At 38.4% G+C, this 72,089-nt stretch overlaps 1 long non-coding RNA gene across 1 annotated transcript; it reads right to left on the bottom strand.

The window, feature by feature from the left end:
- Window positions 1–35,754: 35,754 nt before the first annotated feature.
- Window positions 35,755–68,679, bottom strand: LOC103260748. Its single transcript, XR_504311.2, has 3 exons — window positions 68,528–68,679; window positions 37,178–37,312; window positions 35,755–36,178 (listed from the first exon to the last, which is right to left on the bottom strand). It is a non-coding gene; the product is annotated as an uncharacterized LOC103260748 (long non-coding RNA).
- Window positions 68,680–72,089: the final 3,410 nt, after the last annotated feature.

Here is a 72,089-nt window from a genome sequence, read left to right as displayed (position 1 = left end):
TAGTAATTTCCTACACAAAGTTGCCAAAAAAGAAAAAGTCCTAAAGGCAGCAAGAGAGAAAGGCCAAGCTGCTAACTGGGGAAAACAAATCAGAATAGCAGCAGATCTATCAGCAGAAACACTACAAGCAAGAAGGGACTAGAGTCCTATATTCAAAGTCCTCAAAGATAAACAATTTCAACCAAGAATTTCCTATCCAGTCATGTTCAGCTTCACCAGTGATGAAAAATTAAAATTCTTTCCAGACTTCCAATTCCTAAGAGATTATGAGGCTTCCAGACCCATTCTACAGGATACACTTAAAAAGGTATTAAGCATAGAAGAAAGAAAAAAAAGAATTACCACACACTTCCCAAGAGAACAACAGAGAACAGAATCATCAGAGAATACAGCTCAACAAGAACTTGAAAACACACACATACATCAACCCCAAAGCCAAAAGAAAACAAGCAAACAAAGAAAAAACTTTATAAGAATCTCAAGATGGGGATAAACAATCACATTTCAATAATCAGCCTGAATGTGAATCGACTAAATGCACCACTGAAAAGACACAGAATGGCAAACCATGACCCAATTATTTGCTGCATTCTGGAAACTCATCTCAACACAAGGGATGCACACAGTCTCAAAGTTAAAGGATAGAAAATGAGTTTCCAGGCAAATGGATCACAAAAGAAGGCAGGAGTTGCAATCTTAATATCAGGCAAAACAAACTTTAGGCTATCAAAAATTTTAAAAGATGCAAAAGGACACTTCATAATAAAAAAAGTTCAATCCATCAGTAAGAAATATCCATCCTAAACATATTGCATACAACACAGGAGCTCCAACTCCTGTGACTCTAACACTGTAATAGTAGGGGACTTGAATACCCCACTAACAGCCCTAGATAGATCACCGAGGCAAAAAAATCAACAAGGAGATCCAGAACCTAAACATGACACTTGACCAAATGGACTTAATAGATACCTACAGATTATTCCACCCAACAACCACAGAATATACATTCTACATAACACCACATGGAACATGCTCCAAGATCAATCACATCCTTGACCATAAATCAAGCATAAACAAATTCCATAAGGTTGAAATTGCACAGTTCCAGCCTCTGCTGAGCAGGGCCTGAGGTGGGGGGAGGGAATGAGAAAAGAAAGACAAAGAACAGTGGAACTCGGAGGGCTCTCTCCCAAGCGAGAGAGAGCAAATTTATTTTCACTGCATGCCTCTTATATAGGACAAAAATCACACGGGAGGGTGAAACCACACAAGCAGTATATATGTTAATGTCTGAATAAAATCACACAAGCAGGGTAAGTATCAATGACTAAACTATGCATATTTTAACATATATGCTAAGCAAGGCAATCACTTAGGATAAGCAGCTTCAGGGCCAGACTTGGTGCTGCTTAGCTATCCATAGAAATGCAACCAAAAGGTCAGGGGAGACAAAGGAAATGTAGGCTTGGTTCCTTGAACACAAGCCAAGAAACATAAGGACCTTGTCAGCTTATACTCTGGTTTCCTTCATGAAATATTGCCATGAACGTTCTCAGAAAACAGTGGGAAAAAATTAATATAATACCAACAAAATTTCCCCAAAGCCCACAAAGACATGGACACTAAACAACATGATGCTGAGTAACTACTTGAACAACACTGAAATCAAAGCAGAAATTAAAAGATCCCTGGAAACAAATGAAAATGAAGAAACATCTTACCTAAATCTCTGGGAGGCCATGAAAACAGCTCTAAGAGGAGAATTTTTTTTTAATAGTTCTTTATTATCCTTTTAATGTTTATAGACTCTGTAAATGATGTCCTCTTTTTTTCTCGGTATCAGTGATATGTGTCTTCTTTTGTGCCTTATTTTATTTTTTCTTTTTTTGAATTGGAGTCTCACTCTGTTGCCCAGACTGGAGTGCAATGGCCACTCCTGTCCACCGCAGCCTCGACCTGCTGGGCTCCGGCGATCCTTCCGCCTCAGCCTTCCGAGTAGCTGGAATTACAGGCATGCACTACCACGCCCAGTTGATTTTTTTGATTTATTGTAGAGATGAGGTCTCGCCACCCAGGCAGGTCTCGAGCCCATGGGCTCAGGCAATCCACTCACCTCAGCCTCCCAAAGGCGCAGGATTACAGGCTGAGCCACCGAGCCCGGCAAGAGGAGAATTTATATCTTTATGAGCACACATCAAGAAAATGGAAAGATCAGAAGGGGAGAGTCGATCAAATCACCTAAGGGAGCTGGAAACAGAAGACCAACAAAACCCCCAACTTTAGCAGAAGAATCCAAATCACCAAAATCAGAGCCTAAATATGGGACATAGAAGACAAAAATATCACAGAAAACATCAACAAAACAAAAAGCTGGTTCTCTGAAAGAATTAACAAAGATTGATGGACCCCTAGCCAGAATGACCAAGAAAAAGAGTGAAAAAACCCAAATAAACACAATCAGAAATACAAAAGATCAAATCACAACTGACCCAAAATATACAAAAGAGTATCAGAGATTACTATGCACACCTATATGGAAACAAACTTGATAACTTAAATGAAATGGAGGACTTTATGACATCACACAACCTCTCCAAGTTGAAACAAGAAGACATTGAGACACTAAGTAGAACAATAACAACCCAGGAAACTGACTCTGTCATACGAAAGGTTACCTACAAAAAAAAAAGGCCCGCACCAGATGGCTTTCCAGCAGAATTCTGCAAAACATACAAGAGGAGCTGACACCAATCCTATTGAAAGTATTCCAAGCAATTGAGAAAGATGGAATTCTCCCCAAATCATTTTAAAAAGCTAACATCACACTGATACCCAAACTGGGTAAAAATTCAACAAAAAAAGAAAACTACAGGCCAATATATACCTATGAACACAGATTCAAAAATCCTCAACAAGATTCTAGCAAATCAGATCCAAAAACACATCTCAAAAATCATCCACCATGACCAAGTAGGTTTCATCCCCAGGATGCAGAGCTGGTTCAACATTCGCAAGACCATAAATGTCATTAAATACATCAACAGATGTAAAAACAAGAACCACATGATTATATCATTAGATGCAGGAAAAGCTTTTGATAAAATCCAGCATCAATTCATAATAAAAAATCATCAAATACCTAGGTATAGAAGAAACATAGCTCAAAATAGTAAATGCCATTTATGATAAACCCACAGCTCACATATTGCTAAATGGAGAGAAACTGGAAACATTTCCCCTGAAAACTGGAACGAGAGAAGGCTGCCCACTCTCACCCCTGTTGTTCACCATTGTGTTGGAAGTCCTAGCTAGGGCAATTAGACAAGAAAAAGAAATCAGGGGTATCCAGATAGGAAAAGATGAAGTCAAGTTATCCCTCTTTGCTGATGATATGATCCTATGCCTTAAAAATCCAAGAGAATCTGTAAAACCCTGCTTTCACTGATAAAGGACTTTGGCAAAGTCTCAGGGGACAAAATAAATGTTCAAAAGACAGTTGTATTTCTATACACCAGCAACAAGCAGGCAGAGACCCAAATCAAAAGCACAATTCCATTCACAATAGCCACAAAAAAAAATGAAATACCTCAGTATCTTCCTAACCAAAGAAGTAAAAGACCTTTACAATGAGAACTACAAAACACTGCTCAAAGAAACCCAAGAAGACACAAACAAATGGAAAAATATTCCATACTCATGGATAGGAAGAATCAACATTGTTAAAATGCCCATCCTACTAAAGGCAATCTACAGATTCAATACAATACCCCTTAAGTTACCAATATCATTCTTCTCAGACCTGGAAATGACAATACAGAAATTCATATGGAAGCACAAATGACCACAAATAACCAAAACAATCCTTAGCAAAAGAAACAAAGCAGGAGGTATCACACTTTCAGACTTCAAACTTTACTATAAAACTACAGTAATCAAAACAGCCTGGTATTGGTACAAGAACAGGCATATAGACCAATGGAACAGATAGAGATTCCAGAAGCAAAGCCTCAATTTCTCAACCAAATCATCTGTGATCAAGCCTCCAACAACAACCACTGGGGAGAGGAGAATTTATCCAGTAAATGGTGCTGGGAAAACTCACTGATCACATGCAGAAGATTGAAAAAGGACCCCTACCTATCACCATACACAGAATTAACTCTAATTGGATCAAAGGCCTAAACGCAAAACCTCAAACTATAAGAAACTTAGAAAATGCAGGAGACACCATTACGGAAATTGGAACTGGTAACCAATTCCTATTCAGAACCCTAAATGCCCATACCTCATCAAATTAATGAGCTTCTGCAAAGCAAAAGAAACCATCAAGAGAGACAGCACACAGAAAGGCAAAAAATATTTTCAACTGTATATCTGACAAAGGCCTAACATCTAGGATCTACAAGGAACTCCAATGTGCTGAAAGGAAAAAATAGCAATCCCATTAAAAAGTGGGTAAAAGACATGAATAGACACTTCTCAAAAGAAGATATATGGGCAGCCAACAAACACATAAAAAAGTGCTCAGCCTCACTCATCATCATAGAAGTGCAAATCAAAACCACACTGAGATACCACCTAATCCCAGTAAGAATGGCCACATTAATAAAACAAACAAAAACAGCTGGCAAGAATGAAGAGAAAAAGGAACATTTCTCCACTGCTGGTGGAAATGCAAACTAGTGCAACCTCTTTGGAAGACAGTGTGGCGATTTCTAAAAGAACTAGAAATTGACGTTCCATATGACCCAGCAATTCCCCTATTGGGAATATATCCGGAGGAACTCAAATCATTCTACAGAAAACATACCTGCACACGTATGTTTGTTGCAGCTCTATTCACAATAGCAAAAACATGGAACCAACCATGCTGCCCATAGAAGCTGGACTGGACTTTTTAAATGTGGTACATATATGCAATGGAATATTACACAGATTTTCAAAATGTGGTACATATACACAATGAAATATTATGCAGCCATAAAAAATGACAAACATGGATTTTACAGCACCTTGGATGTATTCAGAGTCTATAATACTCAATCATCTATCACAGAAATAAAGTCAGAGTACCATATGTTCTCACTCATAAGTGGACCTTGAACAATTATAATACTATAAGAAAGAGGTTGGCAGTAGTGGGAAACTGTCAGGGGAGGTGAATGGGATTGGCAGTTAAGGGAAACTGCTAGGGGAGGGAGGGGCGTACCTCATCAACAAGGGTACCTGCATGATCAATGTTTGTATACCTAACTCTGAATTGTACCCCATATATTTATAATAATAATGATGATAATAATAATAATAAAATCAATTGAAGTTCAAAGCCAGTATTTCCTTGTTAATTTTCTTACTGATTGACTTATCTATTGCTGGAAGTGATATTGAAGTCCTTTGCTCTTATTGTGTTGCTCTCCATTGTTTCTTTTGTGTTCATTAACATTTGCTTTATATATCTAAGTGCTCCAATGTTGCTGCATATATATTTATAAGTATGTCCTCTTCATAAATTGACCCTTTTGTCATCAAAATAATAACCATTTTTGTTTATTTTAAGTGTTTTTACTTGAAGTCTGTTTCATCTAATGTATGTATAACCACCTCTGTCCTCTCATGGTTACTGTTCATGTGGAATATTTTCTTCCATCCCTTCACTTTCAGCCTATATGTGCCCTTAAAACTAAATGTGTCCTCTAAAGCTAAAATGGGAACAGCACATAGTTAGATCTTTTTGATCCATTCAGCTATTTTATGTGTTTTGATTGGAGAGATTAATTCATTTATATTGAAGTTTATTATTAATAGGCAAGAACTTACTCCTGCCATTTGTAATTGTTTTTCTGGTTGTTTTGTAGATTCTTTGTTCTTTTTTTCGTTTTTTTTTGTTTGTTTTGCTTTTTGCATTTGTAGTTCAGTGACTTTCTGTAGTGCTAAGCATATGGTTAGCCATTTCCCGCCCCCCCATGTTTACTTTTAGACATCCTTTCCCCAATATTTATTGTCAAAGATCAATTGATTGCAGGAGAGTAGGTGTATTTCTAGGTTCTCTAGTCTGTTCCATTGCTCTACATTTTTATTTTTGTACTAGTATTGCTATACGCAAATCGCTAGAAATCAGATAACCAGCCCAATTAAAGATCAAAGTAATAAGTAAGCAATTTATTAAAGCCAACGGTCAAGAGGGGGCTCATGCCTCCCAGACTCTCGATGATGAATGAAATTTGCAGAGAGTTTTTATAGGCAAAAGTAGTTGGGAAACTGAGTCATTACAGAGATAATCACATGAAACACATGTTCTGAGGTTTAACACATCGTACACTTAGATAAGGGGGCACACAGTATACTCAGATAAGGGGGAAACCATTAGAGCACTGGGTGAGGTGCAGGGCTGTGAGGGTTGTTTATGAGCAAAATTTTAAAATTCTTGCAACAGTCACACAGAAGTTTAATAACAAGTCAACAACATGGAGACAAGCCACAAAATGGAATTTTACATTTTAAATACAAACTTAGGTTTCATCCAATACACTGCAAACTTTAAACATAAAATACAGCAAAACTACTTTAAATACGTCAGTGTGCTATTTTAGTTGCTGTAACCATGTAGTAAAGTTTGAAATTCAGTCACGAGATGCCTCTGGCTTTGTTCTTTTTGTTTAGGATTACTTTGGCTATTATATGAATTTAAGAATTGTTTTCTCTAATTCTAATTGTTTTCTCAAATTCTAATTTCTCTAAAAAATTTGATAGGGATTGAGTTAGATTGGCTTTTTAATAACCTTGCTTCCACTGATGTCCATAAGACAGGTTGTGGAGAAACACAATAGCCACCAGAAATAAAATGGCACCCAACAGAATTATGAATGTAATCATTCTGAGGTAGATGTCTAAGCACGGCCCCCTAACTTGGAAGCATGTGCCTGGGAGAGGGAAGGAGGCCCTGGGGGATTCCATGTCTTCTCCCATTCTTATGCTCCTCCCTGTGGACAGTATGTGAGGTCAGAGAGTTTTCTGGGAGTTCAAAAACTATTAGAAAAGATTTTGTTATCCCATATGATGACCAAAGATGGTTTTTCTATAATACTGGTAAAGTGAAAACAACTCAGTGTGTGTGCATGTCCATCTATCCTTATATTAGTTTTGTGTTGCTGCTATAATAAATCAACACAGAGTATACTGAAAAGGAAATGGAAAGCAAAGAAATAGAAATTGGGTATTTAGATAACTCTTCTGAAAGTTTGGTTACAAAAAGAAAGAGAATTAGAAGAATATATAGTTAATAAAAATTTGTATTCTTTTAATTTTAAGATGAACAATATTTGAAAATGTTAAGGTTTATGGAAGAAGCTAGTAAAAAACACTGAGAGAAAAAAACGATGCAGTCCTAGTACCAGAAAAGGCTGCACAAGAAAGATGGAAATAGATGGATTTGTGTTTCCTGTGTAGAAAAAGAAATAGTGGCCAGGCTCGGTGGCTCAGCCTATACCCCTGTGCTTTGGGAGGCCGAGGTGAGTGAATTGCCTGAGCCCGCGGATTCGAGACCCGCCTGGGCAACTTGGTGAGACCTTATCTCTACAATAAATAAATAAATAATTAGCCAGGCATGGTAGCAGCTACTTGGAAAGCTGAGGCAGAAGGATCGCCGGAGCCCAGCAGGTCGAGGCTGCGGTGGCCGGGAGCAGCCACTGCACTCCAGTCTGGGCGACTGAGTGAGACTCCAACTCAAAAAAAAAGAAAGAAAGAATAAGAAATAGTTATCTAAATATAACAGGGAGAGAAGAATCGTGGAGAGGTGCAGATTTAATAGGTTTATTATATATGATATTACAAAAATTAGACAGTTTTTTTGTTCTGTGTGAGAAGGTATATACAAACCTACCTTCAAAGTCTGAGAAAGCAGAGAGGACAAAGAAAGAGGCTAAAAAATCCAGCTTCTCTGAAGAAATATTTAATAGGTACTTATGAACAGAAATGATGGCTCACAGGAGTGACGTATTTAGTAATGGTAAGAAAGTCAATTTCCACATCCACCGTTCAGACAGTATCCTTTATACAGCAAACTTTTTAGAGTAAAATGTGTGCACGTGGTCACATCTTCAGACTTTCTTGTCAATATGCATGACCACTGAGGAGATTAGATAAGCATCTTTATGGAGGGCTATCTATGCTACAGGGATTGTTCAAAGGCACTGCTGCAGAACATCTTGGTATGTAAGAGTCAAATATCAGTCATCATAGCAGTTTCCCTTCACAATGGCATCAGTCTTGCCATGCAACAGGCTGTTTTCTCACACTTTGCCCGTCAGAACTAACCCTTACAATCTCATGCAACCACCTTTTCCTCAGTAGTCCCTGAACCTAGAGGGAGGGTACTTGATATTGCATAGCTTTACAGCAGAGCATTGGCTTCACTGGAGATAGATACCACCACAACAGTAAAGGCAAAAACAAGACAGTAAAAAACATATAATACCCAAATCAAGAAGCAACTTCTGCAAACAGGTACCCCAGGACCCAAATCAGCTATGATATCAATCATTCAAAGTGGGAATTTGGTCTAACAGATTAGTTATTTGAGTGTTCATAACAGGATCACTAACTTAGTTATATTATCTAATTCATCAGGAATATTAACACAGCATTAAGTTTTTATGATCACACAAGTTTCCCCTTATGCAACAGTGAGTATGTCTAAAGCTATGCAATTTTGGAGGACAGTCATTCTCATGAGAGTCACTTCCATGTTTAAAAGAGAGATTCCCATGTAGCTATCATTCAAAGCTTTCTTTGTATAATCTGTTAGAGATTCCACATGTCAAATAACATCTACAATGCCAGTCAAGGAAAGAAATAGAGACCAAATAATCATATCAATGAAACAGAGATCGAGCCTGGCAGGAGTCCAAATGAGGGAGATTCATAGGATTTTTTGAATAATTTCTAGATTTTGGAATACTATGATTTTGGTTTTCTCAGAAAAAGTAAAACAAAAATATATAACATTAATAATTTATAATATTCATTTATTTATAATTTTAACATTGATAGTAATTTATAAATAATTAATATTTCATGATAATAGTAGAAATATAATGCACACAAAGAATACAATAAAGAATCTGTATGACAGAATGGAACCTATCTCATAGCAAGCCAACTAAAAACATCATGAAGAAAAAGAAAATCCAGTTCTTTTTTAGAGACTTTTTGTAGCTGAGAAATAATTCAGGATTCAGTCCAAACTGTAGGGAAATAGTTGTTTTAAACTCAAAAACAATGGACAGGGCTGTAATCTTGTGGCAATTTATTAATATTTATGAAAGGTGCAGACAACAGTCAGAAGGACGTCCCCAAGATGGCTCTGCCTCCCAAAGACAACAAAGGCCCTAAGTGGTTTTTCCCGCTGGCGCAAAACTTGAACCTGTGCTCAAACAACCTCCTCCTATAGAAATGCTGCCTCATAGTCTCCTCCAATGGGACCCAGGCACGGCGCGGGCCAGCCCCTACAAGGTTCAAGATTCATAAATATACCCTTCTCCCTGCATAGCTCTCTCTCTCTCTTATTCCCTCTCTCTGTCCCCGTCACTCTCTCTCTCCTTTTCTCTTTCTCTCTCTCTCTCTCTTGCTTTTTCTCTTTGTCCCCACCACTCTCTCTCTCTCCCTCTCTTACTCTTTCTCTTTCACTCTCTCTCACCCTCTCTCCCCCTCTCTCACTCGCTCTCTCCTCTCTTGCTTTTTCTCACACTCTCTCACCCTCTCTCCCCCCCTTGCTTTCTCTCTCTGTCCCCGCCACTCTCTTACTCTCTTACTCTCTTTCTCTCTCGGTCTCTCTTTTTCTCTCTCTCTCTTGTCCTTCCTCGGTTACAGTCCCTTCGTGTAACTGCCCCCTTTAATAAACCTCTCGGTTCAGACCGGCGTGGAGTCGTTACTGGGTGCCCCCAAAACTTCTTTCAATTTAAACCTAATTTTAATAAAAATCTTATAAATAGAATCAGCCAATCTCAATTAGTTTTGACAACACAAGATAAGATTTCCATAAACCCTTTATAAACTCTTACAATTCTCCCATTCTCTTTCTATCCATTCAGTTTTAACTATCTTTTTCCTTTAAGACAAATTTACCTTTGCTTCAATAAAAATCACACTTTTTCGTCTTTTTATAACACTTTTTTCCAAAAGTACATCTTAGTTTTATTATACATTCTGTATATAGAATATTTTCTCTTACATTTAGTAGTCTTAATTGCATAGATTAGTTACAATTTAACTGCTGGTGACCCTAATTTTCGGTAAAATCTAGGAAGTAGGCAATCTTAATGGCTATATACCAGGTACAGAGCCCAGAACAAAAGATTGCTCTGTGATGATAATGTCTGATATTTCCAGCCTAGTGAGGAGGCATAACTAGGCCAGAGAGGACTCCACATATGCCCCTGAGACTCATTATGGCCATTTGTTTAGAGTCCAGAATGTAATGGCTGTAAACTAGAACATAAGCTCACAGACAAGTCAAACAAGTATCAAAAATATAACAGAAGCAACAGTTTTATGATTTTAAAACATCTAGTGTGGATAGCCCAAACACATCTGACCAGTAAACCCAAGTGAAAATATTTTAATTATATGCTTAATACTGAAAATTCTGAAGACATTCTTAGTTATATTTTACAATTTTAAAACTGGTTCTAGCCGGGCTTGGTGGCTCAGCCTGTAATCTCGCACTTTGGGAGGCTGAGGTGAGTGGACAGCCTGAGCCCGTGGGTTCGAGACCCCCCTGGGCAACTTCCTTTAAGACAAATTTACCTTTGCTTCAATAAAAATCACACTTTTTCGTCTTTTTATAACACTTTTTTCCAAAAGTACATCTTAGTTTTATTATACATTCTGTATATAGAATATTTTCTATATATATCTACAATAAATTTTTTAAAATCAGCCAGGCGTGGTAGCACATGCCTGTAATTCCGGTTACTCAGAAGTCTGAGGCGGAAGGATCGCTGGAGCCCAGCAGGTCGAGGCTGTGGTGGCCAGGAGCGGCCACTGCACTCCAGTCTGGGTGACAGAGTGAGACTCCAACACCAAAAAAAAATTTAAAAAATTAAAATTAAAATAAAATAAAATAAAACTAGTTCTATTTGTCAAATGTTATTCAAGTTACATGAACTTGAAAATGTCTGGACTTATTAACTTACAAGCATTGATTTAATTATAAGTCAATTTGGGCTGAATGCAGTGGCTCACATCTATAATCCCAGCACTTTGGGAGGCCAGGGCAGAAGGACTGCTTGAGCCCAAGGGTTCAAGACCAGCCTAGGCAACATAGCAAGATCTTGTCTCTACCAAAAAAACAAAAACTTAGCCAAGTATGGTGGTGCGCACCTGTAGTCTCAGTTACTCAGGAGGCTGAGACAGGAGGATCATTTGAACGTCAGAGGTCAAGGCTGCAGTGAGCTGTGATCCTGTCACTGCATTCCAGTCTGGTCAACAGAGTGAGACCCCCCGGCTCAAAAATAAAATAAAATAAAATATATAAATCAATAAATAGAAAATATATTTATATATGTCTACATATGCCTATGAAATATATAAGCCTATAAAAAGAAAGTCTACAAAATAAATATATCTATAACAACATGTCTAATGTACCATGTAGAGAATATATAAACAGGTAAGTACACAGGCATGCATAAAAATACAAGGATTTTTAACTTTGATTCTAAAATGTTAGTCATATGATAAATAAAACTCACTAGTTTAAAATGACAGTTGAATTCAAACTTTGTAATGAAGCAACTTAAAGTTTTTCTGTCCCACATGGCCAAGTCCCTTACCAAGTTTTTAGAGAAAATGAGGTAGAAAATGTATATTTCAAAGCACAGAGCAGGAAGTTATGCTTCTAAAAGGAATCTGGGTATGTCGGAGTAAGATCTAAAATGGATGCCAAAGCAACACAAATTATAAGAAATTCATCACAAGATTTCATGAGAAGACAAATTGCATTAAAATAAGTAGTTTTTTATTTAATGTTTTCCAACTGGACCACTGAACTCAGGGTGGAGCCTATTATCAAATAGAGCCAACAAAGCATTTGCTGTTTCCAGGGCTTAATATTTATATATGTGAAAAGCAGGTGTAGATGGAAGATAGAACATTTAGCTCCCCAAATATCAAGGATCCCACTTTTACACTGAATCCCAGGTCCCAAAAAGAGGAAGACACCATAGGACTGGGCAGTGCAATATTTCCAAATTACAACTTGCTGCAAGGAGATTCTCCCAAGGCTGGTGGGCAACCCAGTGCCGATCATCCTACTCTGTGATCAATGCATCCCCCATGAAAGTCTCATCCTTCATAGCAAGTGTTTCCTTAGCCTCTAGCTGTCCAAATTACACTTTTCTTATCTAAATGCACAAAAAAACAAGTAGCTCCCTGCAGCAATAATCATCATTAAAAATGCTGTCAGCCACTTCCAGAACTGCAGACCTCACCAGTGACTTGTCAACCACTGTACATCCAAAGGTCATGTGTTCTTGGGAACTCAATGCAAAACAGAGCAGAGCTATGGGCCTGAAGGAAATCCATCCCAATCTCTTCAGACTTCACATGGAAGGTAAAAGACACCATAAAGGGGGTTTTTGGCACCTTTTCTGTGTTCCTCAAGAGGATTCGGGTCTGCTAGAAGTCTCCTCTAGATTTCTTCATGTGGTATCAAAGATGACAAAAGGAAGGAGTGTGGCAGGATGCACCAAATGCTCAAATATATTTCTTGTATGATTGAGTGAATAAACACAGAAACACATGTAGCTGATTCGATCAGCAGTTGGCCTCAGCTGGGCTGCCACTAGCCCAGCGGCAAGAAGGAGGGGTTAATAGCAGTTAAAGCCATTTCCTTTTAAAAGGCAAGTTGCAACTTTAAAGACCCGCCAGGCACTGGGCAGGTTTTGTTTAAGAAAGGCCAAATGGCCCAGAGACTGGCTATTTCATGGAAATGAAAAGAGTCTTATCTAAAACCCCCCTTCTGAAGTTGACGGTTTACAAGCCTGCAGTTCCTGGAAACCATTTGTTCTTTGAAAAATCTGATTTTTGCTGAGTACAACCTTGTAAGATTCCGAAGAAAATATGTAATCACTCCACACAACCCCCCCTCCCTTACCTAAACAAGGGTATAAGACCCCAGGTCTTCTGTTCTGGGGCACTCGAGTTGGACACATTAAATTCTTGGACCCGCTGTGGCACAGCGTAATAAAATGCCACTTCCTATAATAGTCTCAGTGTCACGATCTCTCTATTTTTCCTGCTACAGTGAGAGGACAACAATAGATTTAGGTTAAGAGCATGCTATTGAGAGACCCAAGAAACCAAGAAACTTATTTGCTGTAAAAGTAGCGTTTAGTTCACTATATTTCATATATCCCCACCTCATGTTTACTATATATTTTGTGTATTCCTACCTCATGCATTTTATGACTACCTCATGTATTTTATGAAATCTTAGTACTTTGAATCCTACCTCAGACCCCGTAGAATTAGGCATATGTCGGGTTTTAAGCAGTGTTTGTATTTAGAATCCTCGGGTTAAGCATTGTCAAACCCAAACCAGTAGGCTAACTTATGCTTTTACAACGGGATGTAAAGGATAAAGCGATAAGCCTCTTTCAAACATTCCTACAAGGTGGCACCAGACTTAGAGGAGCCACCTCCTCTCTAGGTGGGCTTTATCACCGGTTTATATCTCAGTGATAATTTACAGCAGTGGCTATGTAAACCTGCAGGGAACAAAGACCTTTATAAAAGTAACTGCCTTGCTATTATAAGCTTGCTATTATAAATTCCCAGAATTAGTATATGATTTTCTACCCCACATTCACTGTATGCGTTCGCAGCATTCATATTTAAAACTTTGTTAAGTTTGGCTTTTGTTGTCCCATAATGACTATGCAAAAGTTAAGCAAACAAGCTTTCCTAAGTAAGCCTTGGGCTGGATCGGTAAACTAAAAGGGCTAATGTAACCCTTTGTCTGCCGGCCCAGGTTACTTCATAAACCGAGATTGTATGGACCTAACTTATCTAACATTTCACTCGACCCATTACGTGGGTTTCTGTCAATCACGGGCAGCACCCACCAATACCAGGTATTCCCGTACCCATTAGGAGAAATTACCCAATCATGTAAAATCAAGTTTGGAGTTCTTTCCCCTCCCTCTGTAATTGTGCATAAAAACTGCTTGCCATTGTGAATCGGGGCTCTGGTCCCTGAAGCTGCTGCTTCGGGCGTGAGCCCAGACTCGAGCCTGAATAAAGACCCTCCTGTGATTGCATCGGAGCTGGCTCTTTGTGGTCTCTATATCTCTCTCATTAGAGTCTCGGGTTCAACAACAGGAGGAGCAGAAGTAGAAGGAAATGAAAAGAACCAAACTGGGGAGATTTTAAGCTTTTCAAAAGGCAAAAGTATGCCAACAAGAAAGGAATCAAGTATATAATTTTAAAAAGGGGTCAGGACTTAAGCTGACTGAAAAAAAAAATCCCCAGAAACAGGATTTAAAAAAGCATAAATGCCTCTTTTTTCTTTCAAAAAAAATTATAACCTGAATATCAGCTTTTAACTAAGCTTCTTCTGACCACAGAGTTCTTCTTACAATAAATTATCAGTGTCATTTATTAGTCCTAGTTAAGGAAACATCATCACTGTGTCCTGTAATCACATCATCCAAGAAGTTAGGGGTCACCTAGGTTGTTGTTTAAAAGTCTTTGTAATCTCGAAGAGTTCTGCATTACTATATTCCCCAATAGTGAGAGTCTCCTCTATCACTTGCCCTCATTCTGCAGCAGTTATTAAGTTTTCAGTTTTTCTTTGTATAAGGAACTGAGCCTGCCAACGATCCTTGTCTTTCTTTCTCTCTTCTTCTATGTCTTCTATGTCATCAGAGTCATCCTCTTCACATTTCCAGGGATTCCATGTTTTGGCATCCCAGTCTAGCTTAGTTATAATAGCCCTGACCTTGCCTCTAATCTACTCCTTCCCTCCTAATCTATAGGTCAATGTTTCAATCATTTCATGTTCTTCAATCTTGTATGCTAGGTTAGAGGCAAGGAGAGAGGTAGAAAGGCATATAGATTTCTCTAATTGCAATTTCTCCTCAAGCTGTTTAATTTTTGTTTTTGCTGCAAGCTGGGTTTCTGTCACCAAAAGGAAAGTCTGCAGAAGCAGTCATCCTACTGCAGCAGCTGCTCACTGCTCTTCCTTATCGCAGTGTGACATATGGCTCTCAGATAACAATGCTGTAAACCCACTGGCATGTCAGGGCATCTCTATACTCACATGGTGGGATCACATCTCAACATGAGACTTGGCAGGGCCAAATAAACTATATCCACACCATAGCCCTGAACTCCAGCTTCCAAAATGATCTAAGAGGTGTCACAGTATTCCACACAGAAGTGGCTGGCCACCCGAAAATTTTCCTCATAGTACTTTATTCCCTTTACCCATTTCTTGGTCTCTCGGCTCCTGGCTAGTTTGTCAAATGTTCCATAGACAGCAGGGATATGCAAACCTACCCCCAAGACTAAGAGGCCAAAGGAAGAGGCTGACTAATCCAGTTTCTCAGAAAGAAACATTTAATAGGGCCTTACAAACAAAGCAATGTCTCAGGTGGCCACGAGGTGGCAAATTTTTGCACCTGCCTTCCAGAAACTATCCATTATATAACAAATTTTTAGAGTAAAAACATGCAACTGGTGACATCTTCAAACTTTATTGCCAAGACTTGTGACCACTGGGGAAGTTAGATAAGCATATTTATGAGGGAGTATCTATGCTGCAAACACTGCTTAAGGACACTGTTGTAGGGCACATTGGTATGCAAGAGTCATACATTGGACATCATGGCAGTTTTGTTTCAAGATGGTATCACTCTTGCCATGCAACAGGTTGTCTTCCTACAACCCTTCCAATGGATTCTAATAATTATTAATTGCTACAATTTGTCTTAGCCCATTTTGGGGTTGCTACAAAGAAATATCTGAGGGTGGGTGGGTAATTTATAATGAATAGAGGTTATGTGGCTCATGATTCTACAGACTGTACAAGAAGCATGGCACTGGTGTCCATCTGTTTGGCTTCTGATGAGGGCCTAAGACTACTTAGACTTATAGCAGAAGGCTAACATGGGGTGTGCAAGAGAAAAACCTAGAGAGGAGTGCCAGACTCTTTTTCATCACCAACTCTCACAGGAACTAATAGAGTAACACCTCTCTACCATGAGAATGACACCAAGCCATTCATGAGAGATTCGCCCCCATGACCCAAATATTTCCCATTAGGCCCTGCCTCCAACATTAGGGATCAAATTTTGACATGAGACTTGGCAGGGCCAAATAAACTATATCAACACCATAGCCCTGATCTCCAGTTTCCAAAATGATGACTTCACTCCCTACCACAGACAAAATATACAGTGCTAAGGTCTATACCAGTAACAACCCAGAGCTCTAGTATGAGGATAGGACTGCTCCTAGGGCCTCAAAGAAGTGGAAACACCCCAAACATTCAGTAGAGAATTGAACTTCTACATTTGCAACACTCCTGTCCTGCCCCTCATTTTGCCAGGCACCAACCATATGGACAATCTCCCTACACTGGTTTCTACACTGGAAAAGGTAAAATCAAGATGATGGATTAACGTTCCCACCTTCATGGCTTCCCTGGCAGGAAACTTGTTCTTGCCTTAACCCACTGGAAAGTGTCATGACAGCCAAAAGGAAGAAATATCCCTGAGGACAAGCAGAAACAAACAGGGGTGGTAGGATTACTATCCTCAGGTCTAGAAACCCTGGTCTGTAACTCAGACAAAGGAGACAGCAAATCAGAGTGACAATTCGGTAGTACCACACTGTAAAAAGTACATTCTCCAAGTCCACTGGGCAGGAATCCCTACCCAGTCTTCCCATGCTGTTAGGATAAAACCATTGGGCTCTCTCCCATTTGAGGCAAGCAGCAATCCAAACATTAGAGTTGAAACAAACCTAGGCATAAGGCACCACCTAGAACTGAAAAGGAGGTAGCAACCTAGCAGTGAAGATTTATTAAACAAATATTTGCAATAAAAATCAACAAACTAGATAGAGAAAACTAGAATAAGTAACTAATCCCACAATGCAAAGACATATGTATACCTACAAGAAGCAACAGTAAACAGGGAACCATGACCTAACCCTAAAGAGACAAAACAAAAAAGTCTAGTGACTGAACCTAATGAGAAAGTGATTTGTAAGCTCTCAGACCAAGAATTCAAAATAGCTGTTTTTTAGGTTGTCTTTGGGGTTATTTTATTTAGTTTTTTTAATTTTAAAACTGTGGGGTACAATTCAGGGTCAGGCACACAAATGGTCATTATGCAGGTACCCTTGTTGATGAGGTGTGACCCCCCACTCCCATCTCTCCTGCCAGATTTCCACTATTGCCAATCTCTTATCTCTTATAGTATGATAATTGTTCAAGGTCTGCTTATGAGTGAGAACATGTGGTATGCAGTTCTTTGTTTCTGTGATAGCTCACTGAGTATTATAGACTCTAAGTCCATCCAAGTTACTGCGAAGTTCACAATTTTGTCCATCTTTATGGCTGTGTAATATTCCACTATGTATTGTTTTTATCCAGTCCTCTTTTGATGGGCAGCACAGTTCGTTCATGTTTTTGTTATTGTGAATAATGCTGCAATAATGATGTGTGTGCAGGTATGTTTTTCATAGAGTGATTTGAGTTTCTCCGGGTATATTCCCAGAAGGATTGCAGGGTCATATCAAAGGTCAATTTTAGATCTTTTAGGAATTGCCAAACTATTTTTCACTAGTTCACACTCCAACCAACTGTGTAGATGTGTTCCCTTTTCACCACATCCTCTCCAGCATTTGCTGTTTTTGAGTTATTGATGATGGCCTTCCTGACTGGAGTCAGGTAGTATCTCAGTGTGGTTTTAATTTGCATTTCTTTGATGACTAGTGAGGTTGAGCATTTTTTCATGTATCTGTTGGCTGCTTGTATGACTTCTTTTGAGAAGTGTCTATTCATATCTTTTGCCCACTTTGTAATGGGGCTGATAGTTTTTTTCTTTTCAGCACATTTGAATTTCTTGTAGATCCTAGATGTTAGGCCTTTGTCAAATATACAGTTGGCAAAGTTTTTTTCCACTCTGCGGGCTGTCTCCCTGCTCTCTTGATGGTTTCTTTGACTTTGCAGAAGTTTGCCAGTTTGATGAGGTCCCACTTGTCTATCTTCTCTCTTATAAGGGCATTTGAGGTTTTGATCAGGAATTAGTTGCCAGTTGCAATTTCCATAAGGGTGTCTCCTGCATTTTCTAAGGTTCTTATAGTTTGAGGTTTTATGTTTTAGGTCTTTGATCCATTTAGAGTTGATTTTTGTGAATGGTGATAGGTATGGGTCTTATTTTAATCTTTTGCATGTGGTCACTCAGTTTTCCGAGCACCATTTGCTTAATAGGTTCTCCTTTCCCCAGTGGTTGATGGTGAAAGTTTTGTCGAGGATGAGTCAGTTGAGATGTTGAGGTTTTGCTTCCAGAATCTCTATCCTGTTCCACTGGTCTATGTGCCTCCTCTTCTACCAACACCAGGCTGTTTTGATTATTGCACCCTTATAATAAAGTTTAAAGTCTGGGAGTGTCATATGTCCAACTTTGGGGGTTTTTTGCTGAGCATTGTTTTCACTATTCATAGTCGTTTATGTTTCCAAATGAATTCCTGTAATGTTGTTTCCAGGTCTGAGAAGAACGATGCTCATAACTTAATGAGTAGTGCTCTAAATCTGTAGATTGCTTTAAGTACAGACATCTTAACAATGTTGATTCTTCCAATCCATGAGCATGGAATATTTTTCCATCTGTTTGTGTCATCTCTGATTTCTTTGAGCAGTGTTTTGTAGTTTTTGTTGCAAAGCTCTTTGACTTCTCTGGTTAGGAAGATGCCAAGGTATTTTTGGTGTGTGTGGCTATTATGAATGGGATTATACTGCTTATTTGAGTTTCTGTTTGTTAATTGTTGGCATATAGAAATGTGACTGTCTTTTGCACATATATTTTATACCCTGAGACTTTGTCAAAGTCCTTTTTCAGTGCAAGGAGGTTTATAACAGATACTCATGAGTTTTCAAGGTATATAGAATCATGTTGTCTACAAGGAGGGATAACTTAACTTCCTCTTTTCCTGTTTGGATACCCCTGATTTCCTTCTCTTGTCTGGTTGCTATAGCTAGGACTTTCAATACTATGCTGAACAGGAGAGATGAGAGTGGGCAGCCTTGTCTTGTTCCGGTTTTCAGGGTAAATGGTTTCAATTTCTGTCTGTTTAGCAGTATGTTGGTTGTGGGTTTCTCGTAGATGGCTCTTACTATTTTGAGGTATGTTTCATCAATGTCTAGGTGTTCAGGGGTTTTTATCAAGAAGGGATGCTGGATTTTATTGAAAGCTTTTTCCACGTCTAATGATATAATCATGTGGTTCTGGTTTTTACATCTGTTGATGAATAATATGTAAGTATGTTTATGGTCTTGAGGATGTTGAACCAGTCCTGCACCCTGGGAATGAAGCCTACTTGTCATGGTGGATGATTTTTAAGATGTGTTGTTGGATCTGGTTTGATAGAATCTTGTTGAAAACTTTAGTACCGATGTTCATCAAGGATATTGGCCTATAGTTCTCTTTCTTTGTTGGATCTTTACCCAGTTTGGATATCAACATGATGTCAACTTCATAAAATGATTTGGGGAGAGTTCTATCTTTCTTGATTGTCTGGAATACTTTCAGTAGGATTGGTATCAGTTTCTCCTTGTATATTTTGTAGAATTCTACTGGAGTCATCTGGTCCAGAGATTTTCATAGTAGGTAGTTTTCTTATGACACAGTCAATTTCCTGGGTTGCAGTTGGTCTCTTTAGGGAATCAATTTCTTCTTGTTTCAACCTGGGGAGGTTGTGTGATGTCAGAAATTTCTCCATTTCATTTCGGTTTCAAGCTTTTTTCCATACAAGTGTATATATTAATCTCTGGTAATCTTTAGTATTTCTTCAGGTCAAATGTGACTTGATCTTTTGCATTTCTGATGGGTTTATTTGGGTTTTTTCTCTCTTTTTCTTGATCAGTCTAGCTAGGGGTCCATCAATCTTGTTTATCCTCTCAAAGAACAAGTTTTTTGTTTCCCTTTTTTTTTAATTATATTTTTGTCTTCTATGTCCTATATTTGGGTTTTTGTTTTGGTGATCTGGGTTCTTCTGCTGAAGTTAGGTTTTTGGTGGTTTTTCTCTTCCAACTTCCTTAGGTGATGTGTTAGGCTATTAACTTGTGATCTTTCCATTTTCTTCATATGTATTCATAGAGATATGAATTATTCTTTTAGTACTACTTTCATGGCATCCCAGAGGTTTTGTTTAGATATTTCTTTATTTTCATTTGTTACCAGGAATCTTTTCATTTCTGTTTTGATGTCCATGTTGACCCAGGAGTTGTTCAGCATCATACTGTTTAGTGTCCATATCTTTGTGAGTTTTGAGGAAACTTTGTTAGTACTGATATATATTTTTATTCCACTGTGGTCTGAGAAGGTGCATGGCAGTATTTCAATCTTATGAAATTTGTTTATGCTTGATTTATCACCAAGAATGTGGTTGATCTTAGGGGTCAATGCATGTGGTGATAAGTAGAATGTGTATTCCATGGTTGTTGAGTGAAGTGTTCTGTAGGTATTTATTAAGTTCATTTGGTCAAAGGTCAAGCTGATGTTCCGATCTCTTTGCTGATTTTTTTGTCTCAATAATCTGAATAGAGTTGTTAGTGGGGTATTTAAGTTCCCAGTTATGATAGCTTTAGAGTCACTTTTTTCTTTTTAGTCTTCCTAAAAGCTGCTTTATGAAAGTTGGTACTCCTAAGTTGGGGGCACATATGTTTAGGATGAATATTTCCTGCTGATGGATTGAACCTTTCATCATTATGTAGTGACCTTCTGTATCTTTTTTTAATTTTTGATAGTTTAAAGTGTAGTTTGGTTAATATTATGATCACAACCTCTGCTTTCTTTTGTGTTCCATTCTCCTGAAAATCTGTTTTTCATTCTCTTACTTTGAGTCTGTGAGTGTCCTTTCTGGTGATATGAGTCCTGTAGAAACAGCATATTTTTGTGTCATGATTTTTTTATCCATTTGCCATTCTATGTCTTGTCAGTGATGCATTTAGTCGATACACATTCAGGCAAATTATTGAGATGTGAGAGTTTATCTTGTCATGAGGTTCTTATAGAACTTGTTATTGTTGTTTGTTTATTTATTGTTGGCTTTTTATTTGGGGTTTGGTTTATATGTGTTTTCAATCTTTTTCCTGCATTCTTGGGAAGGGTGTGGCCATTCTTTTTTTTTTTCTTTCTTTCTTCTCTGTAATACTTTCTTAAGTGTTTCTTGTAGAGCTGGTCTGGAGAAGGTGTAACCTCTTAGGGATTGAATGTCTGGGAAGAAATTTAATTCTCCATTCTTGATAAAACAGTGTAGCTGGGTAATAAATTCTTGGTTGAAATTGTTTATCTTTCAGAACTGTGAAGATTGGACTCCAGTCTCTTCTAGCTTTCAGTGTTTCTGTAGATAAGTCTGCTGCTATCCTAATTGGTTTTTCCCAGTAGGTAGTCTGACCTTTCTCTTTTACTGCCTTTAGGATTTTTTCTTTAATACCTACTTTGGGTAGGCAAATTACTATATGTCTAGGACCTGTTCTTCTCTTTTGATGACTTACAGGGGTTCTCTGAATCTCATGTTTGAATGTTCACATCACTGATGAGATGAGGGAAGTTTTCTTGGATAATTCCATTGAGTGTTTGTTACAGGGTGGTCTCTGTTTCTCTGTCTGCCTAAGGGATTCCAATTAATCCTAGGTTCGACCTCTTGATATAACCACTCATGTCTTGGAGGCTTTCTTCTGTCTTTTTAAGCTTCTTTTCTATGAGTTTTTGTTTTGCTTTGTTTTGAGTTGGAGGCTCACTTTGTCGCCCAGACTGGAGTGCAGTAGGATGCTCACAGCCACCCCAGCATCAACCTGCTGGGCTTAGGTGATCTTTTCACCTCAGCTTTCCAAGGAGCTAGAAATACAGATGCATGCCACTATGTCCAGCTAATTGTTTTTTTTATTTATTATAGAGATGAGGTCTCACCAAGTTGCCCAGGCAGTTCTTAAGCCCGTGGGCTCAGGCAATCCCTTCACTTCTACCTCCCATCTATGTTTTTAACAGTTTGGGTTAGTTCTATGTTTTGGTCCTCAAGCTCTGAGATTCTTTCATCTGCTTGGTTACTTCTGCTTTCCATGTTTATTAGTTTGTTGTTTATTTTGTTCACTGTATTCTTTTTGGCTATCATCTCAGTTATCAACTCCTTCATTCTTTCCTCTTATCTCTCCTCAAATAAAATTGCCATTTATTTTCTTTTTTTAATTAGTTAATTCATTTATTATAAAGATGTGGGGTACAACTCAGGGTTAGGTATATAAACATCATGCAGGTACCCTTGTTGATGAAGTATGCCTCCCTTCCCCTAGCAGTTTCCCTCAACTGCTAGTCCCACCCCCCTCCCCTGACAGTTTTCCACTACTGTCAATCACTTTCTTATAGCATTATAAATGTTCAAGGTCACCTTATGAGTGAGAACATATGGAACTCAGTTCTTTGTTTCTGTGATAAATCACTAAGTATGATCAACTCCAAATTCATCCAAGTTGTTGCAAAGTCCATATATTTGTCCTTCTTTATGGCTGCATAATATTCCATTGTGTATATGTACCACATTTTGTTTATCCAGTCCAACTTCAATGGGCAACACAGTTGGCTCCATGTTTTTGCTATTGTGAATAGAACTACAACAAACATACATGTGTAGCTATCTTTTTTGTAGACTAATGCCATTTATTTTCTCTATTACTATCTTGATATCATTACTATCTTAATATCTGGGTTTGTGGTTTGTGATCAGTCATTCTGGGGGCTCTTCATTGTTAGACTTTCAAAGTCTGTATTCTCAGTTGCTGTCTTCCCAGGGTTCTGTATGAGACCTGTATTCTTCCATTGGTTCTTCTTCACTTGTGAAGGCTTTCCTCCCCCTGTCCCCCCATCTTTTTAATTCTGTTATTCAGTGATGGGGGATAGCTTTTACTTCTGTTTGCTCAATCCTCTATTCCTCCTTATGTAGATCCTCTGGATTTGTTCAATTTTGAAGCTGGACTGGAGTTGGGGCTGGGGGACTGTGCTTTTGGCCGTGTTTAGATTTGATTAAGGGAGCAGCTATGGTTCAGGAGTTATCTAAAGATCCCAGTATCTGCTGACAGGTGTGTGGGTCCCCTGGAACCCACTTCCCACCACCTTACAATCTGTCCATGTAGTGGAAGTATATGATTTCCCCCTGGAAATAAAGTGAGATAAGAAAAAAAGAAGAATGGATTAAGGAAGCAGGGAGACTAAAGAAAGGTGAAGAGAGAAAAGAGGGAAAATAGGTACACCAACTAATGAACAAACAAAGAAACAAAGACAGATAAAATGAAAAACAAAGCAAAAAATACAATCACAAACAAAAAACCCCTGTTGATGTACTCACCCTCAAAAACCCATAAAGAAACAGAAAATCAAAAAAAACAAACCAACAACATTAAAATAACAGAAACAAAGCATGTACAAAAATGTAAACAAAACAGAAAGAAAGAGAGGAAAAAACTCACTCTGTAGCTGTTTCTGGTTTCTTTCCCAGTGACTGCCTCTGCTTTCAGCTGCCACCACTTTTGGCTTCCACCTCATTAGGGAGCAGCTCCAGTCTCCAGCCCAACTCCTCTGCTCTCAACATAGATTGATAGGGCTGCTCTCAGCATGGGTCAGACACTGTTTGGACTGCTATAGGTGGAGGATGAATCAGATCCGGACTCATCCAATTCATCTGCTGCTGTTGCTATTAAGTCTCCCATGTGAGATCCGACATGTCTGTGCCTGTTTCAGCATGGGGAGGGTGCATCTATCTCTCCGAGTCTGATGGTTGATCTCAGAGGGGTGCATAGACTGCTGTGGGAGGAGAATGAATCAGATCTGGACTCACCCAATTCATTTGCTGCTGCTGCTATCTGTGACTATTCCAGTGTGTGTGTTGGGGGGGGTGTCTGTCCAAAATATCAGTTTTAAGGACACTTAGTGATCTCCAAGATAGCACAGACAAGCAATTCAGAGATTTATCAGAGAAATGTAATCAATAGATTAAAATAAGTTTCTTAAACAGAAATCTTATAACTGAGCAATATATTTGCTGAACTAAAAAACTATTTAGAGGCTCTGAATAGCAGAATGATCCAAGCAAAGAAAAGAATCAATGAATTCAAAGACAGGCTATCTAAAAATAGACAGTCAGGGAAAGAAACAAAGACCACCAATAAGATATAGAAAATCACCTCAGAAAAACAAATCTAAGAATTATTGTTGTCCAAGAGGAAGCTGAGCAAGAGCAAGGGGTAGAAAACTTATTTAGAGTTTTTGCTGGGATTGATCATGAACCCACAGGGAATATCCTGAAAGCACAAATCTCAGAGTGGCAGGATGAGTATGGAACCTCGGGTATCCCATCCCCTATCCTGATCCAGCCAAGAGACAAAGGGTGCAACCAGAAAAGAATGAAGAAGACCCAGGCAGAGAAGGGCAGTGGTGGTTGTAGACTAACCCAATCCCCTCCCCACAGCAATCCTCTAAACATAGAGCCACACAGTTAGTGGGCAACTGAGAGGGACGAACCTAGGAGAAGTCTGGATGGCAACCATGATAGGAGAACTCTACTCAGGATAAGCCTGGCTGGGGCACCCAAAACCAGTACCTGGGGAATAGACAGTCCTTCTGAGAAGGGATCCCCATGACTACAGAGAGAGGGAAGGGGGTAGGACTGAAGGCCCATCTTCCCATCCCCACTGTGCCATGGGCCACATGCTGGGGAGATTGGAAGCCAGGGACCCTGAGTCCCCAACAGGAGACAACCATCTTACTTATAAGCAGCTGAAAGAATAATGACAGAAACTGCCACAAGAGGATGCTCAAAGCTCAGAATTTTTTTAATTTTCTTTTTCTTCTTTTTTTTTTTTTTTTTTTTTTTTTTTTTTTTTTTTTTTTTAATTTTCTGTGTCTGTGTATGCATGTGTTTGAGTGTTGGGTTATTGGTCTTTCTTCTTGGATATTCTTTTGCTTTTGTTTGTGTGTGTGAATGTGTATGTGAGGACTTGATTTGTAATTTTCCCCTCCTTTTCTTCTCTTTTATTCCTGTTTTATTTTATGTTGTGTATGTGTTCATTTCTTAGTTTTTCTTTATCTTTTTTTTCTTTTTCTCCTTTTTGACTTGCTTGTTTTTTGGTTTTGGTTTTGTCTTTGTTTTGTTTCTCTGTTGTTTGCTTGAGTTGGCATCTCACTCTGTAACCCAGGCTGGAGTGCAGTGGCACATTAGACCTGCTGTGCTCAGGCAATCCCTGCCTCAGCCTTCTAAGTAACTGTAACTATAGGTGTGTGCCACCATACCCAGCTAACTTTTTTATTTATTGCAGAGATGAGGTCTCACCAGGTTTCCCAGGCTGGTCTCAAACCCCTAAGCTCAGGCAATCCTCTCATCTTGACCTTCCAAAGTGATGGGATTACAGATTTGAGGTACCACACCCACTGTTCTTTGCTGTTTATCTGTTCTCTTTCACTCTACTTTGCTCTATTCTCCTCATTGCTGTTACCCATTTCATAGTCATATAGTGTGGTGTCAGACAGTGGATCTCAGGAGGCCCATACCCCAGTGAGTGAACATTGTGACTTGCAAGTAGTTTCTGATTCCTAACTCACCACCTTCCACCTTATTTGACCCTCAAAATTACAAGTCACCACAGCTTCTCATCCCCAGTCCTATTTCAAAATAGAACAAATTCAAGGGCCTTGAAAAGGAAGGATAGAGTAAACAGACAAGAGAAGTGGAAGCTCCTCCCACAACCACAGAATAACAGAATTAAAGAGAAAAGAAAAGGATCAGTCAAAAATAAGGGAAAAAATCAATGGAAGAACACAGGTAACCCCAGAGTACCAAAGAGACAATGCTCAAAAAAATCAGACCTCAGAACCCAAACAATGGATATCACCAATGACTGGCCTCACAACACAACAGAGATTAGGGACTGGATAGAAAGAGTGAACAAAACTCAAGGAAGACAAGATGCAATATGAAAGAACTTGTAAGAGATTTCGACCACAAAAAAACTTCTCCATGAAATAAATAGAAAACTGACAAGTATGGGAAGCAGAATTAATGAAGCAGAAGAAAGAATCTCAGAGCTGGAAGACCAAAATATAAAATTAACCCAATCTGTTAAAAACACAGAAAGAAAACTCAGAAAGACAGAGCAAAGCCTCCAAGGCGTGTGTGATTACATCAAGAGGCTGTACTTACACTTGATTGGTATCCCTGAAGCAGAAAGGGAAATGGGAAATACCTTGGAACAATCATTCCATGAGGTTATTCAAGAAAACTTTCCCCCATCTCACCAGAAATATTACCATCCAAACACAAGAGATTCAGAGAACCCCCACAAGACATCAAATGAGAAGAACAACTCCTAGTCACATAGTAATCCACCTACACAAAGTATAAAAGAAAAAATAACAAAGGTAGCAAGAGAGAAAAGTCAGACTACCCACCAGGGAAGAGCAATCAGGATAGCATCAGATTTACTGACAGAAATATTACAAGCTACAAGGGACTGGAGTCTAATTTTTAAAGTTCTCAAAGATAAACAATTTCAACCAAGAATTTCCTAGCCAGCCAAGTACAGCTTCATCACCAATGAAGAATTAAAATCCTTCCCAGAAATCCAACCCCTAAGAGATTATGCTGGTTCTAGGCCAACTCTACAAGAAATGCTTAAGAAAGTATAAAGCATAGAAGAAAAAAAAGAATGATCATGCAATTTGCAAGAGCACAGGAAAACACAGAGCCAACAGAGCATACAATACATTCACAAAATTGAAAACACACATATATCAACACAAAAGTTAAAAGAAAACAAAACAGCCTTACAAGAACTCCATGACAGGGTTAAACTCTCACATTTCAATATTCAGCCTAAATGTGAATGAACTAAATCCACCACTGAAAAGGCATAGCTTCAGGTGTGGTGGCTCAAGCTTCTAATCCCAGCACTTTGGGAGGCTAAGGTGAGCAGATTCCCTGAGCCAATGGGTTCAAGAACAATCTGGGCAATGTGCCGAGACCTCATCTCTACAATAAATAAAAAAACTAAGACATGGTAGCAAAAGCCTGTAGTTCTGACTACTTGGAAAGCTGAGGTGGAAGGATTGCCTGAGCCCAGAAGGTCAAAGCTGGGGTGGCCATGAGTGTGCCATTGCAATCTAGCCTGAGTGATGGTGTGAGACTCTGAATCAAAAAAAAAAAAAAAGGAAAGAAAGGCATAGAATGGCAAACTGGATTTTAAAAAAGACACAACAATATGCTGCCTCTGGAAAATATATTTCATAACAAAGAACACCCACAGACTTAAAATCAGAGGATGAAAAATAAACTTTCAGGCAAATGAAAAACAAAAAAAGGAAAGAGTCACAATTATATCAGACAAATCTACCTTCAACCTATCAAAACTTTTAAAAGATACAGAAGGACACAATATAATGATAAAAGGTTCAATCCATAAACTAAAAATATATATCCTAAATATATATGCACACAACACAGAAGCACCAGGATTTGTAAAGCAACCATTAAGTAAACTAAAAGAGAATATTGACTCTAACACCATCATAACTTGGAACTTAAATATCCTAGACAATCCTAGACAGATCACTGAGGCAAAAAATCAATAAGGAGATCCAGAACCTCAATTTGATGCTTGATCAAATGGATTCAATAGATACCTACAGAACACTGCACCCAACAACCATGAAATGTACATTCTACTCAGCACCACATGGGACATACTCCAAGATTGGCCACATCCTCAGCCATAAATCAAGCATACACAAACTCCACAAGATTGAAATAATACCATGTATCTTCTCAGACCACAATCCAATAAAAATAAATATCACCACCAACAAAACCTCCCCAAAACAAAGACATGGGCACTAAATAACACACTACTGAATGCCTTCTGGGTGAACACAAAAATCAAGAATGAAATTAAAAGATTCCTAGAAAAAAATGAAAACAAAGATACATCTTACCATAATCTCTGGGATGTCATGAAAGCAGTAATAAGAGGAAAACTTATAACTCTACACACACACATCAAAAAAATCACAAATAAAGAGACTAACATCAGATCTAAAAGAACTGGGAAGGCAAGACTACCAAAACCCTAAATTCAGCAGAAGAATTCAGATCACCAAAATAAAATCTCAACTACAGGACATGGAAGACAAAAATATCATAGAAAAATATCAACAAAACAAAAAGCTGCATTTTCTGAGAGGATAAACAAGATAGACAGACCCTTAGCCAGACTAACTAAGAAAAAGGGAGGAAAAACTCCAAATAAACACACTTAGAAATGCAAAAGATGAAGTTACAACTGACCTTGAAGAAATTCAAAAGATTATCAGGGATTACTATGCACACCTATACAGAAACAAAACTCGAAAACCTAAACAAAATGGAGGACTTTCTGACATCACACAACCTCCCAAGGTTGAAACAAGAAGAAACTGACATCCTAAATAGACCAGTACCAACCCAGGAAGTCAATTTCATCATAAGAAATCTACCTAGAAATAAAAACTCTGGACCAGACAACTTTCCCGCTGAACTCTACAAAACATACAAGGAGATACTGATACCAATCCTATCGAAAGTATTTCATGCAGTTGAGAAATATGGAATCTTCCCCAAATTATTTCAAGTAGCTAATACCACACTGATACTCAAACCTGGCAAAGACCCAACAAGGAAAGAGAACTACAGGCCAATCTCCCTGATGAACACAGATGCAAAAATTCTCAAGAAGATTCTAGCAAATTGGATCCAACAACACATCTCAAGAATCATCCACCATGACTAAGCAGGCTTTATGCCCAGGATGCAGGGATGGATCAACATCCCCCAGACCATAAATGTAATTCAATACAACAGATGTAAAAACAAGAACCATGTGATTAGATCTTTAGATGCAGAAAAAGCTTTTCACAAAATCCAAATCTCTTCTTGATAAAAACCCTTAAGTACCTAGGCACACAGAGAACATTCTTCAAAATAGTAAGAGCTATCTATGATAAACCCATAGCCAGCATAATGCACAATGGACAGAAGTTGGAAACATTTCCCCCGAAAACGGGAACAAGGCAAGGCAGTCCATTCTCACCCCTCCTGTTCAACACAGTATTGGAAGTCTTAGCTAGAGCAATCAGGCAAGAGGAGAAAATCTAGAATATTCAAATAGGAAAAGAGAAAGTTGAGCTATCCCCCTTTGCAGATAATATGATACCTTGAAAACCCAAAAGAATCTGTCAAAAAACCTCCATGTTCTGATAAATGGCATAGCAAAGTCTCAGGGTACAAAATCAACATGTAAAAGACAGTTGCATTTTGTATACACCAACAACAGGCAGAGAACCAAATAAAAAACACAATGCCATTCACAACAGCCACAAAAAAGTGAAATACCTTGCCATCTTCCTAAACAGAGAAGTGAAAGACCTTTACAGAGCCGGGCTCAGTGGCTCAGTCTGAATCCCGTGCCTTCGGGAGGCTAAGGTGAGTGGATTGCCTGAGCCCGCGGGTTCGAGACCTGCCTAAGCAGCGAGACCTCATCTCTACAATAAATAAAAAAATCAGCCGGGTGTGGTAGTGCATGCCTGTAATTCCGGCTATTCAGAAGGCTGAGGCAGAAGGATCGCCGGAGCCCAGCAGGTCGAGGCTGCGGTGGCCAGGAGCGGCCACTGCACTCCAGTCTGGGCGACAGAGTGAGACTCCAACTCAAAAAAAAAGAAAAGAATGACCTTTACAATGAAAAGTACAAAGCACTGTTCAAAGATATCAAAGAAGACACAAATAAATGGAAAAAATTCCATCTTAACGGACTGGAAGAATCAATATTAAGATGTCCATCCTACCCAAGCAACCTACATATTCACTGCAAAATTCATCAAATTACCAACATAATTCTTCTCAGACCTGGAAACAACAATACAGAAATTCATATGGAAACAAAAAAAAGACTATGAATAGCCATAACAATTCTCAGCAAAAGAAATAAAATGGGGAGATATCACACTTCCAGGCATTAAAATTTATTATAATGCTACAATAATCAAAACAGCCTGTTATTGGTAAAAGACCAGCCATATAGACCAATGGAGCAAGACAGAGATTCTGGAAGCAAAACCTTGATTTCTCAACCAATTCATCTTCAACAAACCTACCAACAACTACCATTGGGGAAAAGAGAACCTATTCAATAAATAGCGCTGGGGAAACCAGTTGATCACATGCAGAAGAATGAAACAGAACCCTTACCTACCATCATACACAAAAATCAATTCTAAATTGATCAAAGACCTAAACATAAATCCTCAAACTTTAAGAATCTTAGAAAATGCAGGAGACACCCTTATGCACATTGGAATAGGCAACAATTTCTTGATCATAACCCCAAAAGTGTATACCACAAAAGATAAGATAGACAAGTGGGACCTCATCAAACTGAAAAGCTTTTGCAGAGCAAAAAAAAAAAACTACCAAGACAGTGGGCAGACAACCCACAAAATGGGAAAAAATATTTGCTAACTGTATATCTGACAAAAGCCTAATATCCAGGATCTACAAGAAACTCAAACAAGTTGAAAGGAAAAAAACAAACAGCCCAATTTAAAAAGTGGGCCCAAGATATAAACAGATACTTCACAAAAGAAGATACATGAGCAACCAATAGATACATGAAAAAACATTCAACCTCACTAATCATCAGGGAAATGCAAATCAAAAGCACATTTAGATACCACCTAATGCCAGTAAGAATGACCATCATTAAAATAAAAATCAACAGATGCTGGTGTGGATGTGGAGAAAAGGGAACCCTTTTAACTGTTAGTGGGAGTACAAACTAGTTCAACCTCTATGGAAAAGTGTGGCAATTTTTAAAAGATCTAGAAACTGACCTCCCATATTACTCAGCAACACCCCTTCTGGGATGATACCCAGAGGAACTCAAATCAGTCCACAAAAAACATACCAGGGCACACATGTTTATTGCAGCATTATTCACAATAACAAAAACATGGAACAAACCATGCTGCCCATCAAATGTGAACTGGATTTTAAAAATGCAACACATATGCATGATGGAATGTTACACAATCATAAAGAAGGACAAAATTTATGGACTTCACAGCAACTTGGATGGATTTAGAGTCTACTATACCCAGTGATCTATCACAGAAACAAAGAACTGAATACCACATGCTCTCACTCATAAATGGGTCCTGAACATTTATCACAATACTACAGGAGAGGGATTGGAAGCAGCAGGACACAACCAGGAAGGAAGGGAGAAGAGGGGCACATAATATCACTAAGGGTATCTGATCCTAAATTAGGGGAAATGAAGACCAAACTTTACCTGTATATAGACCACTTATATATCTAATTCTGACCTTTACCCCATATTTAAAAAAAAATAAAGGGAAGAAAACAAAAATAGATCTTTAAAATTGGTGTAAAGATAGACTCCAAGATATTTTTCACGATCTGACAGGATCTAAGGATGCATATATTTATTTTAATTACAGTGAAATAAAACATACATACAGAGAAAGAATATATGTATATATATTCTTTTTATTAGATAATTTTTAAATATACACTCTAATAACCATACAACAGGTAAAGAAATATAGCACTGCCAATACTCCCAAACACTCTTTGTTTACCTCCTCAATCACTAATCCTTCTATAACGTTAAAGATTATCAGTATCTTAAATTCCAAAATATTATTCAATCCTAAAATAACTCTTTGTTTACTTTTATTTTAGTTTTTTCACTTAGGAATATGCTTCTTAAAGTATATCACTTAGGAGAGCAATCCAAGATGGCCACCATGGAGCAACAGACTGGTGCCACTCTTACCAAGCAAAACAAGGATACTACATAAGGATAAAAAGCTCAATCCACAAGCAAGAAATATCTATTTTAAACATATACATGCCCATAAAATAAATGTACAAAAGATAATCACATCTCTACACACCAACAATAAACAAACAAGCCCAAGTAAAAAGCACAATCCCGTTTACAATAGCCACAAAAAACTGAAATACCTTGGCATCTTCCTAACCAAAGAAGTCAAAGACCTTTACAACGAACACTACAAAACACTACCCAAAGAAATCAAAGATGACACAAACAAATGGAAAAATATCCCATGTTCATGGATTGGAAGAATCAACATTGTTAAGATGTGCATCCTCACAAGGCAATCTACAGATTTAATGCAATACCCATTAAATTACCAGCAGCATTCTTCTCAGGCCTGGAAATGACAATACAGGAATTCATATGAAAACACAAATGACCACAAATAGCCAAAACAATCCTCAGAAAAAAAAAATCAGGAGGTATCACTCCCAGACTTTAAACTGTATTATAAAGCTACCATAATCAAAACAGCCTGCTATTGGTACAAGACCAGGCAAATAGACCAATGCAACAGGATAGAAATTCCAGAAGCAAAACCTCAAATTCTCAACCAATACATCTTCAACAAAGCCTCCACCACCAACCACTGGGGATGGGAGAACCTATTCAGCAAATGGTGCTGAGAAAACTGACTGACCACATTCAGAAGATTAAAAAAGACCCCCACCTGTTACCATACACAAAAATCAACTCTAAATGGATCAAAGACCTAAATGTAAAACCTCAAACTATAAGAAGCTTTGAAAATGCAGGAGACACCCTTATGGAAATTGGAACTGGCAACCAATTCCTGGTTAAAAAAAAAAACACCCAAGTGCCCATGCCACAAGAGATAGGATAGACAAGTGGGATCTCATCAAACTGACAAGCTTCTGAAAAGCCAAAGAAACTATTGAGAGAAAGGGGAGACAGCCCACAGACTGGGAAAAAATATTTGCCAACTGTATATCTGACAAAGGCATAACATCTAAGATCTACAAGGAACTCAAACATGCCGAAAAGAAAAAACAAACAGCCCCATTATAAAGTGGTCAAAAGATATGAATAGACACTTATCAACAGAAAACATATGAGCAACCAACAGATACATGAAAAAATGCTCAGTCTCACTAATCATCAAAGAAATGCAAATTAAAACCACACTGAGATAACAACTAACTCCAGTCAGAATGACCATCATCAATAACTAAAAAAACAACAGATATTGGAGAGGATGTGGAGAAAAGGGAACACTTCTACACTGTGAGTGGGAGTGTAAACTAATATAACCTCTGTGGAAAACAGTTTGGTGATTCCTAAAGGTCTAAAAATCAACCTCCCATACAATCCCACAATCCCCCTACTAGGAATATACTCAGAGGTACTCAAATCACTCTATTAAAAAGACACCTGCACGTGCATGTTTATTGCAGCACTATCCACAATAGCAAAAACATGGAACCAATCATGCTGCCCATCAAGAGGACTGGATAAAAAAAAAATTGGTACATATACACGATGGAATATTATACAGCCATAAAGAAGGACAAAATTATGAACTTCACAGCAAGTTGGATGAACTTAAAATCTATATACTGAGTGATCTATCACAGAAACAAAAGAACTGAGTATCACATGTTCTCACACATAAGCTGGACCTTGAACAACTATCATAAAACTATAAGAAAGGGTTTGACAGTAGTAGGAGACTGCCAGGGGGAGGGGGAGGCAGGATTGGCAGTAGTAGGAAACTGCCAGGGGAGGGGCGTAAACCTCATCAACAAGGGTACCTGCAAAATAAACATTTGTATACCTAACCCTAAATTGTACCCCACATACTTAAAATAAAAAATTTAAAATAAAATAAAAAACATGTATGTACCCAACACAAGAGCATTAGGTTGTATAAAACAACTACTAAGTAAACTAAGAGAGAACACTGACTCTCACACAATCATAGTTGGAGAACAAAGCACCCCACTAACAGACCTAGGCAGATCATCGAGGCAAAAAACCAACAAGGATATCTGGAACCTTAACTCAACACTTAATCAAGTGGACTTAATAGACATCTACAGAACACTCCATGAAACATACTCCAAGATCAATCACATTCTCAGATGTAAATAAAGCATGAACAAATATCAAAAGATTGAAATAATGCCATGCATCTTCTCAGATCACAGCAGAATAAACATAAATATTGCCACCAAGATCTTCCCAAAACACACAAAGACATGGACACTAAAAAACATACTGCTGAATGACTTCTAGATCAACACAGAGATTAAGGCAGAAATAAAAAGATTCCTGAAAACAAAGACACATTTTATCAGAATCTCTGGGATGCATGAAAGCAGTATTAAGAGGAAAATTCATAACACTGCACACATACATCAAGAAAACAGAACGATCACAAGTAAACAGCCTAACATCACACCGATAGGCGCTGGAATGGCAAGATCATCTAAATCATAACTTCAGCAGAAGAATCCAGATCACCAAGATAAAATCACAATACAATTTTCTAAAAAGTATATCATTTAGTTTCATTAGTTTTTACAATCTATATGAATGGACTAACACTGTATGCATTATCTGATGCAAGAACTCTGTATGTACTGTATGCACCAATCTTGAAGAACATCCTAGTTACACTGTAGAATTAACAAAGTTACCAAATTTTAGGTATAGAATTATCTCAATTTTATAAGAATAAAAATAAATCTCTATGTACTCAGGAGCATATGAATTCTGTAAGCATAGTAACAACCAGCAGTTTACATAATAAACTGCTAACAGAAATTACTTTTTAAAGGCAGTGATTGGAAGTCAAGAGATAGGGGAAGATTTTTACTTTTCAGTTTATATGCATCATACATAAATCTTTATGCAATCAAACTAAAAAATGACAAAGACATAAGACAACTCAGGAGACTCCAGCTTGCAAATCTAAACCCTATGAACTGGCAGCAAATCCCACGTGTCAGATTTTTCACCCAAGATTGCTCCCATCAACAAGCAATGGAAGTTCCTTTTGGAATTTTCAAAATGATATTTTCACAGAAATTCCCTTCTCTGATTCCTCATAAGGAAAAGCATTCTTACAACATTCCTACTAACTGACAAGACTCCAAAAAATGACTAGTCAATAGAGTAAGATCAAGAATAAATTCACAGTGCCTAAATAAGCCAGAATCTAGAGCTGAGGTGACAATACGGAAGATGGGACAGGGATTGCTGGTTGGATATCAAAAGATAGGATCTCTTACTACTAGAAAAACGGTTGAGAGTTATATAAAGTGATGTATATAAAAAGAAGAGAAACTGCGCATATTTTATTTATGTAAATACTATCATTCAAAATAATGTATGTGTTTTCAGTGGATATGAGATTGCAATCAAATGATCACACCATGGAAGTAAAACTTACTATTATTATGAAGAGTATCACACTTTTTTCTTTAAAACTTGAGATCTTGAGGCACTAACAAAGCGCATTCCCTCTACAAGTTTTAATGCCTCAGGCATCAAAATGCATTGCATTGTCTATAATTTCTTACCTTTATTGTACTTTGTCAAGATTGTAAAAACAATAAATATCCCAATGCAGAAGCTCCTAAAAGGCAAGGGCCAATTTTAGTCAGAACATGCATCCTCAAAGTTATCTGAAAAATAAATCCCACAGGTACATGTATTTAGATCCACATTGTACCTCTATCCATTTTGTGCTTCCAGAAAAGTCCACTCAGGTTATTTTGCTCCTTCTTGGCAGGTACCATAGTAATCTCTGTGTGTTTCCAGGAAGAATCAGTGAACAAGCACATCTGCTAAGTACAAGTTAAGTTCAAGATAGTCTCTTGGTCCAATGATGGACCCACTGAAAAAGAAAATATATATTCTGTATTCAAAAAGCTTAGAGTCAAATTATATAGTGTAGCTGGATCTTCTGGTATTCCCCTTTACACTCTAGAGGACAAAAAAAGTTACAGCAAAATTAACAGTAAAAGCATCTTGTATTTAACCACATAGAAATAACATTTTTATAAAGAATCTAAAAAGGCCATTACCACTACTACCAACCTATAGCGTCTAGGTAAATCCTCACTAACAAACTTAGAAGAAACCTGAGTCACCAGTAGCATTCAACAGCAATCTAATAATTAAAATTATGAGCATAGTTCATGCCATCCATATCCTTCCTATCTTTCTTCCAATTCCCTGCACTCTATTTTAAATTCTTTCCTCACTTGTTCCTATCATCTATAATTGCAGCCCAAGATAAAAAACTTTTCATATTAGCATCCCTTTCATTCTCATATTCGCTCAAATAAGGTCTTATCCTCTCAATCAGTTCCTTCATGCAATTTCTTTTCTAGCTCTTTTCATTTTGCTTTATTAAATCCTTATTCACTCAGCCATTAAAAATGAACAAAATCAAGTCCTTTGCAGCAACATAGATGCAGCCAGAAGCCATTATTCTAAACAAATTAATGCAAAAACAGAAAAGCTGGGCATACACAGACATAAAGATGAGAACAACAGACACTGGAGCCTCCCAAACGGGAGAAGAAAAAAGGAAGGAAATGCTCAAAGTTCTACCTATTGGGTATCATGTTCACTATATGGGTGGTGGATTCAACAGAAGCTCAATCCTCACCATCACACATACCCGTGTATACCCATGTAACAAACCTGCACATGTACCCCTGAATTTAAAATAAAATTGAAAAATCAAAATTAAATTAATTCTTATGATATGGATTTCTCAGGTCAGCCTGGGCTTCAAGAGTGTCCGCTTCAATAAGTCGGCCGGCTGAGCCCTAGAGAGGGTCAGCTCAAGGGGCTTGTAAGCCCAGCCCCAGAAATGTTGGCTCTAATGGGCTGGCAAGTCAAGCCCTGAGGGCGTTGCTGATTCAGTTAGCTGGCAAGCCTACCTCTGGTAGTGTCTCAGCTTTGGAATCTCACCTTCTTCCAGCAGCTCTCCCAGCTCTGCAGGTTCTATCGCTGGCAAGGCAGTCTCTGGAGTGCACGGCTCTTCAGCTACGATCTTCAGGTCAGGGTTCTTATCTTGTGCCCAGGAGGAATAAGGGACACTGGCAGCTGGAAAGTGAGAAAGCAGGATTTATTGAGAGGACAGAAAAGCTCCCACAGTGGGAGGGGACCCGAGGTGGTTGCTGATTTGGAACTGTAACCTAGTATTTATATAGCCCTAAGACAAAGTCGAGTGGCTAGCACTAGCTATGAGCTGACTGGTCAGCACTAGCTGTTCTGATTGGTCAGTCCTGAGGACCAATCAGCAGGAAGTAGGGGCCTAACGGTGAGCTGATTGTTTAGTACTTGGCAGTGAGCTGATTGGTCGTTTTTCAATCCCAGCAGTGAGTACTTAGTTTGAGAGGCTTGCCGGGAGTTTGTTTACCAATGCGAGTGTCAGCCTGAGGCCTGCAAGAAGTTTGCTAGTTTGCTACATTGTTACTGGAGGACCTGCCCTGTCTGCCTACCTAGCTTTTCTCTAGCTATCTCCTGTCTCACTTACTCAATTTATATATACCAGCAGTGTTTCTCAATCTTTTCTTCAACATCTGTCCCCAAAGTCTTTTTAAACAGCCTTTTTTCCTATTAATTCAAAATCATGAAATTTTAATATCATAAATACACTATGCATACATGCATTATATTTATATCTGTGCTTAATATATTTAAAGAGTAAGATTTTTTTCACCCTCCAAGAGCCAATTTTGCCCATTTAGGGACACTATTGTCCTGATTAACAATACAAGCTATAATCCTTTTTTTACTTTCTCACATTGAATAATGCCTAGATTTTCCCTGAGAAAATATTTCCCTCCAGACCCTCCCAAGAGATATTTTATCATTTTCCCACAGTTGCCATAATTAGAGAGAAAAAGTGTCATTCTCCTTTAGGGCTGCTCCAAGATTTCTTAGACACAGGCTTTCAACTCCTTCACTTCTGTGGTCTAACCCATCCACCCCCATTCTCAGTGCTGTTAACTATTGATTTTCTGCTCATCCCTCCTCATTCAGTTCAATACTTTCTCCACTTTAACTTCTACCTCATCTTGGATGGTTTTATAAAACATAACAGTAGTACACACAATCCCTGTGATTCCTTAATTCTTTTTACTTCCACGATATTTGTTTTCAGTATAGTTCAGTATACTACTCCCATGAAAACACCCTAAAAGAGGTTGCACATCTACAGTCATACCACTTTGAAAACACCAGATCTCATCTAAAATAGGTCACAATTGAAACACAGTGAGTTTCCACATTTTGTGCCCCTTTATCCAATAACCCTGCTTTTGAAAACAATTGTAGAAACCTCCAAGCTACTGGCACTTCTGTACTCCCCCAATCTATGAGCTCCCACTTAGGTTCACTTTTCCCCCTACTAACATAAAACTTTGTCAGTGCTTTAATGTCTTTTTATTTCACTGCCTGATCCATTTACTGAATTATCACTGCTACTAATTCACAAAACTAAATCAATACAACTGCTCATAGGCATCTATTATAAATATTCTTAGCAGAGACAGGAGGGAAGATAGAAAGCTACTGAAATAATCCAGGAAACAAAAATTGTTTACTTTATTCAGAGAGAGAAAAAAAGGTACAGAAATGTGGGAAAATTCCAAATACATTTTGAGAAGTAATTTTTGCATTTTATATCACACATTGAGGACAAATTATATAAGTTTTTCATACGTCAAAAAAAACCTATTCCCCGATATTAAAAGAGGTAAAGGATAGGAATGAAGTTCACAGAAAATTAACTGATAATAAAGTAAATGCTAATTAAATTACCCTGATAATATTTCACCTATCACAGTGATAACTATCAAAAATTAACATACTATTGCTAATAAAAATTAATAGACATAATATTTTGTTGAGTTGGAAGAGAATCAGGCATTGTATTGATGGAAATCTAAATTAGTATAATTTCTATTTTAAAATAAAAATCAATATATGTTGTATAGAAAAAGATCAGAAACAACTTAATTATCCAATAATAGAAAGATGGTTAGTAAATATAGTTAATGGGATATTTTGCAGCCATAATAATGTTAAAAATTTTATACAATGATATAGAATAATCTCTAAGATATAGATTAACCTTTAAAAACAAGGTACAAAACTGAATATGTAGTTTGCTATCATTCTGTTTAAAAATATACGTAGGCATGAAGTATTTCTGAAATAAAAAGCAGCTAGTTATAATGGTTACTTCTGGGTTGCTTTAAAACAGAGATAATGAAATCAGCTCAACTTTCCCATAGAATGAATAGATATACAGTTGTTGTTTTTTTAATAAACATAGAAATTGACCCTCCTGGTCTTAACGCTTGAAACTTACATTTATCTTACCTAAGTTCTTTTCTCAGGAAACTAAAATAGACCTTCCTGACCTTAAAGACTGAAAATTTACATTTGTCTTATCTGAGTTCCTTTCTCAGGAAACCAACCCTCAGGCCAAAAGTATCAAGAATCTGGAACTCTCCAGATCACTGCATCCAGACAATGAGATGCCAGACCCTGTCTGTTTGCCAACTCTTCTTTCTTACCCCTCTCCAATTCCTGTTTACCAAATCCTCTTCCTTACCTCACCCTAATTCTTATTTTTTACATTCCCACCCTACTATATAAACTCCTGACTTCAGTGATATGGAGAGATGAAACTGAGGAAAAAAAAAATCTCTCGTTCTTCTTGGTTGACATCACTCAATAAAAAGTCTTCTTCCCTGACAATACTCATTGTCTCGGTGATTGGCTTTCTGTGCAATGAGTAACAGGACTTTAACGGAAAAGTTGGCATTTCAATAAGAGACTTTGGTTCCCTGACTGGGAAAGTGTTACTCGTGGCATGGGTGCTGTGAAACACGAGAGCTTCAGGAACCCTCCTAGCAGATATCTGAACTTTTTTGGTCAGAGGTTGATTTCAGTCTCTCTCTCTCTCTGGCCCTGCCATTGCCAGCTCACAATTGCGTTTCTGATTGCCTAGGAAGGATAGCCTTTGAAATTTGGCATGTGTAACTGGCCAGGTGAGTATCCTTTGTGGGTACCAGATAGCAGGATTTCTTCCTTCAATTTGGGGGACTCTAAAAGAGCTTCCATTTGCAAGGTGGAATGGAAATGTAAGTTGAAGCCCAACCAACAAAGAGAGAAAGTACCCTGTCTCATTTTGGATGCTTGGGGATTGTTAGTTGATACTGCACTTGATTGTAGTGTGTGTGTGTGTGTGTGTGTGTGTGTGTGTGTGTGTGTGTGTGTGTGTGTGTTGATAAGTCATGGGAAATCAGAATCAATCCCCTAATGCAGTCCACTTGAATGTATTCTTCAAAATTGATCTGATTATAGTTATGAACCAATGAAACAAAGGAAAATGATATTGTTTTGTCATGCTGTTCAGCTTCAATGTTCTTTGAAGTTTGATGAGGTTGGTCTTTTTGCTGTTGAATGAGAAAGCAGGATGGAGTTCCATATATTTGGGGTTTTATGCTGCCATTCTAAACAGGATTGGGCTTGGTTGCTATGTGATGTTCCTTTGTGGTAGTGTTTGGCCTCAGTGTTCTTTGAAATCTGTGGAGGTTTGGCCTTTAAAAATTAAACTACTAGCCAGGCTCGGTGGCTCAGCCTGTAATCCCGCGCCTTTGGGAGGCTGAGGTGAGTGGATTGCCTGAGCCCACGGGTTCAAGACCCGCCTGGGCAGCGAGACCTCATCTCTACAATAAATCAAAAAATCAGCTGGGCATGGTAGCACATGCTTGTAATTCCGGCTACTTGGAAGGCTGAGGCGGAAGGATCGCCGGAGCCCAGCAGGTCGAGGCTGCGGTGGCCAGGAGCGGCCACTGCACTCCACTCTGGGCGACAGAGTGAGACGCCAAATCAAAAAAAAAAAAAAATTAAACCACCATGGAAATTGCTTTACTCAAAATTTTGATTCATGGGCTTCACTGGCTTACCAATTGGGGTAAACTAAGTTTAGCCAGGTGAACATGTTCATAAACCAATGAGTGCATATTGCTATCTCATGGCTAGAGTTATCTTTGCTTGTGTGTGTGTACAGATGTTTTGGTGTGTTTTTAATGCATGTACATTGTATGTTGTATCTATAGGGCACCAAATTGGATTATAAATAAAAGAGTGCCCATAAATTAAGTCAGTCTAAGCATTTTTTTGTTTTTAGTTGGAGTCTCACTTTGTCGCCCAGGCTGGAGTGCAGTGGCACACTCACAGCCACCACAGCCTTTACCTGATGGGCTCAGGTGATCCTTCCACCTCAGCCTTCCAAGTAGCTGGATCTATAGGCACACACCAACACACCTAGCTAATTTTTTTAATTTATTGTAGAGATGAGGTCTTGCCAAGTTACCCAGGCTGGTCTCAAACCTATGGGTTCAAGCAATCCTCTCACCTCAGCCTCCCAAAGTGCTGGGATTATAGGCGTGAGTCACTGCATCCAACCTAGTCTAAGCATTTTTCAAATTCATGTGACTTAAGTAAATCTTTAATAAACAAACTGGTTTTAAGATATTGTTAAAATAAATAAGTACATTTTTCATTAAAATATTTTAAAATCTTATCACCGTATATAAAAATCAATCCAAATCAAGGACTTAAATGTAAAACCTCAAACCGTAAAAATCCTAGAAGAAAACGTAGGGAATATCCTTCTGGACATCAGAGTAGGCAAGGCATTCATAACCAAGTCCCCAAAAGCAAATGCAACAAAAGCCAAGAGAGACAGGTGGGACCTTATCAAACTGAAAAGTTTTACACAGCAAACGAAACCATCAAGAGAATAAAGAAACAACTCACAGAAAGGGAAAAAATATTTGCAAGCTATGCATCTGACAAGGCCTAACATCCAGGATCTACAAGGAATTCTAATGAATTGAAAGGAAAAAACAAACAACCCCATTAAAAAGTTGGCAAAGGATGTGAACAGACACATCCTAAAGGACGACATACAAATAGCCGGCACATGAAAAAATAAAATGCTCAGACTATCAGAGAAATGCAAATCAAAACTACAATGAGATAACACCTAACTCTGGCACGAACGGCTGTAATTAATTACTCAAAAAACAGCAGATGCTGACATGACTGCAGAGAAAAGGGGACACTGCTACACTGTTGGTGGGAATGTAAATTAGTCCAACCTCTATGAAAAACAGTGGCGATTTCTGAAAGAACTAAAGATTAATCTGCCGTATGATCCAGCAATCCCTCTCCTGGGAATATACCCAGAGGAACATAAATCACTCTACAAAGAAGACACTTGCACAGGCATATAGATTGCTGCACTATTCACAATAACAGAAACATGGAACCAACACTGCTGCTCATCAAAAGTGGACTGGATTTTTTTTTTAAATGTGGTACATATACATGATGGAATATTATACAGCCATAAAGAAGAACAAAATTATGGCCTTCACAGCAACTTGGATGCAGTTGGAGACCATCATACTAAGTGAACTATCACAGAAACAAAGAACTAAATACTGCATGTTCTTGCTCATAAGTGGGCCCTGAACACCAATCACATCAGCACAAGGGTGGGAACGGCAGTCACTGGACACTGCTAGGGAAGAGAGAGAGAAAAAAGAAAGGAAAGCATCTGGCAATACAGTGGGTACCTGGTTCACTATCATGGGGAGAGAGGGCCAGCTAGAAGTCCAAACTTCACCTGGATGCATCCTACTTATGTAGCAAACCTTCATTTGTACCCACAACTCTAAAGTTTAAAATAATAAAACAAAAGACTACTGGTAAAATAAAAATAGAAATGTCTTCAGAATTATCAGCATGCATTTTTAATGGGTTTTATATTTCTCTCTGTGGGATATTTTAAGGTATTGGCATTTGGCACAAAAGGCTATAAGACTATAAATCCAGTCAAGAACAAAATAATCTTTGTTTATGTGATTTTTTTGTTGAGACCAATTTAGTATTGCTAGTTTATTTTTTTTAAGCCAAATCTTCTAATCTTCTGAGTTATTGAGGAAAATACTAGTATATTTAACTTTAAAGAGAACTCTTAACACACAAGTTATAAAAATGACTTACAAGTAAATAAGGACTATCTTAGTCTAATATCTAAGTTCTCATAATTAATCTAAATTTATTTAAATGAATGAAATAAAAAGGGGGTAAAAGCTGTAGGGCAATCTTTTATGTAATTTAAAATCTTGAAATTATTTTGGATACTCATTAGATGTTGGGTTATTTTCAATTAAGGAAAGGTTGTAATATGAAGAAACATGTCTTTAAAAATTGTGGAATATTCTCACCTATAAAATAATAACCCCCAAGGACCTCGCATGGTAAACCCATATCTATGGTGCCTCTGTGATTTGTTGTGTAGGCCATCATCCCTGCTAAGCCACACAGAAACACAGTGGGACATTAATTTTTACAACTGCTATCACATCAGTGGGACATTAATTTTTACAATTCCAGTCACAAGAAAACAGATGACCAGGAGCACACCCCAGGACTTACCACAGAAAAAACAGGTCCCACAAAAAAGCAGAGAGGAGAAAAATCAGACAGCCTAGGTTGGTGCCAGACAGCCTCCTTTGATTGGGTAGCCAGTGATGACCGCAAGCAGCTCCCCGAACACAGGGAAAGGGTGAGTAAGAGAACCCCAGGGTTCTGCACTCATGACACAAACTTTGACAGCCTTCAAGCATCACAGGACTCCAGTTCCACACAGGGAACTACCTAGAAATTTCCCAGCAGTGCACTTCCAAAACTCAGGCAGAGTTGTATATGTATCCAAACCCTGAGCAACTCCAGCTGTGCCATTCCCAGAGCACAGCCCCAGAGGGCTGCACCTGCCAGTGCTGCACCAGCTGCTGAATCAGGGAGAAAGTGGAAAGACCAGACACTTTTATTTGCCCCAAGGACAAATTATGCCACTGTCGCAGCAGTTTCTACCTTGGGCAAGTTGCAGTGAGAGAACTTGTGGCTTGGTGTAGTTTCGCATTCGGAATGCAGACTGCCTACGTCAAAGATATGGGAGGTAGGTGAGTCTCACCACTGCTGGCATCTCCTCTCTCCATGCATGAACAGCAGAACAATTCTGCTTATGCCTGGAGCATTACTCCAGGGGCTAGGGCACTCACTCCCAATTCTCACTGGGGTCAACACATGTAGGGAGCCAGAGCACAGACTTACCTTATCCAGCCCCCCAGTCATATTTTTCCCTACCCATACCTTGGTAGTTGAACATGGACAGGGAATTTTGGGACTCCCATAGCCCTGCCCATCACCTGAGACATCTGAGTATTTCCCTGGAGCAATATAAGCCAAGTATAAAGCCCACAACCACTACCTGCAGCTGGCTCTCTCCTGCAAGTGCCACCTCCTGGCCAAAGGTCAACTTGAACAGCCCATTAAAACATCTATGAAGTCTGACAATTAAGTTCAAAAACTTGTCACCATGTGCTTACATTGGCAACATTATACAAACAACTTGGTAAGGTTTCATAACCTTGGTATATCAGCATTTCACACCTATTTTCATGTCAACATGTGGCGTTGTCTTGCTGAGTGGCATTCATTATTGTTGTTGCGTGTTTTTGTGTGTCATTGCAAGAATGCCAGAGTTTAAATTAGAGCAATGAACAAACATTCTTGTTAAACTTGGAAAGAATAGAAGTGAAATCAGGGACATGTTAGTCCAAGTTTATGAGGATAATGCCATGAAGAAAACAGTAGTGTACAAATGGATTAAACATTTTTCTGAGGGGAGTGAAAGCATCACTGATGAAGAAAGGTCAGGATGGCCAGTAACAAGCAGAACTGATGAAAACATTACAGAAATTCACCAAATTATGCATCAAAATCATCAGCTAACTGTGAGAAGCATAGCAGACCAAATAAACATCAATAGAGAAACAGGAGAAATCTTAACTGAAAATCTTGTCATGAGAAAAGTATGTGCAAAAATGGTCCTGAAGGAGCTTACCAATGATCAAAAGCACAAGTGAGTCGAAGTTTGTCAAGACTTTTTGGAGAGGCAAGTCAATGTTTTGGGCCATGTTGTTACTGGTGATGAAACACGGGTGTACCAAGATGACCCTGAAACAAAGTGTCAAAGTGCACAATGGAAGTCAGTCAACTGGTGCATAGCTTCCCAAAGAGAGTACTTCAAAGGTGATAATAGTGATATTCAGCAGTAAGGCATGTGGTACTCTTTCTAGGATGAGTTCAGAACTTAATTGTCAGACCTCTATTGACACAACACAGCTCTTGGGAAAATCTGTTGCTAGACCTCAGCTAACACTATTGCCCACACCACTCAAGCTATTCAGGAGGCCTTGAGCCTGTGCATGTAACAAGTACAGCACTGCCATAGCTGGCAATTGAGAAAACCACCACATTATGGCTATATACAACCAAGGAAATCCTAAAATCTATGCTGCTTCCCTGCCAACCCCATGAGAGCTGGTGCCTGCACCTGCCATTGGGAAACCAGAGGATTGATCAGCCCAGCTCAGCCCTACAACACCCATATTACTGCACATCTTGAAGACTAATTCATAGTCTGAAGCACTATGTGGTCCCTCAGAGAGCTTTTCCAAAGAGACCACAAGAGTTACCAGAGACCAATTCTCCTCATAAGATAGAACCAAAAGTACATGTAAATAACCAAAATCCAAATGGAGTGTTAAGTGGAGAGTCCTGAAGCCTACTGTAGAATGATTCCACAAGACACACACAAAAGAAAGAAACAGGAATCTGGCAGAGATCAAATATTAAGAGACACAATATTCTTTGGAAAGGGTAGGTGGGAGTGTTTTCAGCCTCTCTAGCCCTTGCAGCATATCATTGGTACCCAAATTCAAGGAGAGCTTTTCTGCCCTCATGAGCCCAAGTGCTGGAGTGGGGACAATTTGGGGACTTCTCAAAAGCATTACACCGGACTACCAGATCACCCATGGTCTCTTCCCTTTCCTCCTGAACATAAGCTGCAGTAGCAAGTACCATACTAGGTGTACACCAGTTGCAGGACTTTGTTCTGCCCAGGGACCTTCAACCTTTACCTTTTCACATCACCAGATCCTTTGTAGGCATTCTCCTGCACCAAACTGGATTATGACAGCCCCATAGGGCGCTAGACCCAAAGAACAGCAGGTCTTACATTAGTCAGTCCTTTCTCCCAGGAGAAGGGGGGTCACACCACATCAAGGGAGCATCTTTGGGACAAAAAAAATTCCAGAGTGCAGGCTTCTCTGTGTCAAGAACTCCTGCTTGAGGGAAGTTTCTTCCACCAGAGACACAGACACAGTGCTGAGCTGAGTAAGGGAAGGCAGCAGTTCTACCCCAGCAGTAGCCCTAGTGCTTGTGAAGGGTCTTGGAGAAGAGGACCTCTCCACACCCTAGCTTTCCACTGCAGACATATGTTTCTCATGAAGGAACTCAGTGTAAGTGCACCTGTCGATACCCTTTCTGCAGCACATTGGTTTAACTTCAATCCCATGGGAGGTTTGCCCTCCAGGCTCAGGTCTGCAAAAGGGGTGGAATCCCACTGCCACTCTATATGGAATACCAGCATCATTACACCTGGACAGAGGTAAATGTCTGATCTGAAAATCCAGAACACCAGGACAGAGATGTAATGGGAAGGAAGACAAATTTCCTGCCAGCATAGTAGTGGAGCTGAGGTGGCTTTCTCTCTCACCATGGTGAAGACCTCAGTGCATCTCAGGCTGAGACTTTTGCCCACCTTTGGGATATTGCATATAACCACATGCTTCAGCTACAGCCAGTTCCCACCCATGGGTACCTCCTAATGGCCTGAAGGTAGAATTGGGCAACCCAGAGAAAAACTACTGTGGACAAAAGAGCAAAGCACACAACTGGGGAATGAGATAAACTTCATGAGTCCTCTGGCATTCTAGACCCATAAGACATTGTAAACCTACACACACACACACACACACACACACACACACACACACACACACAGTTGCTACTACAAACAGCATCTCAGAGAACAAATACACCAAGATTCTCTGTAACAATGGGAATCACAGAGAGCTTTTGCCATGGAAAGCACACAGAACTGAAGCTGGATGATCATTAAAGTCACATTCTTAAGGGAAAGGAAAAAAAATCTAATCAAAACTACTTTAACAATAATAATAGTCTACCCAAATGAGAGGAAACCAGAAAAATAATCCTAACAATATGAAAAAACAGAGTTTTGCAACACACCCCCCAAAAGACCACATTAACTTTCCAGCAGTGGATCCAAACCACAATGAAATATTCAAAATTCAAAAGGCTAATTATAAAATTGCTCAATGAGAGCCAAGAGAAAGTTGAAAACAAACATAACAAAAAAAAAAAAACTAATCAGAACATGAATGAAAAATTTTTGAAATAAATAGATATTTTAAAAGGGCTGGGCATGGTAGCTCATGCCTGTAATGCCAACACGTTGGGAGGCCAAGGTCCCCACCAGAGTTCAAGACCAGTCTAGGCAACATAGCAAGATCTTGTCTCTAAAAAATAAAATAAAATAATTAGCCATTTGTGGTGACACATACCTGTACTCCCAACTACTTGTGAGACTGAGGCAGAAGGATTGCCTGAGCCCAGGAGGTCGAGGCTGTGGTAAGCTGTGATTGTGCCACTGCACTCCAGTATGGGTGACAGAATGACTCTGGAGGGAAAAACAAAACTGAACTTCTGGAAATGAAAAACTAATTTAGAGAATTACAAAACTATAAAACACAGTAGAAAGTTTTAACAATACACTGAACCAAGTAGAAGAAAGAATTTCAGAACCTGAAAACAAGGCTTTCAAATTAACCAAACCAGACAAAAATAAAGAAAAAAAATTTAAAAACTAAAAAAGTCTCCAAAAAAATTGTGAAATTACGTAAAACATTCAAACTTAAGAATCATAGGTATTCCTGAGGAAGAAGACAAATAACAAGTTTGGGAAATTTATTTGAAGGAATCATTGAGAGAAACTTCCTGGTTTTGCCAGAGATTTAGACATCCAGATACAAGAAGCCCAAAGAACTCCTTAAAGATTCATGGCAAATAAAAGACTTTCCCAAGGTTTATAGTCATCAGGCTATCTACAGTCAATCTTTTCAGTTGTAACTGGTCTATAAAAATAAATAAATAAATTTTAAAAATCATGCATGGTGGCTCACACTTATAATCCAAGCACTTTGGGAGGCAAGGGGAAGAGGATTGTCTGAGCCCAGGTATTCAAGATCAGCCTGAGCAACTTGGCAAGACCTCATCTATACAATAAATCAAAAAATTAGCCAGGTGTGGTGGCACACACCTGTAGTTCCAGTAACTTGGAAGACTGAGGCAGAAGGATTGACTGAGCCCAGGAGATTGAGGCTGTGGTAGTCCTGAGCACGCCACTGCACTCCATCCTGGGCAACAGAGTGAGATTCTAACTAAATAAAATAAATAAAGTTAATCCAAATGAAAGAATTTTAAGACCAGTGAGACAAAGGCACCAAATAAAGACAAACCTGTGATAGTAATAGCAGGCTTCCAAGCAGAGACCTTACAAGCCAAAAGGGTTTGGGCTTCTCTCTTACTCTCCTCAAACAGAATTAACTGTCAGCCACGTATTTTGTATCCCATAAAATTAAGGTCCAGCCGGGCTCGGTGGCTCAGCTTGTAATCCCATGCCTTTGGGAAGCTGAGGTGAGTGGATTGCCTGAGCCTGCGGGTTCAAGACCCGCCTGGGCAGCGAGACCTCATCTCTACAATAATCAAAAAATCAGCCGGGCGTGGTAGCACATGCCTGTAATTCCGGCTACTTGGAAGGCTGAGGCGGAAGGATCGCTGGAGCCCAGCAAGTGGAGGCTGCGGTGGCCAGGAGTGGCCACTGCACTCCAGTCTGGGTGACAGAGTGAGACTCCAACTCAAAAAAAAAAAAAAAATTAAGGTCCATAAACAAAGGAGAAATAAAGTCTTTTCCAGATAAGCAAATACTGAAAATATTTGTCAACTAATTGACCAGCTCTACAAGAAATGCCCAGAGGAGTTCCAAACATTGAAATAAAATGACAAACTGCACCACTCACTATGCACTGCTAATTATAAAACTCATAGGGCTTATAAAACACTAACACAATGAAGTAAACAAAGCAACTAGGTAACAATCAACATGATGACTGGAACAGAACCTCACATATTATTATTAACTTTAAATATACATTGTTAAATGCCCCCACATGAAAGATACAAATTGGAAGAATGGATTAACAAACACACACAATCCAAATGCCTGCTGTCTTGAAGAGAACAACTTAACTTACAAAAACTCCTATAAACACAAGCTAAAGGGGTAGGAAAATATTCATGTTAATGAAAACCACAAACAAGCAGGAGTAGCTCTTCTTGTAACAAATAAAAAAGACATTAAATTAATAACAGTGAAAAAAGCCAAAAGGTCATTATATAAAAAAGAGATCAAGTCAACAAAAAGATATAACATCTTTAAATATCTACGTCACTAATGCCAGAGCTCCCAGCTTTATAAAACAAATTTTACTAGATCTAAGAAAAGAGATAGACAGCAATATAATAATAGTGAAGGACTGCAACCATCACTGACAGCAATAGACAGATCATTGAGGCAGAAAGTTAACAAAGAAACACATAAACTGGACTCCTGAAGAAATTGAACTAGCAGACATTTGCAGAGCATTCTACCCTAAAATGGAAGAATATACATTTTTCTCATCAGCACATGAAACATTATCCAAGGTAGACCATAGAATAGACCGCAAAATATATCGCATTAAGTTCAAAAAAATCAAAACCATATCAAGCACTATCTCAGATCACAGTGAATAAACTAGAAATTAATTCCAAGAGGAACTCTCAAAACCATACAAGTACATGGAAATTAAACAATCTGCTTCTGAACAATCGTTGAGTCAACAATGAAATCTAAATGAAAATTTTTTTAAAATTTGTAAATGAATGACAATAAAAATTTATAATTGAAATTGAAACAAAATACAAAGAATCAATGAAATAAAAAGTTGGTTCCTTGAAAAGTTAAACAAAATTGATAGACTACTAGCTGTATTAATTAAGAAGTGAGAAAATTCAAATGATCTGGTAAGAAATGAAAATGGATACATTACAACTGATACCACAGAAATACAAGAGACCATTCAAGATTATTATGAATACCTCAATGCAAACTCAAGACAATCTACAGGACATGGATAAATTCTTGGAAACATAACAACCCGCAAACCCTGAATCAGGAAGAAATAGAAATCTAAACAGACCAATAATGAGAGCAAGATTGAATCAGTAATTAAACTCCCAACAAAAAAAAAGTCCAGTACCTCACAGACTCACAGCCAAATCCTACCAGACTTTCAAAGAAGAACTGATACCAATCCTACTTAAACTATCTTATAAGATTGAAGGAGAATCTTCCCTAATTTAGTCTACAAAGCCAGTATCATTGTGATACCAAAGCCAAGAAAAGACACAACAACAACAAAATAGACCAGTATTCCTGATGAACATAGATGTAAAAATCCTCCAAAAAAATACTTGAAAATCAAATCCAAAATCACATTAAAACATTAATTCACCACAATCAAGTGAGTTTCATCCACAGATGCAAACATGTCTCAGCATTTGCAAGTCAATAAATGTTATTCACTACATAAACAGAATTGAAAAATTATATGTCCATTTCAATAGATACAAAAAGCATTCAATAAAATCCAGTATCCCTTCATGATAACAACATTCAATGACTTCCAGGCAAGATGGAGACAGAACAGGTCAGAATGTAAGAATCTCTGCAAAAGCGAGAGTTCATAGACTCTCTGTGTGAGTGGGTATGTGCCGGTGTGTAAGTGAAAATCTGTCTGAGGGGAAACTCAGGTTTATGCATCTGGGGCTCTCCTCAAGAGGTGACTGCAACCCACCACTACCCTGAGATTGGAGCCCCAGACCTTCAGGATCATCTGTCATTCTCAGGGCTCTCTTGAGAAAAGCCAGCAGAACACAATAGCTCCTCATCACCTGGCACTCCGCCCACACCATCTACTGTAGCAGCAGACCAGATCCTGGAAATCTGGAACAAAACCCTAAAACTGGTAAAGAGATTCTGACAGGCGCCATCTTCCCAATCCTGGACTGGGCAGAGACTGCATTGCCTCACCCAGCTCCACTCTGTCTCCATCTTGGGACCCAGAGGCTATCCTCTCATCCAACTCAGAGAGAAAGATGCCCATCACCCAAGCTGGAACAGGCAAAGACACGTCAAACCTGAGTGGGAAACTTGACAGCAGCAGCAGTGAGTTGGGTGAGTCCAGATCAGATCCATTCTCTTTCCAAAGAAGTCCTTGGGGCATCTGACTCATGATGACAGCAAACTTATCAGCCTGCACTGAGAGTGGAGGGAAGGGGTTGGAGACTAAAGCCACTCCGAAAGACAGAAGCAGCAGCCAAAAAGAAACTGGAGTTACAGAAACAGCCACAGAGTGAGTTTTTTGGGGTTTTTGTTGGTATTTGTTTGTTTTTTGTTTTTGTCTCTCTGTTTTTGCTTACGTTTTTGTACTTCCTTTGTTTCTGTTATTTTAATGGGTTTTTTTTTTAGATTTTGTTTGTATATGGGTACTTTTGAGGGAGCGTATACAACAACGGGAGGAGGGTTTTCATTGTATGATTGTATGTTTTTAATTTTGTTTTGTCTTTTCTGTCTTTATTTCTATTTATTCATTAGTTGGTATGCCTGTCTTGTTTCCCTCTTCTTCTTCTCTCCCAACTTCCCTGTGGCCTTCCTCCTTCATTTTTTCATTCTTTTCCTTTTTTTAATCTCATTTTTCTGGGGCAAACAAACATCCCCAGTATATGGACAGATTGTAAGGCAGTGGGAAGTGGGTTCCAGGGGGCCCACACACTTGTCAGTGGATACTGGAATCTGCAGATAGCTTCAGATCACAGCTCTCCCCTTAATTAAATCTCAAAACTGCAAAAAGCACAGACCCCCTACTCCCTGTCCCCTGTCCAGCTTCAGAATTGAACAAAGTGAGAGGATCTACATAAGGAAGAATAGGGGATTGAAGAAGTAAAAGCTATCCCCCCATCACTGAGCAACAGAATTAAAGAAGAGGTTAAAAAAAAAAAAAGAGTTGGGGGAGGAAAACCAACAAAAATGAAGAGAAACCAAATGAAGAATATGAGTCTCACACAGACCCATGGGAGGTCAGTCACTGAGAAAACAGACTTCAGAACTCAAACAGGCTGGGCTCGGTGGCTCAGCCTGTAATCCCAGCACTTCAGGAGGCTGAGGTAAGTGAATTGCCTGAGCCTGTGGGTTCAAGACCCACCTGGGCAACTTGGCAAGACCTCATCTTTACAATAAATAAAAATTAGCTGGGTGTGGTAGCATGCGCCTGTAGTTCCAGCTACTTGGAAGGCTGAGGTGGAAGGATCGCCGGAGCCCAGCAGGTCAAGGCTGCAGTGGCCGCTCCTGGTCTGAGTGACAGAGTGAGACTTTGGCTCAAAAAAAAAAAAAAAAAGGACTCAAACAATGAAAAGCCCCCAGAATGACTGGTCTCAAGCCACAAACACAGATATCAAGCTATTAATAGAATAAATACAGAAGTTTAGCCTTGGAAGGTTGGAAAGATGGCGGCCAAGCCAGTCAGACTATGCGAGTCCTGGTGTGAGAGAGTATATGGAAAATTTTGTGTACGTGCTGGTGAACAAGTGGGCATGTGAGTGGCTGACTGAGTGAGGGCTAGGGAGCTAGTAACCAGAGCTCTCCTGGTGCAGTGGCTGGTACCGAGGCTGCTTGACTTGGACCCTAATGATTCCCAGGATGCAGAAGCTTAGCATCATTTTTTATTTGTAAATCAGCAAAACCCTTTCTGAGAAGAAAATATTGTGAAAGACTAAGTGGGGGCTCATGAGAAAGTGGCTAGGGCTCTGGTGCAACAGCTGGTACAACAGCTTCTCTGCTTGGTCCCTGGCTCTTCCCAGGTTGCAGAAGCTGAGTGCCATTTTTGTTTAAATGGACAAAGTATTCCTGTGAAGAAGTGGCAAGGAGGGACTACTGTCCCAAGCTCTGCCTCACCACTGCAGCAGGAGAGACTGCCAACTCTAGGCTTTGCCTCACCACTTTAGCACCTAACCAGGCACTGGCAGCAAGGGCTACAGAGGGAGCCCAGAGGCAGAATCCCCCCTGAGAGGACAAGAGAGGCATGCCACCAGCATCTTGAAGGGAGGGCAGGAATGTGCTCCAACTTGCTCACCACAGAGTAACAGACCCAATCTCTGTAACTGGCAGGCAACTACTCAGGGGTTGATTGTGACCCAGAGGGAATATCCTGAAAGCACAAACTTCAGAAGTACCTAATGAGTGCTGAGTCCCAAGGGCCCCACCCCCTACCTTGATCCAGCTGCAGGACAAAGGGTGTGGCCAGAAAAGGATGAGAAAGAACTCCAAAGAGATCAGTGGTGAGTCAGGGCTGACCCAAACCCCCTCCTCCCCAGTAATCCTCTGAAAATCAACCCACACAGCTGGGCCCGACTGAGAAGGACAAACCAAGGCAGAGCCTGGACGTCAGTCACAGCAGGAGAACTCCATTTCAGGATAGGCCTGGGTTGGGGCATCCCCCACAAGTACACACCTGGGACAAAGATAATCCCACACCTCCCACCTGGAGGAGATCTCCATGACCATATTAAAGTGGGAGGGAAGGACCATAGCCCCACCCATCTCCACTGCCCCTCCTCCTTCCCTGCTCTGGACACTAAGAAGTGAAAGAGGTGGAAGCTCTGCAGGAAAGACCAGATGCGAGGAACAAATTACAGAGTGTGCCAGAAGAGGGCAGGTTTTATTTTTTAATTTTTAATTTCATTTTACTTTTAAAATTTTTTTGCCTATTTGTTTGTTAGTTCATCTAATTTTTAAATGTTTTTCCTTTGTGCATGAAAATGTATGTGAGGGTTTGATCTGTATCTACCCAAGCTTTTTTCTTTTATTCTTTCTTTTTTTGTTTCTTTCTTCTTTTGTTTGTTGTTTTCTGTTTATGTGTATATGTGAATGATTGAGTATTCATCTTTCAATTTTGTTGTTGTTGGTTTGTTTTTGCTCTTCTATTCTTCTGGTTTTTTAATTATTTTTTATAGTTTAAGATGTGTGTCAATATATGTGTGAGGATTCAATGTGAATTCCTTTTTTTCTTTTTTCTGGACTTTCTGTTTTTTGCTCCATTCACTGCGTGTGTGTGTGTGTGTGTGTGTGTGTGTGTGTGTTCAGTTTCCATGATTTTTTGTTGTCTGTTTTGATTTACTTTGTTGTTATTCCAGTTTGTTTTGGAGGGGTGTGTGTGTGTGTGTGTGTGTGTGTGTGTGTGTGTGTGTGTGTGTGATCATTGTTTTTTGCATTGGTTTCTGCTGTGCATCATCATATAGAGTGATGGTAGGGACTGATTCTCAGGAAACACATTCCACAATCACTGAATGTTGTAATTTGCAAGTAGTTTCTGAATCCTAGTGCTCCACCCCTTACCTTATTGGACTTTCAAAAACTACAAAAGACAGCAAAGCTTCTCACCCACCATCCTATTTCAAAATAGAACAAATCCAGAGCCCAGATCAGGGAAGAATAGAGGGCTGAGCAATCATCAGAAGGGAAAGCCTCTCCCACTGACACTGAATAATAGAACTAAAGAAAAAAAACAAGAGATCTGTCATAAAGGAGGAAAAAACAAAGGAAGACCACAGGCAATTTCAAGGGTAACAGAGGAAACTCCTGAAAAATCAGACCTTGGAGCCCAAACAATGGAAGTCACCAATGACAAACTCCAGAATATGACAGGGATTAGAGAATGGATGGAAAGAATGAATAAGACTCAAGAAAGACAAGATGCAACACTGAAAGAACTTGTAACAGATATTTTGACAATAAAAAATTTCATCCAGGAAATAAATAACAAGATGACAAGCATGGAAAGCAGAATTAGTCTAGCTGAAGAAAGAATCTCAGAAGTTGAAGACCATAACATGTAATTAACCCAATCTGTAAAAAAAACATAGAGAGGAGGCTCAGAAAGAAAGAACAAAGCCCACAAAAGATGTGTGATTATATCAAGAGGCTGAACCTATGCCTGACTGATATCCCAGAAGAACAAAGGGAAATGGAGAACAACATGCAGCAAGTATTCCAGGACGTAATCCAAGAAAACTTTCCGCATCTCACCAGAGATGTGACCTATCAAGCACAAGAGACACAGAGAAACCCCACAAGACATCAAATGAGAAGACCAACCCCTAGACACAGTAATTCACCTACACAAAGTAGGCACAAAAGAAAAAATCTTAAAGGCAACAAGAGATAAAGGTCAGACTACCCACCAGGGAAAATCAATCAGAATAGCAGCAGACCTGTTGGCAGAAAAACTACAAGTAAGAAGGGACTGGAGTCCTATATTCAAAGTCCTCAAAGATAAACAATTTCAACCAAGAATTTCCTATCCAGACAAATTCGAGCTTCATCAGTGATGGAGAACTAAAATCCTTCCCAGACATCCAATCCCTAAGAGATTATGCAGTTTACAGAACACCTCTATAGGAGACACTTATAAAGGAATTAAGCACAGAAGAAAGAAAAAAAAAAAGAATTACCACACACTTCCCAAGAGAACAGCAGAAACAGAATCAACAGAGAAGATGGTGCAACAAGAAACTTGAAAACACACGCATACATTAACCCCAAAGCTAAAAGAAAACAAGCAAAGAAACAACTACAAGAACCTCATGACAGTGATAAATAATCACATTTCAATAATCAGTCTGAATGTCAATAAACTAAATGCATGACTGAAAAGACACAGAATGGGAAATTGGATAAGAAACCATGACCCAATTATTTGCTGCATCCAGGAGACTCATCTCACTACAAGGGACACACACAGACTCAAAGTTAAAGGATGGAAAACAAGTTTGCAGGCAAATGATCACAAAAGAAGGCAGGAGTTGTGATCTAAATATCAAACAAAACAATCTTTAAGCTATCAAAAAATTTAAAAGATGCAAAGGACACTACATAATGAAAAAAGTTTCAATCCATCAACAAAAATATCCATTCTAAACATATATGCACCCAACATGGGAGCACCAGCATTTATAAAGCAACTACTGAGTAAACTAAAAAATGATACTGACTCTAACACTATTATAGCAGGAGACTTAAATACCCCACTAACAGCACTAAGTAGATCATCAAGGCAAAAATCGAAAAAGATCCAGAACCCAAACATGACACTTGACCAAATGGATTTAACAGATACCTACAGATTATCACATGCAAACAACACAGTATATACATTCTATTCATCCCACATGGAACATACTCCAAGAACAATAACATTCTTGGTCATAAATCAAGCATAAACAAATTTTGAAAGGTTGAAATATTGCTATGCACCCTCTCAGACTGCAGTGGACTAAAAATAAATATCAACACCAACAAAATTTCCCCAAAGCCCACAAAGACATGGACACTAAACAGCATGATGCTAAACAACTACTGGGTCAACACTGAAATCTAAGCAGAAAATGGAGAAACATCTTACCAAAACCTCTGGGATGCCATGAAAACAATTCTAGGAGGAGAATTTATATATCTACAAGCGAACATCAAGAAAATGAAAAGATCACAAGTCAAGAACCTGTCAAATCACCCAAGGTAGCTGGAAAGAGAAGACCACCAAAACCCCAACTTTAGCAGAAGAATCCAATCACCAAAATCAGAGCCCAAATACAGAACATAGAAGACAAAAATGTCATAGAAAACATCAACCAAAAAAAAGCTGGTTCTTTGAAAGAATTAACAAGATTGATGAACCCCTAGCCAGAATGACCAAGAAAAAGCCCAAATAAACACAATCAGAAACACAAAAGATCAAATCACAACTGATCCCAAAAAATACAAAAGAGTATCAGAGAATACTATGCACACATATATGGAAAAAAACTTGATAACCTAAATGAAATGGAGGACTCTCTGACATCAAACAACTGTCCAAGATTGAAACAAGAAGATATTGAGACACTATATAGACCAATAAACACCCAGGAAATTGACTCTCTCATACAAAGACTACCTACAAAAAAAAAAAAAAAAAAAGCCCTTGACCTGATGGCTTTCCAATAGAATTCTACAAAACACACAAGGAGGATCTGACCCCAATTCAATTGAAAGTATTCCAGGCAATTGAGAAAGATGGAATTCTCCCTAAATCATTTTATGAAGTTAACATCATACAGATATCCAAGCCAGGTAAGTATCCAACAAAAACAGAGAACTATAGGCCAATATCCCTTTATGAACATAGATGCAAAAATGCTCAACAAGATTCTAGCTAATCGGATCCAAAAACACATCTCAAAAATCATCCACCATGACCAAGTAGACTTCAACCCCAGGATGCAGAGCTGGTTCAACATTTGCCAAGACCATAAATGTCATTAAATACATCAACAGATGTAAAAACAAGAACCAATAATTACCTCATTAGATGCAAAAAAAGCTTTGATAAAATCCAGCATTGCTTCTTGATAAAAACCCTCAGATACCTAAGTATAGAAGGAACATGCCTCAAAATAGTAAGTGCCATCTGCGATAAACCCACAGCTAACATATTGCTAAATGGACAGAGACTGGAAAATTTTCCCCTGAAAATTGGAACAAGAAAAGGCTGCCGACTCTCACACCCCCGCTCATTCAACATTGTGTTGGAAGTTCTGGCTAGGGCAATTAGACATAGAAGGAAATCAGGGTATCCAAGTAGGAAAAGAGGAAGTCGAGTTATCCCTCTTTGATGATGATATGATCCTATACATTGAAAATCCAAGAAAATCTGTCAAAAACCTGCTTGCACTGATAAAGGTCTTTGGGAAAGTCTCAGGGTACAAAATAAATGTGCAAAAGACAGTTGTATTCCTATACACCAACCACAAGCAAGCAGAGACCCAAATTACAAGCACAATCCCATTTACAATAGCCACAAAAGAGATGAAATACCTCAGCATCTTCCTAACCAGAGTTGTCAAAGACTTTTACAATGAGAACCATAAAACTCTGCTCAAATAAATCCAAGAAGACAAACTAATGGAAAAATATTCCATGCTCATGGACGGGAAGAATCAACATTGTTAAAATGTCCATCCTACCAAAGGAAATCTACAGATTCAATACAGTACCCATTAAGTTACCAATATCATTCTTCTCAGACCTGGAAATGACAATACAGAAATTCATATGGAAACATAAACAACCACAAATAGGCAAAACAATCCTTAGCAAAGAAACCAAGCAGTAGGTATCACACTTCCAGACTTCACACTTTATTATAAGGTTACAGTAATCAAAACAGTATGGTATTGGTACAAGAACAGGCATATAGACCAATGGAACAGGATAGAGATTCCAGAAGCAAAAGCTCAATTTTTCAACCAACTCATCTTTAACAAAGTCTTCAACAACAACTACTGGGGAGAGGAGAACCTATTCAGTAAATGGTGCTGGGAAAACTTGCTGATCACATGCAGAAGATTGAAACAGGATCCCTACCTATCACCATATACAAAAAAACTCTAAGTGAATCAAAGACCTAAATGTAAAACTTCAAACTATAAGAATCTTAGAAAACGCAGGAGATGCCCTTATAGAAATTGAAACTGGCAATCAATTCCTGATCAGAACCCTAAGTGCCCATACCATAAGAAATAAGACAGACAAGTGGGACCTCATCAAGCTAACAAGCTTCTGCAAAGTAAAAGAAACAGTCAAGAGAGCAGGGAGGCAGCCCACAGATGGGAAAAAATATTTTCCTACTGCATATCTGACAAACCCTTAATATCTAGGATCTACAAGGAACTCAAACAGGCAAAAAGAAAAAAACAAACAGACCCATTAAAAAGTGGGCAAAAGATATGAATAGACACTTCTCAGAAGAAGATATATGGGCAGCCAAGAGACACATGAAAAAGTTCTCAGTCTCACTAATCATCACAGAAATGCAAATCAAAACCACATTAAGATACCACCTAATCCCAGTAAGAATGGTCGTCATTAATAAAACAAACAACTGTTGCTGGCGAGGATGTGGAGAAAAAGGAACGCTTCTACACTGCTGGTGGGAATGCAAACCCTTTTGGAACATAGAGTAATGATTTCTGAAAGAATTAGAAATTGACTTCCATATGACCCAGCAATTCCCTATTGGGAATATACCCAGAGGAACTCAAATCATTCTACAAAAAAGATACCTGCATACGTATGTTTGTTGCATGTCTATTCACAATAGCAAAAACATGAAACCAAGCATGCTGCCCATTGAAGCTGGACTGGATTTTAAAAATGTGGTACATATACACAATGGAGTATTATGCAGCCATAAAGAAGGACAAACATATGGACTTTGCAGCAACTTGGATGGATTTAGAGGCAATCATACTCAGTGATCTATCATAGAAACAAAGAACAGAGTACCATATGTTCTCACTCATAATCGAACCTTGAACAATTATAATACCATAAGAAAGGGATTGGCAGTGGTGGGAAACTGCCAGGGGAGGGGGGTGGGATTGGCAGTTAGGAAAACTGCTAGGGAAGGGAGAGGCACACCTCATCAACAAGGGTACCTGCATAATCAACGTTTGTATATCTAACCCTGAATTGTACCCCACATCTTTAAAATAATATTTTTTAAAAGAATAAATACAAATGAGGACAAGAGGAAAGAATGAAGGAGTTGATAACAGAGATAACAGCAATAAAGAATACAGTGAATGAAATAAATAACAAACTGATAAGCATGGAAGGTAGAATTAACCAAGAAGAAGAAAGAATCTCAGAGCTTGAGCACCAAAATATGGAGCTAACCCAAACTGTTAAAAACATAGAAAAGGTCTGGGTGTGGTGGCCAAGCTTGTAATTCCAACACTTTGGAAGGCCAAGACAAGAGAACTTCCCAAGTCCATGGGTTTGAGACCAGCCTGGGCAATTTGGTGAGACCTCATTTCAACAATAAATCAAAAAATTAGCCAGGTATGGTAGCATGCGCCTGTAGTTCCAGTTACATGGAAGGCTGAGGTGGAAGAATTGATTAGCCCCAGCACATTGATGTTGGGGTGGCCATGAGCCTGCCACCACACTCCAGCCTGGGTGACAGAATGAGACTCCAACTCAAAAAAAAAAAAAAATAGAAATGAAGCTTAAAGAGACAGAACAAAACCTCCAAGAGATTATTTTAAGAGACTGAACCTAAGATTAATTGGAATTCCTGAGGCAGATCAGAGACAGAGACCACCCTGGAACAAACATTATCCAAGAAAACTTCCCTCATCTCATCAGTGACGCAATCATTCAAGCACAGATATTCAGAGAACGCCTGCAAAACAACAAATGAGTAGACCAACTCCTAGATACATAGTAACTGACCTACACAAAGTAAGTATAAAAGAAAAAATCCTAAAGGCAGCAAGAGAAAAAGGTCAAACTACCTACCGGGGAAGACCAATTAGAATTGCAGCAGATTAATCTACAGAAACAATTCAGGATAGGAGAACTTGGAGCCCAATCTTCAAAGTTCTCAAAGACAAAGTATTTCAACCAAGAATTACCTATCCAGCAAGCTAAGTTTCATCCCAGACATTCAATCCCTAAGAGCTTACACTGCCTCCAGACCAGCTCTATAAGAAACACGTAAGAAAATATTAAACACAGAAGAAAGGTAAAAAGAATGACAACACCCTTCACAAGAATTCAGGAAAAAGATTGAAAACACACATGAATCAACCCAAAAATCAAAAGAAAGACAACAAACAAACAGCAACAACAACAGACTCTATAAGAACCTCACGACAAGGATAAACTCTCACTTCTCAATAATTAGTCTGAATGTAAATGGACTAAAGGCACCACTGAAAAGACATAGATTAGCAAATTGGATAGAATATCATTATGCAACAATATAATGTCTTTAAGAGACTCATCTCACCAGAAAGGACACTCACAGACTCAAAGTAAGAGGATAGAAAACAAAATTTCAGGCCAATGAAACACAAAAGAGAGCAGGAGTCGCAATCTTAATATCAGACAAAATAACCTTTAAGCTATCAAAAATTTTTAAAGATATGGAAAGTCACTACATAATGATAAGAGGATAAATCCATTAACAAGAAGTATCCATCCTAATCATATATGCATCCAACATAGGAGCACCAATTTTCATAAAGCAGCTTCTAGGTAAGCAAAAAAAAAAAGATATTGACTCTAACACTGTCATAGCTGAGGACTTAAATACCCCAACAAGGAGATCCAGACCTCAATGTGACACTAGGCCAAATGGACTTAATGGTTACCTACAGAACACTCCACCCAACAACCATGGAATATACATTGGAATATACATCCTATTCATCACCACATGGAACATACTCTGCATCCTTGGCCATAAATCAAGCATAAACAAATTCCATAAGACTGAAATTCTGCCATGCACCTTCTCAGACCACAGTGGAATAAAAATAAGAATCAACACCAACAAAGTTCCCCCAAAACTCACAAAGACATGGACACTAAACACCATGATGCTAAACAACTCCTGAGTCAACACAGAAATCAAAACAGTGATGAAAAGACACCTGGAAACAAATGAAAATGAAGAAACTTCTTACCAAAACCTCTGGGATGCCATGAAATCAGTACTAAGAGGGGAGGTCATATCTCTACAAACACACATGAAGGAAATGGAAAGATCACAAGTTAATAGCCTAACAAATCACCTAAGGAAGCTGGAAAAGCAAGACCATCAAAACCCTAAATTCAGCAGAACCCAGATCACCAAAATAAAAGCCCAAATTCAGAACACAGATGACAAAAATATCATAGAAAAAAATCAAACAAAAAGTAGGTTCTTTGACAGAATAAACAAGATTGATGGACCCTAAGCTAGACTGACCAAGAAAAAGAGAAAAAAAACCCCAAATAAACACAATCAGAAATGCAGAAGTTGTAGTCACAACTGACTCTGAAGAAATACAAAAGATTATCAGAGATTACTATGTACACAAGTATGGAAACAAACTTGAAAACCTAAATAAAATGGAGGACTTTCTCACTTCACACAACCTCCCCAGGTTGAAACAAGAAAAAAATCAAGACCCTAAATAGACAAATAACAACCCAGGAAATCGACTATACCATAAGAAAACTACCAACAAAAAAAATTCCTGGACCAGATGGTTTTCCAGCAGAATTCTACAAAACATACAAGGAGAAGCTGAAACCAATCCTATTGAAAGCATTCCAGGCAATTAAGAAAGATGCAACTCTCCTCAAATCAATTTATGAAGCTAACATCACATTGCTACACAAACTGGGTAAAGATGCAACAAAGAAAGAGAACTACAGGCCAATATCCCTTATGAACGTAGATGCTAAAATTCTCAACAAGATTCTAGCAAGCCAGATCCAACAACACATCTCAAAAATCATCCACCATGACCAAGTAGGCTTCATCCCAGGAAGCAGGGCTGGTTCAACATCTGCAAGACCATAAACATAATTAAATACGTCAACAGATGTAAAGACAAAAACCACATGATTATCTCATTAGACACGGAAAAAAGCTTTCAATAAAATCCAGCACCCCTTCTTGATAAAAACCCTCGAACATCTAGAAATAGATGGAACATCCCTCAAAACAGTAAGAGCCATCTAGGAGAAACCCACAGCCAACATACTGCTAAACAGACAGAAATTGGAACCATTTACCCTGAAAACTGGAACAAGACAAGAATGCCCATTCTCACCCCCCTTCTGTTCAACATAGTATTGGAAGTCCTAGCTAGAGCTATCAGACAAGAGAAGGAAATCAGGGGTATCCAAATAGGAAAAGGAAGCTGAGTTATCCCTCTTTGCAGACAACGTGAATCTATACCTCAAAAACCCAAGAGAATCTATCAAAAACCTTGCACTGATAAAGGAGCTTGGCAACATCTCAGAGTATAAAGTAAATGTACAAAAGACAGTCGCATTCCTATACACCAACAATAAACAAACAGAAACCCAAATAAAAAGCACAAGCTCATTCAGAACAGTCACACACACACACAAAATGAAATATCTTGGCATCTTCCAACAAGAAAAATCAAAGACTTTACAACAAAAACATTGCTGAAACATGAAACAAACCAATGGAAAAATATTCCATGCTCACGGATTGCAACAATCAACACTGTTAATATGTCCATCCTACCCAAGGCAATCTACAGATTTAATGCAATACCCATTAAATTACCAGCAACATTCTTCTCAGGAATTCATATGGAAACATAAAAAACCACAAATAGCCAAAACAATCATCAGCAAAAAAAAAAAGCAGAACTTAAGCTTTATTATAAAGCTACAATATCCAAAACAGCCTGGTATTGGTACAAGAACAGGCATATAGACCAATGGAACAGGATAGAGATTCCAGAAACAAAACCTCAATTTCTCAACCAACTCATCTTTGACAAAGCCACTGGGGAGAGGAGAACCTATTCAGTAAGTGGTGCTGGGAAAACTGGCTGACTACACGCAGAAGATTAAAAGAAGACCCCTACCTATCACCATACACAAAAGTTAGCTCTAAATGGATCAAAGACCTAAACGTAAAACCTCAAACTATAAGAACCTTTAAAAATGCGAGGAGACACCCTTATGAAAATTGGAACTGTCAACCAATTCCTGATGAAAACCCCCAAGTGCCCATGCCATGGATAAGATAGGCAAGTGGGACCTCATCAAACTGACAAGCTTCTGCAAAGCCAAAGAAACCAGCAAGAGAGTGGGAAGACAGCCCACAGACTGGGAAGAAATATTTGCCAACTGTATATCTGACAAAGGCCTAACATCTAGGATCTACAAGGAACTCAAATGTGCTACATAGAAAAAAACAAACAGCCCTATTACAAAATGGGAAAAATATTTGAATAGACACTTCTCAAAGAAGACATACAAGCAGCCAATAGATACATGAAAAAATGCTCAGCCTCACTGATCATCAAATAAATGCAAATTAAAATCACACTGAGATACCACATAATTCCATTTACTATGGTCATCATCAATAACAAAAAACAACAGATGCTTGAGAGGATGCGGCAAAAAGGGAACACTTCTACACTGTTGGTGGGAGTGTAAACTAAAACAACCTCTGTAGAAAACAGTGTGGCAATTCCTAAAAGATCTAAAAATCGATCTCCCATACAACCCCCCAAACCCCCTACTGAGAATATAGCTGGAGGAACTCAAATCACTCTATGAAAAAGATACCTGCACATGCATGTCTATTGCAGCATTATTCACAACAGCAAAAACATGGAACCAACAACCGTGCTGCCCATCGAAAGAGGACTGGATTTTTAAAATGTGATACTATACCCAATGAAATATTACGCAGCCATAAAGGACAAAATTATGAACTTTGAAGCAACATGGATGGACTTAGCGTCTATAAAACTGAGTGATCTATCACAGAAACAAAGAACTGAGAATCACGTGTTCTCACTCATAGGCGGGCCTTGAACAACTATCGTAATATCCATGCCCATGAATTAGAAGAATCTAGATTATTAAAATTACCATATTACTCAAAGCAATTTAAAGATTCAACACAATCCCTATTAAATCACCAACATCATTCTTCACATAATTAGAAAAAAAATCCTAAAATTCATATGAAACAAAAAAAAGAGCCCAAATAGTCAAAAGTAATCCTAAATGAAAAGGCATCACATTACCCAACTTCAACTTATACTACAAAAATGCTATAGTAACCAAAATATCATACTACTCGTACATAGATCAATAGAACAAAACAGAATTGAGAAATAAACCCAAATAATACGCAAACACCAACTGATCTTTGACAAAGCCAACAAAACTAAATGATGGGGAATTTTTCACTAATTCAAGGTTACAAAGAATAAGAATTCCAGTTACTACATAATTCTGTATATAAACTGTGCCAAAGAAGATATGTCCTTTTTGAAAATGATAATAATTTTGTCTAATTCAGAAGTCACCTAATGGTTGTTTCAAATTATTAACTTGGAAATGTTATTTACGAAACATTGAAGGGATCAGTAAGAAAGAGAGATGTGGAAAACATTATGGATATGAATATGTATTTTTGACAAAGGTTATAAGGGAAAGAAAATGATTGTGTATGGAAAAGGATCATGTACAAGAGGTTTTGATTTCATTCTTTTTGTACCTCAACAGTGCAACTTTGTTGTGTCTTGCTTTTTCAGCTTTTTTTTTTCCCTGAAAAAGCCTAAAGTGATGGCTTTCTCCCTGAACATTTTTGTCAGCTCCTATAACTTTTTTCTCCTGTTCTGGCTGTTGTTGTGGCCTAATGGCAAAATACTCATCCTGAAAGTCTAGAAAAGCATTCCTTTCCTTCATTATAACTTTGTTCTGTCCTGCTTGTGGGGAAACTGGTTAAAATTAAACAAATTTGTTCATAGGGTTTTATTAAAATTAGCTTTCACATTAAATATACAAAGGTAAAATTTTGATTCCTCTTATGAGCAAACTTTTTATGTGATAGTAATAAGAGATAGTAAAAATTTTTGTTTACCTTTGAATAAACTGAAGGGGAAAAAGGAAGAGAGAGAGAAGGATGGATTTCATTGACCTCATCCTGTCTTTACTGGGTCTAATTGTTTGGGAAACTGAGTCTCCTCTGTCAGAGGGTAAAGGTTTTTGCTTTTTTGTAATCTCTGAATTATCCTTGTGGCTAAGTCAATGATTATTTTATAGAGACCTGTGATCCTATTTTGCGATATCAAGTGTTTTACCTTTGATATTTTGCTTTCCAGAACCAAAATTTCAAGTTCTAAGTTCAGTTTTGGGGACCTCAAATTAACTTTTTTTAGTTATTAAGCCACCTGAAGTCAAAAAGAGACACAGTAAACTTATTTGGTATGTCAAAATTAAACTGAAAGTACTGTCAAATATAAAATAGTATTTAAATTTCTTTGGGTTATATTTATATGAATGTGCTATTAATGTGTTCCAAAATTGTGCAAGATTCCTAAAAATCAGATATGTCTTAGTGTATGTTATGAATAATAATTATTGTCATATTGTTCTATGTCAAATAAATAACCAAATTCTTTCATCAATAGTGTCTTCAGTCATGTTGTCCTGAGCATTCATGATTGTTGTTTTGCTTTAATTGTTCTCAAAACACAGTTTGTGGTAGGCTACAGTTCAAACCTATTTCTTTGAGAGAGTTATTGCTTGCTGGTCCAATGTCAAACAGAGTAGGAGTTGATTACATGGACTAAAGTAATAGAGGTCTGAAATAATTTTTATGACTTTTTTGTTTGAAACATTGCTGATTTTTTGCTTCATTTTTCAGAGTGAAGAAAACTTTTTTCTTTTGAGCTGTTTATCATATTTAACAATTGAGTAGAGTATACTCTTGTAAACAAAATCTGGGGCATATTTGTTTCCATCTGATGCCTACAGAATTTGGAAATGATGAGTGAGTATTCTTTTTTTTCTTAAATCAAGATTTATTGAGAGGACAAAAAAGCTCCCACAACCCAAGGAGGTTGCCCAAGTATTCTTAATTTATTATAATATATAGTTGTTTACATCAATCCAATAAGAATCTGATTCCTTTTATAACAGGTTGCAATTGGAGACAATGGTACTTTTACCAAGGCATTGACTGCAGTAACAGAGTAAACTGCATTGAGAAATTTAGATTGACTTAATAGAGCCAATAAAAGCACTTAGGAAAGACTGACTTCATACCTTGTCAGTGCAGATCCTTTACAGGGTTCCTGACCTTTGAAAGGTAAAGAATGTCACTTTCTAACAGGCCTAAGAATCTCAAGATACTTTGAGACCTCAAGAAAAGAGGAATTCATACAGGTGTTATGAACACAGTCTAATGGAAAATCTTTAGCATGACTTCTGGCCTTGAGACTCTTAAAAAGTGAAATCCAAAAATTTTTATTAAAAATTTCCTGCAAAGCCAATTTAAAATAGCCTATATGTACAATAATTCTTGCTGCACTTTATGCAAATAATCAGTCTGAACTTTATTTTGCCAGTAACTTGGTCCCAGTATGATTTGTCTTTGGTAGAAATTGGAGATTGGAAGAGGAAAAAAATATGTTTCAGAAGAAAGTCATATTATGCCTGTTATTAGAGTAACGTTTGATTCCTGGGAAGCAACATGGTAAACATAGTATAGAGCTGCAATAGTGCTGCAGTTACCAAAGTCGAAGGTTACCAGTAGAATTCAGAGATGGATTCAACTCCTGAGGAGATGATTCACTGACTGCATAAGGAAATGCAAACTAATAAGGAAACAGTAAAATATTAAATCCCTTAGTTATTATGTTCTGCAATAGCTAAAATAAAAGTAAAAGAGTGGTGCCTTGGGGCTGGACCAAGCTCAGATGTGAGTCTATCTGGGCTCAGATCACTAGACTCAAAGCTACCCTCCCCCCACAAAACAAAAACATATGCCAGGACACCAGAAAGTATCCGTAACCTGCTGTTTCCAAGAAAGTAGTCAATGTGGGAGAAGGGTAAAACAAATTGAAAACTATCTAAACCAGACGGTGTAATGTAAAAGAATTATTTCATTTTATAGATTGGTATCATCAGCTTTCTGAGAAACCTTTACTAAAATGGATTGAGAGAATAAATAATTTGAAAACAATGTCTATGGTTTTTAAATGCTAGAGTGGAAGATCATGTTTTGGTTGACACAGGACACACACCTCAATTTTGAGCAATCACAGATGGGTATATATAATCCAGAAACCTAAGGGACTATTTATTTGGGAAGAGGCTGGCCATGTGTAGCATGATTCAGCCTGAAGGCTTAACTTCCCCTTTGGTATAGGAGTTTAGGGGTCCTGAGATTTCATTTTCCTTTACACTTGCCATATATATATGACCAGTCTCACATTCTTTTTAAAAAATATTGTTGAGAATGGCCTAAACCTCCATACCTTCAAAAGAAAATCATATCACCTTTCAGTTAACGAATGTTTCATTTGTTCATTCCCCATGTGATGAAGGACCTTATATATTGTTTTCAAATCAAAATTTTTTCCTTCTCTGATTTAATATATTTTAAATACAACCTACAATACACACTTCTCATAATTTTGATGGAGAACCCAACACATTTCCAAGTCATAGACAGTAATTTGAAAGAAAACCTTGGACACAGGTGACTCCAGAGTCTTGTATGATTCTGATTTTATACTTGTTAGCAGTAAGACTCAAATGAGCGAAACAGAGCTGAGTAAGCACTGGGTAAGCTTCTAGCAGTTCAAGACCTCTACGCTGGGTGTGTTTCTCAGCAAGATGACATTTTATATCCTGCTAATCTGAAAAAGAAAGTAGATGTAGATCAGAGACTTTAACTGGACATATTAAATTCAATGTATTATACAGTTAAATCCTTACTAAACAAATTCTCACCACTAGCATGCAGAGCATTAATTCTACACATGGTAAACATAGGGCAGAATTTGTGTAGGTCAATCTCCCACCATGGTCCTTGGATCCCTCTCTATAATCTTAAAAAAATGAAGATTGCCTGAGCCCGCGCATTTGAGATCCGCCTGGGCAACTTGGCGAGACCGCGTCTCTACAATAAATCAAAAAATCAGCCGGGCATGGTAGCACATACCTGTAATTCTGGCTACTCGGAAGGCTGAGGCGGAAGGATCGCTGGAGCCCAGCAGGTCGAGGCTGCAGTGGCCGGGTTTGCACTCCAGTCTGGGCGACGGAGTGAGACTCCAACTCAGAAAAAAACAAAGATTGCTTGTGACTAAGAGAATGTTTGGTTGACACACATATTGCACTATTAACTACAAGTGTTGAGCTGAGATAATTACAACCTCCATCTGTAATATGCTATAACCAATTACAACATTGTAACTCCTGGCTTTAAGACTGCAACTGAATCAAATGAGCACGAGAAGATACAAACATACAGTAATTACAACAACCAGCATCTAAAATGGCCCTAACAATACACAATTCCTGGTATTCACACCCTTACACATTATACCAAGGTTGGTCTGTCACTCCCAAGATTAGGTTATAAAAAACCTTGAGACCTGTAATATTGTGAAACATATATTTGGTCTCTGTCTCTGTTTCCTGGCACACAGCTCCTAAAACCCTTGGAATCTTCAGTGATAAGAATGTCTATTGTACACTAAGGAGATGACTGGTGGCTGAGGGCCCCTAGACAGCTTCAGAATGTGAGACTAGTCACCAGAAAGATCAAGGTAGATTAGCAGGCTTTCAGACCCACCTCCAACCTCAAGATAGGGGAGGGGCTAAAGGCTGAGTTATCACCAATGGACAATATTTTAATCAATTATGCCTACATTATAAAGTCTCTATAAAAACCCAAAAGGACTGTGTTTGGAGAGCTTCCAGATACCTGCACACTATTAGCAGAATCTGTCTGAAGGTTCTTGAGGGCAGCATACTTGAAAGGGCATGAAAGTTCCCCACCTCTTCCCACTTACCTTGCTCTATGCATCTCTTCCACCTGGCCATATCTCTTTATCCTTTGAAATATCCTTAATAATAAATGGGGAAACATAAGTAGAATGTTCCCTTATGATCTGGGAGTCACTCTAACAAATCAATTGAACCCAAAGAGAGGGCCATGGGAACCCCAGATTACTTCTATCCCAGCCTGTGGGTTAGAAGTATAGGTGACAACCTACTACTTGAGATTGGCATCTAAATTGGAAATCAGTTTTGTGGAGTTGAGCTTTCAACCTGTGGGATCTGACACTATCTCCAGTTAAACAGTGTCAAAATTTAATTGAATTAGAAGATACCCAGCTGGTGTCCACTGGAAAATTGATGTATAGAAAACAATCCCCATACATCTGATGTCAGAAGTTTTGTGTTGAGTGATGTAAGAGTAGAAAGTAGGAAAAACATTTTGAGGTTGTTGTTTTTTTTTTTTTCTATCTCTCAAGACCTCTCTCTTGTTGCTCTCTCAGATCACTCACTGCAGAAAGTCATCTGCCATTCATGAGTAGCCCTCTGAGGAAACTCAGAGGGCAAGGAATCAGGGTGTCTTATCTACAACCATGTGAGTACAACATACTTGAAGCACATCTTCCAACCTTGGTCAAGCCTTCAGATGACTGTGAACCCAACTGACAATTGACTGCAACCGTGTGAGAACTTAAACCAGAACCTTTAAGATACATCAGTCTTATAGTTCTTACCTTCAGACATTGTGTGATGTTTCTTGTCTTAAGTAGCTAAATTTTAGACTAATTTGCTATGCAGCATTGGTCTGCACTGGTACAGCAATGCAACCCAGATTGACAGAGAAACTAATTAAGTTCATGATGGATAAAATTAAGTTCATCACAGCCATAAAAAAGAGCAAAATCATGACTTTCACGGCAACCTGAATGGAACTAGAGTCTATAATACTGAGTGACCTCTCACAGAAACAAAGATCCGAGTATCGCATGTTCTCACTCATATAGTAGACCTTGGACATCAATGTAATACTACAAGAAAATGACTAACAGTAGTGGGAAACTATGGTGGGGGGAGATGGGATTAACGGTAGTAAATATCTGTCTGGGGACGGGGAAACACCTCTTATCAACAAGGGTGCCTGAATGAAACATATTTGTATACCTAACCCTTAATCATACCCCCACAAAATCATAATAAAAAATATTGATTATAAAAAAAATTAAGTTCGTGATGGATAAAATCAATCATCTTTACATTACACACAAGGCCGTAACTTGTAAAGCAGTGACTAGAGAGCTTTTACAAAGTACATGCAAGTACTTCTATACACTGCCCATGAAAGTGTAAATTTTTATAGCCACTTTTGAAACTGTTTGGTGTATCTACTACAGCTAAACATATGCCTGGCTAAGACCCAGCAATTCTACTCCCAGATAAACACAGAACAGAAATTGGAGCATACACTTACCACAAGATATGTAAGAGAGTGTTAATACTAGTTTTATGCATGAAAGCCAAATATATACAACCCAAATTTTCATCCATAGTAGACTAGATAAACAAATTGTAGTATATTTGTAAAACTGAGTAGTATGTAGCAATGAAAGAGCATGGGCTATGGCTGCATACAACATAGGTGAATCTCACTACCTAATTTTGAGTGAATGAAGTCAGAGAACAAAGAGTGTATCCTATATGATTATATTTATATGAAGGCTAAGAATAGGGAAAATTCATCATGCACTGAAATCAGAATGGTGGTTACTTCTGATGGGACTAACCAGAAGGGATCACCAGACCAAAAGAGATTTCTAGAGTGTGGAAATCATCTATATCTTCATCTAGGTAGAGTTACATGGGTGCACATGTATGCAAAAAACTACTGAACTGTGCACTTGAGCTTCTACATGTATATTATACTTTGACAACAAAAACAACAAGCTCTGAACAATTTATATGTTAAAGAAACTGCTCCAGGATAATAATCAAGAGGAAAACTTGTTTCATCTTCATAGCAGTCTGTATTTTTTATATTAATAATAGGAATGTATCTTTTTAAATTTTAAGATGTCATTTCAAAAGAATAGTATGTTACAGTGTAAATGTCATTTAATTACAACTATAAAATATATATACAGAGCAAAAAGGATGAGAAGAAAATGCACTGAAATATTAACAGATTTATTTTCTATGAGAAGAAAAGTGTTATTTTTTTCTGGTTTTTCTGTTTCTCTGTTTTGAGAGTTT

Source organism: Carlito syrichta, unplaced genomic scaffold (assembly GCF_000164805.1).
Source record: "Carlito syrichta isolate Samal-C Ts95f unplaced genomic scaffold, Tarsius_syrichta-2.0.1 Scaffold303329, whole genome shotgun sequence".
NCBI classification, from domain to species: Eukaryota; Metazoa; Chordata; class Mammalia; order Primates; family Tarsiidae; genus Carlito; species Carlito syrichta.
Note: the sequence above shows the minus strand (reverse complement) of the source record. Positions and strands in the feature narration are given on the sequence as shown.